General features: G+C 38.3%; 9 protein-coding genes across 9 annotated transcripts in view; 7 read left to right on the forward strand and 2 right to left on the reverse strand.

Annotated features, from left to right (window-relative positions):
- Positions 1 to 2,469: 2,469 nt before the first annotated feature.
- LOC144658037 (uncharacterized) lies at positions 2,470 to 4,537 on the forward strand. Its single transcript, XM_078518364.1, has 4 exons — positions 2,470 to 2,806; positions 3,353 to 3,601; positions 3,757 to 3,882; positions 4,146 to 4,537. Exons 1-4 carry the CDS (start codon positions 2,470 to 2,472, stop codon positions 4,391 to 4,393), a joined length of 960 nt encoding a protein of 319 aa, XP_078374490.1. The 3' UTR covers positions 4,394 to 4,537.
- Positions 4,538 to 6,525: 1,988 nt separating this feature from the next.
- LOC144658038 (QRFP-like peptide receptor) lies at positions 6,526 to 9,091 on the forward strand. The gene is made up of 4 exons (XM_078518365.1): positions 6,526 to 6,670; positions 7,256 to 7,526; positions 8,207 to 8,461; positions 8,747 to 9,091. Exons 1-4 carry the CDS (start codon positions 6,558 to 6,560, stop codon positions 9,089 to 9,091), a joined length of 984 nt encoding a protein of 327 aa, XP_078374491.1. The 5' UTR covers positions 6,526 to 6,557.
- A 4,233-nt stretch (positions 9,092 to 13,324) lies between these two features.
- Positions 13,325 to 15,501, forward strand: LOC144656750 (adenosine receptor A2b-like). The gene has a single exon (XM_078516985.1). It carries the CDS (start codon positions 13,383 to 13,385, stop codon positions 14,349 to 14,351), a length of 969 nt encoding a protein of 322 aa, XP_078373111.1. The 5' UTR covers positions 13,325 to 13,382; the 3' UTR covers positions 14,352 to 15,501.
- A 4,315-nt stretch (positions 15,502 to 19,816) lies between these two features.
- On the forward strand, positions 19,817 to 21,748 carry LOC144656558 (melanocortin receptor 5-like). Its single transcript, XM_078516779.1, has one exon. The coding sequence runs from the start codon at positions 20,380 to 20,382 to the stop codon at positions 21,421 to 21,423; it is 1,044 nt and encodes a 347-aa protein (XP_078372905.1). The 5' UTR covers positions 19,817 to 20,379; the 3' UTR covers positions 21,424 to 21,748.
- Positions 21,749 to 23,664: 1,916 nt separating this feature from the next.
- LOC144656343 (allatostatin-A receptor-like) lies at positions 23,665 to 25,788 on the forward strand. The gene has a single exon (XM_078516573.1). It carries the CDS (start codon positions 23,665 to 23,667, stop codon positions 24,622 to 24,624), a length of 960 nt encoding a protein of 319 aa, XP_078372699.1. The 3' UTR covers positions 24,625 to 25,788.
- On the forward strand, positions 25,789 to 27,138 carry LOC144656342 (adenosine receptor A2a-like). The gene has a single exon (XM_078516572.1). It carries the CDS (start codon positions 25,967 to 25,969, stop codon positions 26,924 to 26,926), a length of 960 nt encoding a protein of 319 aa, XP_078372698.1. The 5' UTR covers positions 25,789 to 25,966; the 3' UTR covers positions 26,927 to 27,138.
- A 7,502-nt stretch (positions 27,139 to 34,640) lies between these two features.
- Positions 34,641 to 37,086, reverse strand: LOC144656964 (uncharacterized). The gene has a single exon (XM_078517225.1). It carries the CDS (start codon positions 36,808 to 36,810, stop codon positions 34,744 to 34,746), a length of 2,067 nt encoding a protein of 688 aa, XP_078373351.1. The 5' UTR covers positions 36,811 to 37,086; the 3' UTR covers positions 34,641 to 34,743.
- Positions 37,087 to 49,903: 12,817 nt separating this feature from the next.
- On the reverse strand, positions 49,904 to 55,022 carry LOC144656626 (monocarboxylate transporter 12-like). The gene is made up of 4 exons (XM_078516870.1): positions 54,823 to 55,022; positions 52,121 to 52,782; positions 50,691 to 51,060; positions 49,904 to 50,223 (listed from the first exon to the last, which is right to left on the reverse strand). Exons 1-4 carry the CDS (start codon positions 54,983 to 54,985, stop codon positions 49,964 to 49,966), a joined length of 1,455 nt encoding a protein of 484 aa, XP_078372996.1. The 5' UTR covers positions 54,986 to 55,022; the 3' UTR covers positions 49,904 to 49,963.
- Positions 55,023 to 69,313: 14,291 nt separating this feature from the next.
- The window catches only part of LOC144657443 (uncharacterized), a 6,512-nt gene continuing 4,723 nt past the window's right edge, over positions 69,314 to 71,102 (forward strand). Inside the window, exon 1 of the mRNA XM_078517785.1 lies at positions 69,314 to 69,754. Coding sequence (XP_078373911.1) covers positions 69,691 to 69,754 — 64 coding nt within the window. The 5' untranslated portion in view covers positions 69,314 to 69,690. The remainder of the gene's footprint in view (positions 69,755 to 71,102) is intronic.

The raw sequence follows: 71,102 nt of genomic DNA on the forward strand, positions 1-71,102 counted from the left end.
CAAAAGGATCAATAGGTCAACTTTTAATATTTTCATAGTTTTTATTTGTTATCTTTTGTTTTGTTTTTTTATATTCATTATTATGTATTGAAATAATCACAATTAATTGACGTTTGCATAACAATATAATACAACGGGTAAATAAAGAGAAACGTCAGGTTCTTGCACCAAGGTGTAAAACACCTGAAGTGTATTCATTGGTCCTTCAACTGCATGTAAGCAAATAAACAACAGTTTTAAAACGGAGAATATACAACTCTATTTAGTTAAACAAACACTTTTGCCGTTGTTAATGTTGGTGGTCTTTGTTTTTAGGTCAAGTTTTAAAAAGGAAAATGATGTCATTAATTATTTAATTGATCAGGCGGTAAGGTGTTGTTATTCAAATCTTTCACGGTCTTCCAAGAAATAAAGGGACGTTTTTTTTTTCGACAGTTCATTTTGAGACTGAAGTGTTCTATTCCAAGAATTCATATCAAAACTGGTAAATTGACCTTAAATTACTGAAGATTTAGCTTTTTACTGTCAAAAGTACAACGTAGATTTATTTAAATATATAGTAAGTCTAAGCTATAGTCCTTTGTTTTGTAATATTTTCCACAGAAGAAAGTCCCAGTTCACGCTTAAGAAAAAAAACTCTGGCTCTTACCAAAAAGATCAATAGGTCAACTTTTACTATTTTTCATTTTTTTTTTTTGCTATCTTTTCTGTCTTTTATTATTATTTTATATTTAAATACTTATAATTAACTGACGTTTGCATAACAATACAATACAGCGAGAAAATAAAGAGAAACGTCAGGTTCTTGCACAAGCTGTAAAACACCTGAATTTTATTTACTAATCCTTTAAATGCATGTAAGCAAAGAAACAACAGTTTTAAAACGGAAAGGAGCAACATAGACAACGATATTATTTAAACAAGTACTGTTGATGTTGTTAATGTCGATGGTCTTTGTTGTAGGGTAAGGTTTTAAAAAACGAAAACGATGTCATTAATTATTCACAAGAGAGGGTGAATTTGTTATAGATCATGCGGCTAGGTGTAATTATTCTAATCTTTGGTCTTCTGAGAAAGGGACGTGTTTTTTGCAGCGCGAGTTCTCATTTTGAGACTCAAGTGTTCTATTCCAAAAAAATGTAGCATAACAGGTAAATTGCCCTTAAATTACTGAAGATTCATCTTCTTATCATCAGAAGTACAAAGTGGATTTTCAAATATATAGTTAGCCCCTGTCCCCACTAACCCGGGTAAATATGAAACGCATCTTTTTTTGAAACGGCGTTTTTGCTCACCGAAAGCGGTACTTTTCAAAAACGCTTTCCAAGGTGGGGTACATTTAAAAACGCCGGCGAAAACGGGACTTTTTGTGGCACAGTTATTTGATCAGTTCTTTTTCACAAAAGGTTTAACTAAGCTTAACAAAAGCTTTGTGCATGCGTTGTGACTCTGCGAGCGATTAAGCGTATCATTTTCAAAATTTACCCGGGTTAATGTGAACGGAAAACATCTTTAATGGCGTTTTAAATTTTCTTCGTTTTCAAATTTACTGGGTTATTGTGGACAGGGCCTAAGTCTTAGCTAGTCCTTCGTTTTGTAGTTTTTTTTTTTCCCACAAGAGGAAGTCCCAGTTCGCGCAGTACTGAGAAACAAAAACTCTGGCACTCACAAAAAGATCAATGGGTCACCTTTTACTTTTTCTTTTTTTTTTCAGGATTTCCTATCTCGTTTATTTTTTATTATTTTCGATTCAGAGTTGACGTTCCAACTGTAGTGTTTGCAATTCTTGTTTAGTCTTTATATGATAAATTTTCTTCGTTAGAAGCACGGCTGCAAAAGGTTACTTTAAAGTTGTTCAATCTTAATTCAGTATATGTAAAATCGTTTTTTATTCAGCTTTAGTTTATTGAATATACTGATGAACTTGTTTAAATAATCATCGAAGTTTCTTCTTCAGATAACAAATTTGCCATATATAAGATAATTTTTCTTTAAGAAAGCTTAAAAGAGGGGCCGTAAGGGGGTTTCTCGTGAAACGTGATTGCGTGTTTTTATTCTCCGTGATCTGTGATTACGAAATATTAAAATCCGTGAACTGTGAATAACATGCTTGTCGTGACACGTGAAAGCAAAAAATTATTTTTCGATAACCGTGAAACTTGACTAAAATTCTTCACTTTTTCCGTGAAAACCGACCTACCGTGCAAAGATGACCCCTTATGATGTTGCAAATTGAAACTCTGACCGACTCAGACGCGCGATTTGCGTGATGGCTAAATACTTGACCACTTGACAGATTGAGAAGATTGTAAAACAAACAGGCAGAAGCCGAATCAAGGACATCAAGGGGTCAGATAACCCCAGAAGACAACGATGTCTTTCTTTTTCGATGTCGCGTACATGTTAAATCACGCAATCATTCTAACTCATTTTGGCCAAGCTCACGCTAAAATTCAGTGTCAAAAAGTCATGGAGGTCGTGGGCGTCAAACAAATTTCTGTTATAGAAGGCGCCGTTTTCTACGTGGATCCCAAATCTGCAGGATCACTGGGTTTCCTCGGAGGGAAAGAACGAGTCAGGATACCACTGACCGAGGCGCATTTCTCTTTGGAAGCGCTTAAAAAACATATAGTCGACTATGCGGGCCTGAAGACCGAGGCCGAGAAACGTGGTGTCGGTTCTTCAATAGAAGTTAAACTTTTTCGGCTGGCAAAGACCCCTGAAGGAACCAAAGCCTTTTCTATAAACACGCAGGCACAGTGGGACGTAGAAAGACCGCTATTCGGAGAATCGTCAGTTTTACAAGGTGGGTATTGTTGCTAACATTTGTAACTATATCTGGCTGTCCCCACATGCTTGATTGATGCAGCTGGGTATATCCTATTACAACTGACCTTACTCACATGGTCTTTAATGTAATTTAGTTTAAAGAGAGTGATAAAACTTATTACATGTATCTTAACTTTCGTAGCGCATTAGTCTTCACACAACACCCCCCTTTAATGTGTATGTAATAAACAGGCTTTCGTACGGCTTTTACAAGAGATACAGACTTTTTTTTCTCGCAATGCCTCCGCAAAATGTTTTCGTTTAAATGTTCACGGCATTTAATGACATACAGAAACTGGGAATCTGGAAAAAGTTCAACTGATTTCCATAGTCAACCAAAACAAACAAATAAAACAAGACAAGACAAGGCAAAAGATTACAAGAGTTTATTTGTGAGTTTAGCTAGGTTTTTAAATAGCAGATAAGTGAAGTATATTATGAAGGACATCACACTTCATAGTATTTCCTTCCTTTTTCGTGCCATGCATGTGGCTAATGTTATGTTTTGTGACTTTCCTTTTAGTCAATGTTCTCAAAAGGGAAGTAGTTTTTGCGAAGGATTCCCCAGTAATTAAGATAACCCTCGCGGCCGACAGTGGTGCCAGTTCAAGTCAGACTTCAGAACAACAACAGAGAAAACGACAACAGGGAGGTGGAAGAAAAAGATCAGCAACAAAATTAGAAGATGACAAGCTTGTGAAACGTTTGAAGTTGGGCGAAACTGTGGCTCGGAATGAAAGGCAGTTGAAAATGTTGGAAGACCTGAATTTAGGTATGTGCGTTTTAAGTAATAATAGTAATAATAATAATATAATAATAATAATAATAATAATAATAATAATAATAATAATAATAATAATAATAATAATAATATAAAAAAATATTGATTCCTTGCTTACTGGCGCAATTCAATGCATTTTTTTGTAGCACTTGAGAGTATGTCCAACAGCAAAGCAATCAACGAATTTACCATCAGATGTGGACGTTGTGACAAGTTAAAAATTGTCCCCACGGACAGGACGCCACAAGCAAAAGCACAGTATTTCAAGAAAAGTGAGTGACTAATGTAGTACAACAGGTCATAACACCTGATACTAAAGTAAGAAAACATATTTAAAATACCTTGCTGACAGGAAATAAACTGACTTCACAACAGCAGCAAAAGCTTATACAACACGTTTAAATAATGTTAAATCTTCTATATTGAAGCATTAAATCAAACGTTCTTCTAATGAACAGACAATGAACATTAAACGTGCTTATTTTTGGTTACTAAATTGTAAATTTATAATACGTTATGTCTTGTCGCCCAACAGAACACTATGACAGTGCATGCCAAAACCGCCAAATTCAGGACACAAATGCAAAGAAGAACAGTGCAACAACAGCTGGAATGCAAAAAAACATGGATGCTTTCCTTAAAAAGTGCAGCAAAAACCTGATAAAGACGATAAAGTGGAGAAGCAATCTGAAGGAAGCACTGCATCGTCCGCCAATGTACCCAAAGAAATGTCTACGGAGACTAAGGATGGCAGCGATGACAGTGATAGAGACCAAGATATAGACGCGTAAGAATTATTTAAAGACCTTCCCAGGTTTTGAATGCTAGCTCACGCGGAGCAAATGACTATATTTACTTCTGAGGCGAGTTTTATTGAAACGTTTTTGTGCACAAGCATGTTTTCACTTCGTTAGCGAATAACATCGTGTCTTTTTTGGAGGAATGTATATTTTGTTATGTTTTGATAATTGTAATGTTTTTTAATACATGTATATGGTGTACAAGGCCCTTCATGCGAAAGCTCCTCCTTACATCTCTGGCCTTTTGAAGGCCAAGCCTGTTGGTCGGTACAACCTGCGTTCCGATGGCCATGATATGCTAGTTGTCCCTAAGACAATGCTGAAAACTTTTGGGGATAGAGCCTTTGCCAAGGCAGGCCCCTCCCTGTGGAATGAGCTTCCTGTTGACATTCGCAAAGCGTCATCAGTGGAGACTTTTAAAAGTCAATTGAAGACTTTCCTTTTTAAGAAAGCATTTCGCGTTTAAGCGTTTTAACTTTTCAATCACACTGTTTCTAGTTTGATTTGTATGTAGGTTCATTCTAATTTTTATATTTTTATATTATTTTTACATATAGTAAACAGCGCTTTAGAATATTTATAGTTTTTAGCGCTATATAAATGTATAAATTATTATATAACGTTATTTGTCTTATTTGTAATTACGTTTGGCTTAATTATGTAAAGAATACACAAAAGGCACATGATTACAACCATTAAAGATACATAGCCTTTCGAATTGCTATGATCGTGTAGTGATTTTAGCCGCATTGTAATCTACAGGTTTCAAGACAAAATAGCTGAAGCTTCTGAAATTGACTTTGGAGATGTGCAGTTTGATAGTGATAGGGAAATTGCATCAGAGAACGAGCCTGAAAGAGGAAGCGACTGCCCTACCGCTTCAGAGCAAAGCTACAGCACCGATTCCGACCATAATGAACAGCTCACGGATAGTGACATCGACCCAGAGTACGCTATATTCCCAATCTCGTTTGCGAAAGCGGACGAGGTATGCGTCAGACTGAACGATTTAATACAAAGTGGTAGAATACCTAAAGACAAAATACTTTACAAGTATCTGGATTCAGTGACACACGCTATGATTGATCCAAACCATGAATTTGATGAAGAAGTAGTACAATTTTTTAATTCCATCAAATTTCTTGGAGGCGAAAGAACTGTTAACTTTGTCCGGGGACCAATGTGGTACGGATGTGGTAAAGGAGGTGAACTAAGTCCAGAATGCGCCAAACCAAATCTTGGTGGGCCATCAAGGACAACGAGAAGTAAGCGCTCTTCTGGCTATACAACCAAGTCTGGCGTAGTAAAACCTTGGCTTGAGTCATTTCTCCAGCTGTCAGAAGACGCACTTGATGTGAAGCCGTTGATTGCATCAACAATCCTAAAAGTGTATGGCGTTGCTATGGAGAATGATGGTACTGCTTTGAAACCGGCCATACAGTATGACGAGAAGCAGCAGATCAATGTTGGTCTAAAAGATAGAGCTGACATTCGATTTGTCAACTCAAATCCAATGCCCAAACCCGAGTTTCTGAAGGCAAACATTGTATCAGAAGCAAATATTTCTTATCTTTCCACTACCGATAACAATGTGGCGATGCCCGTCAGTGTACGTTATAAGCCCAAGGCAGGAAAGAGTGGAGAAGAAGGTAAAGATCCCAAGTGAAGAGGTTACTGTTATTGCTGGAACAGGAAGCGAAGAAAATTCCAACGGTAAAGCCGAGAGTGCCTGCTTTTCTCAGCCTATGGGCATTTGTGTTGAGTGCGACAAAAACATTTTTGTAACTGACGCGCAAGCTGGCACTGTCAAATTAATCACAACAATAGAAGGAACTGTAGAGTTCTTAAGACATTTGGGACTTCTCTACAAAGCGTTTTCTATCCATTTAAAGCACCAAAAGGCACAAAAGCTCTCTTTAGATGAGGCTATTTCGAAACTCGAAACGTCAGACAAATTCTTAAAGGAAACAGTTGGAAATGTGATGGGGATCCTTGAGAAAACATGCAAAGAGGGGCGGTAAGAGAAACGGTGTAAAACTTATGTCCATTTGTGCTTCTAGCTTTTAAAAGTCATTTGTTTATTAACTATATATTATTTGTTTTGTTTATTAGTTGGGTCATGTGACTTACACTGACAGCCTTCAGTCATGTCAGAGTCAGCTGACGTTGCCGTGACAACAATACTCACCACCCTCATAATTGCGGACATTATTGGTAACTGCCTCGTTATCATCGTCATAAGGAGAAATCGAGATATGAGGTATGCTGAGTATGTTGTACTGTTAAGACAGCTTTTTAAATGGTGAAACGAACAACAAGATATTTTAAACGAGATCCAACCCTGTGATTACCACTATGACCATCATAAAATTTCTCCCAAAGAAACTTAGTAAAAGAAAATCAAAAGTTAATTTCAATCAAAAAGTTTGTTAACATTGTTGTCAAAAAACACTCACATAGTCCTTTATTCCAAAAGCGGACGCAAGGCTTCACAGTATAGTCATTCCTCATATATAGTGGGGTTTTGAATGAAAATTCAACGTGTTCATGTGATCAGCTTTTGGCTCTCCCACAACTGGATCAAAGGTTGTTTCTGGAGACTCACTATATGCTGATGTATTTTCAATTGGCGCTTGTCCACCATCCATATTTCTTGGTGCTCGCGACTTGACTTGAACACAGGATTTCTTCTTTGTTCCACGCTCGTGTTACATTTCATATTTTCTCAGAGTAGTAACAGTTTTGACTCCTCTACAGCTGCTCTTATCAGCACTAATAAAAGCGTCAGTATATTGGTAGACTTGATCATATTACTATTGACATAATCTTAACATTAATTTCACAGGACTTCAATCGATTATCTACTTGTGAACCTAGCCATATCAGACATCACGTTTGCGGTGTTTGTAACACCGAATCACATTTTCAATAAAACCTTCACCCACCCAGAAGGTGCCACTGGTTCAGAATTAAGCACATTTGTGACAGCCGGAAACGTTGCATGGCTGGGGGCGGCTTCCTCGTCTGTCACTCTGGTTGCTATCGCCGTTGAACGATACTACACGGTCATGTGCCCTCTTGGTAGCAAAGGAAAACTTACCAAGCGAAAAGTCAAGGTTAGTGAGCGGGAAGGGAACAGCAATGAGGACGCTTTCAAGATCCTTTATTTAAAGTAATACATGACGCCATGTATTTTGTTTTATCGCACAAATAATTGGACCTTCTACTTCTCAACTGCCGCTACTACTCCTAATTCTATAGTGTCTGTCCATCTGCTCCGTGAATTGCTTTGATTACAGCTTTTATGCTACTGCTCCACGACTGCTGGTACTCGAGCTCCTTCTCCTACAACTGTTTCTCCTGCTCCATCTACTATACTACCACTACCACTACCACTACCACTACCACTACCACTACCACTACCACTACCACTACCACTACCACTACCACTACCACTGCCACTGTCACTGTCACTGTCACTTCCACTTCCACTTCCACTACTCCTACCACTACCACTACCACTGCCACTGTCACTTCCGCTGCCACTGTCACTTCCCCTCCCTGCCGCTGCCGCTGCCGCTGCCGCTGCCGCTGCCGCGCCCGCCCCCTGCCGCTGCCGCTGCCGCTGCCGCTGCCGCTGCCGCTGCCGCTACTACTGCTGCGACTGCTGCTTTCACTTGACAAAAGAGAATCCGTTACGTTACATTGTCTACCCCAAAAACCATTTTTTAAAAACTTCTAGCGCAATATAAATTGACGTCAAACTTAATTCTGACACAAAATACACCCATTTCAGATAATTCTTCCTTGCTGTTGGATCTTTTCAGTGGCTTTAAACATGCCACTGTTCCTGGTTTCAACATTCCACAAATCAATTGGCGATTGCAAATGGGACTGGCCTGAGAGTTGGATGGGCGGAGCATACGACACAGCTTGGCTTGTACTGTTGGCTATTATTCCTCTGATTGTGATGACTGGCTTATACTCCAGAGTGGTACACATGTTGTGGTTTAAGCGTAACGATGGCCATGAACTCGCCTTACGACAAAAGGTAGGACAAATAAGAATGTTAAAGGTAATAACGTCTTGATAGTAGGATATTAGCGAGAGTGTGAGATCAGCATGTTTAGAGTTTTTATATAGTTAGTTTAAGTTTTCGTTGAGAAGACACTTACAACATTGTCTCTATTCACCAGTGTGCACAAATTGGTAACGTCCGTGATCCTATTTACTTAATGGGAACCATTCCCCCCTCTCCCCCGCCGGTGTTTTGAGCAAACTGTGTTGGGCGCTAATGGCAAATCCTGAACTTACTCTTTGTTCCTTGTATTTTCAGGGAGTTTTAAAAGTACGGAAACGGGTCACATTGAGTGTGATCACTGTCAGTGCCATATTTGGAGTCTGTTGGATTGGTGGCTTATTAACCTACATCTTAAGCTACTATGACATCGACATGTTTGGGTCCGCCTCATACGCCATTTCCGACACCCTGTTTATGTTTAATTCCGCTGTAAACCCTTTTGTTTATTGTATGATAAATGAACGGTACAGGGAGAAGATCAAAGGAATGTTATGCTGCTTCCGTGCATCCAGAGTGCATTCATCAGGCGAAATATGCAGCGTCGAGCTACCCTGCAACACCTCTCACGTGACCCGCACTGCAGGAGGGTGCATGGGATAGTGTCTTTTACCCTGATACCAAACACTTTCATAGAAATATTATGACGCATTAGTAGCTGTATGAAAAAAAAGCATTTTACATAACTGTAGTACAAACACTTCCGGTTTTTTGTCTTTGTAATATAAAAAATAAAAAGGAATTAATGCATAATAGCTACGAAAGATCCAGTCGGGAAGCGCAGGTTCCGTATTAGTCAAATCGGATTTATTATCTAAACAAAAATTCTGAGTCTGACTCGATAAGCCACTCATTCATCCATTGTCGATGGGCAAAAAAAATTTTCTCTTAAGTATTTAGTAGTTTAATAAGGAAAATGACACCTCCTACTTACTTAACACAATTGAATTACTCTTTGGGAAATTATCAAATGAACCTGACTCCGTTTTATCCCAGATGATGTTAAAAAAGCTTAACTATGTCCTTCTATTTGCTAAATATTATATTTATAACAATAAGCTTAGTAATAAAGTATTTCTTTTTTTCGTTTGTCTCACGACGTAGTCACGTGTGATGGAAATCGCGACGTTTCGACTGCACACTGCTAGTCTTCATCAGGCGATAAGGTCGACTGGTTGTGCGTGAACTTATAAAGCACGCTGCCTCGCTGTGATTTGTTTAAAATAAAGTGTTTTACAAAAAAAATCTAAACAAAAAATAATGCAAGCCGGCTGAAAAGTACTACTAAAAAAAGTTGTCAAGTCATCACGGCACGATTTGGTTAGCAAATTGAGACGAACACTGCGGGTTCAGTCAAATCCAAGACACCGGAATGCATCTTCGGCAGATACTTGCTTTCCCGACTGGCTAAGAAAAGACAGGATACGCTGTGTCGTGTGGGACATTCAGGCCCGGGGGGGGGGGGGGTACTCAAAAATATTTTATACGGGGAGGCTCCGCCCCGAGTTCTAACCCCTTACCCTTTTATATACCATTTTGACAGAAATTGTACCCCTTTCGTATACCTTTAACTGAAAAAAGGTATCCCTTTCATATACCTAAAAGACGTGGCGTGGACTTAAAACAGGACTTTAATTTTTCTTGTCATTTTCATGTAGCGCTTAATTATTTAAAATAATACAGGCATAAATTGCGTCTGTTCGAAATATTTTAATAAAAGGCCCTTTTAAAAACCTAAATGACAGATTTCCATACCCTTTCATATACCTAAACTCGTGAAATCCCTACCCTTTTGTATACCTGAAGCCTGAAAAAGGTACCCCTTTCGGGCGGAGCCTCCCCGTATAGGCCATTATAGGGAGTACCCCCCCCCCCCGGGCATTCAGGTCACGATATGTTGAAACTCGTTAGTACACGGATGGATCATTCTTTAGATGTGTAAGCAAGAAGCGACGCAATAATATATCGGGAATTGTATATTGTAAAAGGGAAGAGAGCTTAGGCTTCTCGAGAACGTATATCAAAACTAAGCATGTCACCAGATTTGCGGTTTTGAGAAACAATATTTAGCAGACCCCTGATTTAATTATATAGAATATAGATTTTAAAAACAACTTTTTTATGAAGACAGCGCTCTGTGGGTCTTTGAACGTCAATTAAAGAAAAGAAAAAAAAACGGAAAAAGTAGCCAAACGACAAAAAAGGAAATTGAGAGCTCTGGAGATGAAAAGAATAGGCTGAGCACTCGTAACGTCAGCAGCATGAAGGTCAAAACACGGGATGTCCATTTGCAAAACGCAAATGCACATTACAAGATGAATACCATTTCTTGAAGTTTTGCCAGCGATACATTACTTTAACTCGGTAGATATTGATTGATTTTTTCCTTAAATTTACATGATCAGTTTATAGAATAATCTTTATTCGAAGCAGACATAAAAACATCATGTCCACCAGGGACGTAACCAGACTTTTTCCACAGACGAGGGGAGTTCTGCCGGCATGCTCTTCAGAAAATTTTGAAATCTAGAAGCCCTTTTTAAAATTGTCTTCTTAACATTTTATAAGAGATTTCTTGAGAAAAAATAAATATTGTTTAACTTTGGATTATTTTCCCAACAAAACATATTTTGATTTAAATTTTGGATTAAATTCTAGACGATGCAAGTGCCTCGTCTTGCCTCTTGCTAGTTACGGCCTTGACCCTTTTTGTAATTTTTTTTTTTTAAATAGCATTTTGTAAATACGTATTCATTTGTAGTACCTTTTGTAATTAGTATTGTGTATTATAAAGTTGCATCAACGGAATAATAAGTGTAGAACATACACTTCCGGCTGTTTTTCTAAATAACAAAATAATAATTGATGCATAATATATACCTTTTGTTACATATTTTTGCGTTATCTTAACTCGAGAAAATGGGACGGGCATATTTCGCGAAAATATATTTGGTGAAAATAAAGTCATGCGAAAATAAGTAGCAATCAGGTAGCTACGAAAAATTCAGTCGGGGGCGCAGGTTCCGCTTTAGGCAAATCAGAATATCAATTTTAACATCTTATCAAAAAATATTGCACGTCATGATCATGGCACGATTATTTCTTTAACAAAATCGAGACGATCACTGGTATGGGGATTCAGTAGGATCCAGGACTCCGGAATGCGTCATCAAGACGTACTTGCTTTCCCAAATGAATAAGAAAATTTGACACGCTGTGTCGTACATGTGAGACATTAGGTCAGGAGCCGTTTGCAACCCATATGTGTCAGCGGGAAGCGACAAGATATATCGGATACCCTCTGTAATATATTTAACAATTAGATTATTCGCTCTCGATTTCTATCGTGTGATAGTTGATGAGCGCGAAGCCCGAATCAACTATCACACATAGAAATCGAGAGCGAATAATCTAATTGTTTTAGTATAAATCTACTAGACGTTCAAAACTTAACAACAAGACAGGCTCTCGTTTTTATTGAATAATGATGTAAATAAGTCACACAACACGCGGATAATTGACAACTGCACCACATTGCATTGGCTTCTGTGTGCGCGTTTGCATTTCATTCACGATTTATTGAAACCGTTATATCCCCGAAACTGAAGGAAAAGCCAAGTTTTTTATTGTAAAATTACGATTGAAAGATGTACTGACGTACAAGGGCCCTTAGAAGTCAAGTTTTTTTAAAATTCGAAAACGTAAAAGATTAAAAAAAAGTTAAGCGAGTTTTTCGCAAAGAAGAAACCACATTGCACTGTTTAGCTTCTGTGTGCGCCTTTGCATTTCATTCACGATTTATTTAATCCGTCGTTTGCTCGAAATTGAACTAAAAGCCGAATTTTATTGTAAAATGACAATTTAAAGATAGACTGACTTACAAAGACCCTTTGGAAGTCAATGAGTTTTAAATGTAGGAAACGTGAACGATAAGTTGAACGAGTCGCCCGCAACCTTGAATTCGCTTTCAATTTTGTTGTTTTATTTAAGTCTTATTGATGCATAAAAAAACTTGCAGGTCGAATCTGTTTAGCCTTTCTTTTGCTGCTCCTCGATGGGACGATGAAACTGTGTTTCCACAAAATGTCTCGGTGAAACGCATCTCTGGATGTTATAAAATTATAGATTCGCCTGCTTTTAAAAGCGTAAATGAATATTAATTGCTTTTCTTACCGTGTAAAATCTTCACTACATATTTCGGTACAGTCTTTATCTTCTCCAACATCGCCTGGAATAGTTAATAATCCAAGTCCTTCTTTACGGTCAATTTAAAAGCGAAAAAGCGGCGACCATTCTGTTGACTGATGACAACCGCACGCTGTTTCGCTACTCACCTTCTACAACAGAATAGAAAGTGAGTAGCGTAGCCAATCAGAGAACAGCATTCGTGATAGAACGCTAGTAGATTTATACTAAAAAGGAAGAGCGCCCGACTTTTCAATATACACCGTATATTAATACCAAGCATGTCACCAGATATGCTATCTCTGTAATGAATTATAGATTACAGATTTTGAAAATAGCTTTTTTATCATTTATATATACGGAAGGCAGCGCTCTATTGGTCTTTGAATACCAATAATAGAACAAACGCAAAAATAGCCAAGCAGACAATATAAAGAAATATAGGACAAAGAGTGTGCTGGAGCAATCGCAGCGTCATCAGTATAAAGATAAAAACAAGAAATATACCCACTCAAAGCAGACATTTAACTAGAATGTCTACAATCCTGAAGATATTAGTTGCGCATAATGATAAGAACAGATATTGGTTACAGTATTAAGCTTAAATCTCGCTCACTAGGGGAGAGCTTAAAATAGCCGATTCCAATGCGACTGTTGTTACGTAACTGTGTAAAACTTCGTGCGCCTGCCTTGTTTATCTCCTCGTGCCATGAATTACTCACTGGAAAACACGACCAGCAGCACAAGTAACTCGAACTCCTACCTTACAGCGGACTGTTCTCGTCCAGTAGCTCATGGCGTTGCTCAGATCATAACGAATGCTTTGGTGGCCGTGCTAGGAACTTTTGGCAACGTACTGATTTGCGTGGCAGTTGTTACAAATCTTCGTCTTCGCCGACCATCGAACTACCTTCTGTTCAGCTTGGCTATCGCTGATTTGATTGTCACCGTAGTGTGTGAGCCACTCTTTTTAGTAATCCTCTGCAAAAGAACGTTTTTTAATGACTGTGCAACAGACTTGGTGCTCCCATACTTAATTTTAACCACGTATTCGTCTATTACCTCAGTAACACACTTGGTGGCCATCAGTGTTGATCGTTTTATCGCTGTTGTGTATCCTTTACACCACAAACGCCTTATGGAGAACCGTGTATTAAAGGCAATGCTGGTAACATCTTGGGCATTACCGACTGTAGTTCCCATTTTCAGATTTGTTATTTCATCGAGTTTATCCAAGGGTTTGTTTGCATTTTTCGTCGTCAGCTATTCTATTATTTTCCTCTCCTACTTACTTATTGTGATTTCTCTGCTTAAACATCGCAGACAAACAAAACATCTCAGAAGTCACTCTTCTGGTAATGATTGTCAGCTACACGTTGAACTTCGCGTTGCTCTCACACTTGCGATTGTTATTGTTGTTTTCACTGCCTGTTGGGTTCCACTAGTTGCCACCATGTTTGTAACCGGGATGCCGATGGTAATGGTACGAGTAGATGCAATCCCGTACATGTGGATGAGGACCCTGGCTCTGTCGAATTCCGCCATGAACTTTCTTATCTACGGCTCCAGGATGAAGAACTTTCGTGAGGCGTTCGCTGTGATTGGCCGAAAGATTCTTGTTGTTTTGTCTCCAAAATGTTCGCGGGCTCGTGTTTATAACTTGACCACGGAGAAGTAATCAGTATCAAAAACGAGTGCTATTGTTTTATCCGCAGCTCCAAACACCAAGAAACTAATAAGAACACCGCCCGCTTTGGACGAGTGCCGAATATCGATTAGCAATACGAAGCACGGCGTTTTTAAAGCTGACACAAGAAAATTAAAAACTGAAAACACTAAAAGACACTACTATAAGTAAGACGGCTTTCAATAGGCGGGTGCTGTAAAATATGCTACTTAGAGAACGACAAATAAAGAAATTACCGTTACCAAAACGGGAATATCACATCATAGTAGTTAGGCAATCATAGATGTGTCAGGTTTTTCCTTTTATTTTTGGCAGCATCTATACCGTATCTTTTGTTTCAAAGTGTCACGGTGAATAACGCTATGCGGATGATTCTAAACTTTAGATAGCTTTGAGTAAAGACTAGGCCGTGATCATAAAAGGTAGTTCAAATTAACGCAAAGATAAGACTTTTCGGAACTACCTGCGAAGAGGGTTTTTGCGTTCGCCATGCTGTAGGAGGGCTGTTAATTTTATGGACAGAATTTCAATAAAATTATGTTAGTTGACTTAAAAGGGATACTGGATAAAATTCTGGGCATGAAGTCCCCACATAGGCGACTGTAGGTATGGAATTTATCATCAGCCTATCAGCCTATTAAATAAGCGCAAAGGGAGCAAAGTAGTATTGCAAATTCTCACAGTAAGTAGTATTGCAAATTCTCACAGGCCTTAAAAAATCCTTACCTTAAGGTACCGCAAGAACATTATGCTGTTTTGGTGGAAAATATATGATTTGTAAAATCACTACATGTCTCTGGAGTTAGATTTGTTAACTTTCCCCAAAAATGCATTGCGAAGACACAGAGCTGGAAAACCTAATAAGGACTTACAGATGAATAAATTAAGGAGACAATCAATTTTTTTCATGTTGAACATAAAAAAATTTTCCGTTGCTCATCAATACCATTTTTCAGTTTACAACTTTGCTCATACCAGCTATTGTAACCTATCTGCTTGAAAATGTATTAAAACTGATGATAAGATAATGAAAATGAAAATGTTTAATATTTTTTTACACACGTTTTAACCAGGAGGTCCAGGAATCCTCTATAATATTGTCATTGCTAAAGAAGCCCTGTCTTTCCTATTACAAACGTCTATTAATACCAACCGTGCAACCGATATGTCAATTTGAGGAACTAAAATAAATAAATAAATAAATAAAAACCAAACTTAATATTTACAGTATAGCAGATTATAAAAATAACTAATTGACGACTCGTTCAGGCAGTGAGACCTCGATAATAATATTGTACCTAGTCAAAAGACCCTCGTTATCTTATCACAATCGTCTATTTATACCAACAATGTAACTGATATGTCATTTCGAGGAGCAACACTTTTCTTAATTTTTGTATAGTGCACTATAAAAATAACTTGTTAGCGACTCGCTCAGGAAATGAGAACTCAATAAAGTAAAACAACAGCTCAATCCAAGCAAAAGCGTACTTATACCGTACTTTGTAATCGAGTTTTAAACTAAATTTCTTAATGCATTTTAACCAGGCGGTCTAGGAAACCTCTGAAATATTGTGCATCGTTAAAAGAGCCGAGTAATCTTAACGCAATCGTCCATTTTTACCAACCGTGTGACTTTATTTGAGGAACAGCACTTAATTTTAATTATGACAGATTATAAAAATAACTCGTTTACGACTTGGTCAGGCAGTGAGACCTTAATAAAGAAAACAACCGCAGCTCATGTCCAAGCTTACAAGGCTCGTTATTTCTGTACTTAGCTAGCTTCTTAATATTACATTTATCATTTAACATTAACATTCTATAAACGAATTTTAAATTTAATTTCTCATCGCATTTTAACAACGCGGTTCAGGAAATCTCTGCAGCAATATTACACCTTGTTAAAAGAGTCTCGTTATCTTATCATAATCGTTTATTTATAACAACCGTGACTGATATGTCATTTTGAGGAGCAACACTTTTTTTTATTTTTGTATAGTAGATTATAAAAATAACTTGTTTACGACTCGCTCAGAAAATGAGACCTCAGAAACGAAAAACAGCAGCTTCTGTCAAAGCTTACAAGCGTCATTCAGTTTCTATAGTCAGCTAAATCCTCTATAATGCATTGACATTCTTTAAACGAGTTTTAATTTAAATTTCTCGATACATTTTAGTCATTTTAGACAGGCGATCCAGGAATTCTCTGTAATATTGAACCTCGTTAAAAGACCCTCGTTATCATATCACAAACGTCTATTAATACCAACCGTGTAACTGATATGTCAATTCACGGTGGGCACAAAGTGACCCAAAAACGCTCACCTTCATTCATCTTTTTCGTTTTTGATACTGGTTACCTGAAATTTTGTATAAATATGGAACTCGTCATTCTGAAAAATCGTATGTTTTTTGTTTTTCGAATTTCGAATTTTTTGGCGGGAAAATGACGTCACAAAGTTGGCGCCAAATTTTTTTTTAATTAGTATGGAACATTTTTTGACAGTTTCTGAAAGAACTTGTCGCAAAGATCTTGAAACTGAAAAAAAATTCTGAGATATGTCAATCTAATCAAAAGTTATCGCTAATTGAAGTTTGAATTTCCCGCCATTTTGTTACTAAAAATAGCTCAAAATAGCGGAAAACTCAAACTTCAATGCACCATAACTTTGGTTTGGATTGACGTATTTCAGAATTTTTTTCAATTTTAGGATCTTTGTGACAAGTTCGAATTCTTTCAGAAACTGTCATAAAATGTTCCACATGAATTAAAAAAAAAATTGGCGTCAACTTTGTGACGTCATTTTCCCGCCAAAAAATTCGAAATTCGAAAAACAAAAAACATACGATTTTTCAGAATGACGAGTTCTATATTTATGCAAAATTTCAGGTAGCCAGTATCAAAAACGAAAAAGATGAATGAAGGTGAGCGTTTTAGGGTCACTTTGTGCCCACCGTAATTTGAAAAAAATAACACTTAATTTTTAATTATAATAAATTATAAAAATAACTTGTTTATGACCCGCTCAGGCAATAAGACCTTAATAAAGGAAAACAGCAGCTTCTGTCCAAGCTTAAAACCTCAAAAGTTATTTCCATCGTCTTCTAGCTCCTTATTAAACAATGCATTGACATTCTATAAACTACGAGTTTAAAATTGTTAAAAACAACTTTAATCTGTGCATGATGTTTGGTTTTGCACGCGGATTGCTTGATCACTTATTGAGATGTGCGGCGACACGATATCGAAACGTCTGTAAAATTTTCAAAGCAAGGGAGCTACGGCTTTACAATCCTGTCACAAACGTACTATTATCAATACTTAATCTCTTATACAAGCCTGAACATGTAAGTAGAATTATTTTACGCTTATAACATAAGATTGGTATTGACTGTCAATGCTGTTTTCCGGGGGTGACTCTTAAGCCCTTGGGGAGGGGGAGCCTTCGTCGGGAATTTTGAAATAAAAACCTAATAGGCTCTAGAACCTCGCGTTGTGGGCGTGGCTCAATTCATTTTCACCCCTAGGAGTTACTAATTGTAAAAGGGGAAATTTACTGACACTGACATTTATTTTATGGCTTAAAAGGGTCGGGTAGCAGCTCTTGCAAGGTATGACACGAAGAGTCACGTCCAGAAATGCATGCAACGCGGAAAATGGCAACCTCGTTCCCAGGGATTTTTCGAAATTTCTCCAAAGACCGACATGAATTTGATTTTGAGGAAAAAATCATATTCTCCAAATTCGAGGCATCAGATCACATTCGCCAATTTCGAGGCCGACATGTATGTACTTTAGCTTACCTTCTCTAATTTGTTTTTATTCTGACTCATGTCTAAAGAACGAGCAAAAAATGAATTATCCTTCTTTATGTTGGAGAGGAAAATCAATCAACTGATTTGAATTTCAGCAAAAATTAAAATTAAACATTGCACGGAGATTGAGTCTCTGCTTTCATATAATTTATGGAAGTCATTGTTTTAAATTTTCAAGATATGTATGGTAGAATGCAAACCGCGGTCTAATGATGAGAAATATGCGAGTGAATGGAGTATGATGTAAGTTCTGTTACAAACATATCTGTATTAGTTTTCCATTCAGGCCACAGAAAGCTTCCTTCACACACAGCTGAAAATAACAGTCAGCCAAGTCAAACCCTTACAGAGAATATTCGGGACATACGCTTTCAGTCTGGTAAATTTTATAAAATATTGCCAAATTCATCATATTAGTTAAATTCGTCAAATCTGTCAACATGGCAGGCCTGTATGAGCTGATGTAATTTACATAATTTTGGCGGTTTGACAAATTTGACGAAATTTTGCCACATTTGTCCCATCCCTCAAAATTGTCAAATCTGTCAACTTAGCTGGCATCTAAATTAATCGAGCTAATTTTCATAGGAGTGGCAGTTCAAAGTTGACGAAATTTCGCCATACTCGTCACATTTGTCAAATCCGTCTACGTGGCAAGCCCGCATAAATTGAGGTAATTGACATCAACATTTTGGATGCAGGGGACCACGCAATAAATTTTGCTCTAATGCCATTGTACGAGCCTTGCAATCAATCTGACGCCACATTCGTCAATTTGTCAACGAAGCAGGTTATGCACTGGGTGAGCTTATTTCATAAGTGTGGCAGTTAGACAAATTTGATGAAATTTGGCCAAATTCGTCAAATCCGTCAAATCCGTCAGCATGGCAGGCATGTATAAGAGATGAGCTTATTTTTATAAGTTAAACGAATTTTTAAAACGAAATTCAGTAGCCAAATTTGTCAAAACTGTCAAATGTGCGAATTTGACGATATTTTGCCAACATTGTCAAAACTGTCAAATATGTCCACATGGTGGGCTTACATGAGCTCTCGCCAAAACCCAAGGCAAAATTTTGTCAAATCCGCAATTTTCGATGTTTTGTGCATTTCTGGACATAAGTGCACATGAACGGCTTGCTATCCTTCGAGAGAACAACAACAACAACAAAAAAAACAAACAGCAGGAACGTTACCATGCCCCGAGTCCCGTGCAACAACAAAAGCGACTGCTACACCAAAGGGCCAGTTGAATTACAAACTTTACCAAAGCTGCTACACTACTGCCTAGAAGGTACCACAATAATTGTAACGGTGGTCATAAAAGGTTTTAGCACGCTAAACGGAACAAAACCGATAAATTGCAACACCGTAATTTTCATAGGAATGCTCCCCCCTTGCTGTTTTAAGTTGCCCTTTCCATTCATAGCCTGCTTTTTTTACTTAGTTGGTTCTCTTCATTTTCTCGTATTACATACAGGGAGTAATTTTTCATGTAGTGTGTTAAGTTCAAATTCGTTAACTAGTAAAAATGAGTATATGAATCGAAGAGAAATTAAATTGTACAGTCTAAACTTTTGATGGCGAATAGGAAAATGTTCAGCCTCATACAATGACACAGAAGAGAAAAAAACAAAGCGTTAATTTATTTGCAAGCATCACAGTACAAGCAAAATATCACTTTCTGATCTTCCGCCAAGATTTTTATGACATGAAGGGCCACTTCCTACTGCTAATGTCAGTTTAAATATTGTTTCATCCCTATAATGGCTTTACGAATTTAAACGATCGGTTGGAAAGAAACGTATTCCAAGCTTAGAGAAGGCAAGACTACAACTTGTACACTGCAATTTATTAATTGTTCTTTTTTCCAGTTCATTTTATAGTTAATCATGATAATAGATTTTATAATTACATGCCGATGTTCAAAAAAATTGTTATCAGCACTGTCTTTTGTCAAGATATTAGTTGGACTGCAAAATGATGGGAGCAGATATTAGTTAAAAGTTGTAAACTTTTATCGTTAACAGTTTCACTGTGTAGGGGGTTAGCACGCAATGATGCACTCCTGCTTCGGTGAAATTATTTACGGTACTTTGACCAGCTTCGTGTTTTGCTTCTTGATACCCGTACAGACATTGTAACTGAGCACAATTTACTGGATTTTTTGCAGTACCTTGTTGCTTATCCGTCCTTTATCATGAATTACTCACTGGGAAACACGAGTAATGAAACATCTAACATCTCAGGAAAAGATTGTTCGCTTCCCGTAGCTCACGGCGTTGTTCTGATCACGGCAAATGCTCTCGTGGGTGTGTTAGGAACACTTGGCAACTTACTGGTTTGTGTGGCAGTTGTAACAAATCCTCGTCTTCGCCGATCATCAAACTACCTTTTGTTCAGCTTGGCTATCGCTGATTTGATCGTCACCATGGCGTGTGAGCCCCTTGTTGTAGCAATCTTGGGCATGAGAACTTTCTTCAGCGATTGTGCAATTAACTTGGAACTCGCATACATAATTTTATCAATGCTTTCGTGTTCTGCCTCAGTCACGCACATGGCGGCCATCAGTGTTGATCGTTTCATCGCAGTTGTCTTTCCACTACACCACAGATACATCATGGAGAACCGTGGATTAAAGGCCTTGCTTATAACGTCTTGGGGATATCCGATTGCGGTTCCCATTTTGAGTGCCGTTGTTCCAGCGAGCTTCCCAAAATATTATTTTGCAATGGCGATGTTTGCCCTCAGCTTTGGTACTGTGTTCCTGTCTTACTCATTGATAGTGATATCTCTGGTCAGACATCGAAAGCAAAGAAACCAGCTCAGAGCTCGCTCTTCTAGCGATGCCAGTCAATCCGGCATTGAAATCCGTGTTACCTTCACACTGGCGATTGTGATTATTGTTTTCATTGCTTGTTGGCTTCCACTAGTGCTCATGCTTTATGGACCCGGAAAAACACTAATCAAGAAACATGGAGTTGCCTACATGTGGATGAGGACCCTGGCTCTGTCCAACTCCGCCATGAACTTCCTCATCTATGGTTCAAGGATGAAGAACTTCCGCGAGGCATTTGTTGGTGTTGGCCGCAAATGTCTGCCTATATCGACTCCGAAGTGTTCACGGACCCGTGTTTATGACTTGACGACGCAGAAAACGAGTACGAGTGTTTTATCCGCTTTTCCAAACAATGAAATGAAGCACGAAAATAGATTAATCGGATTAACAAGATTTAATGAATGAAAACAATTAGCGGAATTTGTTTATAGCTAGTTTTTTTTTTCTTCTGGTTTATGTGTTTCAGTGGTTTATGTAGAACTTCCACCTTGCGTTTCAGATCAATTTGCATGCCCAAGCCTTGTTGGGTGTGTTTATCAAATACATTAAAAAAGAAACGTCAATGTGAGAGAGCTTAGTTGTTGACGCTATACGTTCCTAGTGCCAATTATTATTAACATATCAAGTACTGAATAGCAATTTGGAAAGTTTATTTATTTAATTATTTATTTATTTTTGTATGTTAACTGGATGCTGGTGTCTCACAGCTATCTAAACAAATTTTGCCCAAATCCCATTTCCCAGCCTTATTGTTTTCCCTTAATTTCCACCAAACTCAGTCGCAGTTCTAATGATTTTTGTTTGTGATTCCCAGTCCCAGTGATCCAAATCTCATTTTCTCAATGAAAATTTGCCCAAATCCTAATTCTCATTTTACCCCATTTTACTCCCTTCAGGCCCCTCTAAACAGGGAACAACTTTCACTGACCTATTGAGGTATGACCAGAGATGACTAATTCAACCAAGTAGTAGTAATTGACCGATCATTGACAGTTATCAAACAGCTCTAAAGCAAAATCGACAATGCCAAAGTGTAAAGAAGAAAGAAAGTGTAGTGAAAGATTCAACATTGTCACTCCCTTGGGACAGAATTCTCGCAAACGACAGTGGAGGAAATTGCTTCATCTGGCAGCATCGAGAAGGAATCGTGGGTGCATGACACATATGCATGATACCGACTGAAATTCTTTGGCGGTTCGCATTGGTGACTGCAACTGCGTCTGTGGTCTCTGTGAGTAAGACGGAATTTATGCCTCCTTGGAGTCTTAGAGGAGTTGTCAGAGGAACTGATGGCTGTCTGAGATCGAGAAAATGTTACAGTCAGCGGTCATATATGCTTCATGGAAAAAAAAAAAATAGGAGTTTCAGTGGTGTGCAGGAATACCGGACTGCACCAATTCATTTACAACTACCATGCATGATCCCCTGTAGGCGCGTCTTACAGGAGAACTGGCCATTGTTTATACTCCCAGCTTATCAAAAAGCCTTCGTCTTCTAGAATTTAGCTTCCACTGACATTTACAATAATTAATTCCAATACTGTATTGTTAAACGAGCTATCGTTTAGGGGAGGGAAGTAAGGCATTTAATTTACTTCAGTCTTTTTTACTTATCAATTTTGAGGTGAGCCAACAGAAAACATACACCTCCGGCACATTTTCCTCACGGAGTAAAGGCTAAAAGGAAGTGAAAGTGAATAGAAAACACCAGAACTTTTATGAAGGCTTAAATATATTACACAACTAAAAATGAACTTTTGTACCACTAATTATAATGTCATGTTTGATGGACAGTTATGGAAAGAGCATCTTGAATGAAAACTGCAGGTTGTAACGGACATAAAACGGTATTGCTCCTGAGAAGTCACGCGAAGTATCGCCGGCAAGCTTGGGAAAATGTTTATACAAACCTGATTAACAAGTAAAGGATCTTTATGTTTTCCATTTGTAATGTGAAATACGTTACTGTTTCATTCTTAACTTGCCTTAAACTCGAGATGCCAGTTAGCTGCCTTAAATTTACGATTTGAATCTTCTTGTTTTTCGCCCACTGAGTATTATCTTTTTACTACAAATGGAATGGTTGAATTCTTAACAGAAGCCGGACTGCGATGAACAAATAAAATAGATGCTCGCAAGATGAATATCATGTTAAGATATTTTGCCACGGGTTTAATGACATTAGAAGCCACTTCCTTTCCGTGCAGTGCTTCATGTTAATACATATTGAGTCATTCTTTATGAATTTACAGGATCAGGTGAAATAAATTACTGCAAACTAGGAGAAAGACAAAAAAAATCAGAAACTCGTTTCTTTAAATCGTGTCAGTTGTCGTTCCAAAGGCAAAAAAAAGACCATTTAAACCCCCTTTCTTAGTTTGTGTTTAAAGAGTTGAACATTATCAGAAATTTCCTCATTGTATGATATTTGTTGCACTGCATAGTGATTACAACAGATATTTGTTACAGTTTTAAAACTTAGCTGTTTAAAACAATATCTCACTGTTTAGAGTAATACGCAACGACGACCTTTTACCTTTAACAGCTTTGGTAAAGTTAATAGTATTGACTGGTTTCGTGCTTTCCTCGTTCGCTTGGTTTTCGTCAACACGAGCAAAGTGTACCTGAAGGGCTGTTTCACAGTGCCATGAATAGCTCACTAGAGGACACAAGTAATTTGACACGTAACCTCTCAGTAGCAGATTGTTCTCTTCCATCAGCTAACGGCGTTGCTCTGATCACAACAAATGCTATTGTGGGTGTTTTAGGAACAATTGGCAACTCAATGGTTTGTGTGGCTGTTGTTACAAATCCTCGTCTTCGCCGATCATCAAATTACCTTCTGTTCAGCTTAGCAATTGCTGATTTACTCGTCACCATGGTGTGTGAGCCTCTTGTTGTAGCAATCCTCAGCATGAGAACTTTCTTTAGCGATTGTGCAACAGATTTGGAACTTGCGTTCAGGATTGTATCAATGCTTTCGTGTTCTGCTTCTGTGGTACACATGGCGGCCATCAGCGTTGATCGTTTTATCGCTGTTGTGTACCCTCTTCACCACAGAAGTATCATGGGGAACTGTGGATTAAAGGCAATGCTAATAACTTCTTGGGCCTATCCGATCGGGGTTCCCATTTTAAGCGCGGTTCTTCCAGCAAGCTTTCCACAAGGTTATATCGCATTAGGGATGTTTGCTGTTAGCTACGCTACTATTTTCTTTTGTTACTTTTTTATAGTTGCGTCTCTGGTCAAACACCGGAAACGAAGAAACCAACTCAGAGCTCGCTCTTCTAGCGATGTCAGTCAATCTCGTGTTGAAATCCGCGTTGCCTTCACGCTTGCGATTGTGATCATTGTTTTCATTGCTTGTTGGTTTCCTTTAATTTCCATCATTTTTGTAACTAGTAAACCGCTGGTGAAGAGACACGGAGTTGCCTACATGTGGATGAGAACGTTAGCCCTTTCAAACTCCGCCATGAACTTTGTTATATATGGTTCAAGACTGCAGAACTTCCGTGAGGCGTTCGCTGGGATCAGTCGAAAGATTCTTGGTGTTGTGACACCGAAGTGTTCGCGGACTCGTCTTTATAACTTTACCACGCAGAATTAATCAGTTTAATCAAATTAATAAGGAAACGCGTACGAGGCTGCCTTCGAACGAGCGCCGAATATCAGTAACACTGAGCACGGGCGTTATTGATAACGCCGACGCAAGGAAATTAACAACCGAAAACAGTATAAAAGACACCTCTATATATGACTAAGACAATTTGGACTGACTTCTCCAATTGTACTTTCTACTCTAAAGTCAATAGGGCGTCAACAACCAACCAATACAACCAAAAACGGATTACCCATTGTCTGTTTGCCGGTCGTGAATAATGAATACGTTTGGAAAACATGATTATAATAATAAAAAGTTTAACTTTTGCTCCCAAATTTAATCGAAAGGGATATTGATAGTGATGGCATCGTTAAAAAATACTTTTCCCTGTCTCTATTTCCATTCAGTTCTAATGTTTATGGGCAACATTTTCAACATGTTGTTCGGCTATCGCACATCGACAGGAACTGAAAATCATTTTTTTAACTAAACTGATAAAATTTACCTGAAATTTTAAGTGAGGCTAATATTTTTTACATAAATAAGCATTGTGTGAGTGTTGACATCTTATTGGACAATCGTGTGGATGACCACTTGATAGCTTGTAGACTGACAGGCTTCGAGTCGAGAGATGAAATGGTCACGAGAAGTATGACCGAGGATTGTGATGTTGGTTTAAAGCTTCTAAGAATCCACTTACACCCTTTTACTTTGTTCGTATACTGACTATACAAACTTTCCATTTACTTTATAGATGGAAAGCTAAAATACTAAACAAGAATTTATTAAATGAGCAATTAAAACTGTTACATGATGAATATCATTTCACAGGGATATTTTAACAAGAGGTTAATGACATTAGAAGCCATTTCCTCTGCTATATTTATCTTCAGTTGATATATCACGCTCGGAATGTGTTAAGTTATCCCTTACGACAATTTACATGATCGGGTAAAACAAAATAGTTTTAGGCAAGGGCACAGACAAGACAACAAACACGTCATTGGTGTCGTAGATTCACTTATTTATTTCTGTCGAAAAGACGATAAAAACTTTTAGTTAATGTTCATATAATTGTTTTTTTTTTTTTTTTTTTTTTTTTTGCAATTTCCTTCTGAAGATATTAATTGCACTATATAATGACCAATACAGATATTACTTACAGTTTAGAAACTTCATGTTTGAAACAATATCGCACGGAACGCAATGACGAGCTTACTCACGACTTATCTGGTGAAGTCTGTATTTACTTAGCGTCGCGTTTCGCTTCGGACGACTATCTTTAACTGAGAAAACATTACTGCGGTTTTCCAGCGTTTTGACTGTTGCTCATCTCAGCGCTTGTGCCATGAATTACTCACTGGAGAATACAAGTAATCCCGAGCCTATCGTACCAGTAGAGCCAGATTGTTCTCTTCCAGTAGCTCACGGCGTTGCTCTGATCTCAACGAATGCAATCGTGGGCGTTTTAGGAACAATTGGCAACTTTCTAGTTTGTGTGGCAGTTGTTACAAGTCCTCGTCTTCGCCGATCATCAAACTACCTTCTATTCAGCTTGGCGATCGCTGATTTGATCGTCACCATGGTGTGTGAGCCTCTCGTTGTAGCAGTCCTCGTAAAAATGACATTTTTCAATGACTGTGCTGCAAACCTGGAACGACCCTATCAAATACTATCTAGGCTTTCGTGTTCTTCTTCAGTCGTGCATATGGCGGCCATCAGTGTTGATCGTTTCATCGCTGTTGTGTACCCTCTTCACTACAAAAGCATCGTAGAGACTTATGGATTAAAAGCAATGTTGATAACGTCTTGGGCATTGCCAATTGCAGTTCCAATTTTGGCTGCCATTATTCCAGCGGACTTCCCCAAAGGTTTCCTTGGCGTATCGATGTTCGCCTTAGGCTATGCTACGGTGTTGTTGTCTTACTTGCTGATAGTGATATCTTTAGCCAAACATCGGAAGGAAAGAAACCAACTCAGAGCTCACTCGTCTAGTGATATCACTCAGTCGAGTGTTGAAATCCGCGTTGCCTTCACGCTGGCCATTGTGATCATCGTTTTCACAGCTTCTTGGTTTCCGTTAGTTACCGTCTTTTTTGCGACCGGGAAACTTCTGGTCAAGAGGCATGGAATTGCGTTCATGTGGATCAGGACTTTGGCACTGTCGAACTCTGCCATGAACTTTGTTATCTATGGTTCAAGAATGAGGAACTTTCGTGAGGCGTATGCTGTGTTTGGCCGAAAGGTTCTTGGTACTGTGAGACCGACATGTTCGAGGACTCGTGTCTACAACGTATCAGATAGCTAGATTAGCTACGCGACTTTCTCATTTGATCGGTTGCTTGCTCATATTATACTCCTCGAACTCTTTTCATCTCACTTTCAGTAATACAATAACAACGAGCTCCACCACATTTTTAAAATCTCCTATTATTTGGTCATTGTATCATTGATAGGGTTTATTGTTACGTTATTGTAGAGAAGTATTTTTGAAAGCTTAATAAACAATTTAATATCCTATACTTATAATCGCCATGTACTAATTTTAAGCCAACCCCCCCCCCCCCCCCAACCCCGTGAGCTAAGATAAAATTCCTTTAAAACCGATAAGTCTGAACAACCTCCCAGCGGAGGCTTTAATAAAACATTTTCTGTACTTGCACAAAGAACACAGATTTTTACGTGGTAATAAATCTCCTCTTGCGTGATTCAACATAAAATTACGCATAATGCTTTGATCGACTTTGAATAGAAACCAAACCAAACAAATTAATACACAAACAGTATTAAATGTCGTAAAGAAAATATAATAACAAGGGGCTATAAGCTGCATGCACAGTTTCCCTGGCACCCATATTGCTTATTAGTGAATGCAGTCTGTATTCATCATTCCCTTCTATGATTGCATTGTAACTAATTTAGGGGGATTGCCATTTTCGTCAGTTTATGTTACCTCAATTTGTCGTTGTTCATAAGTGATATTCCTTTTAACTCCGCGAATAGATCACCAGTGGCCTTTTCCTTGCAATATCTATGAAACACTACACAGTATACATTGTCAAGGAGATCGATACATAACAAAAAATAAAGAAATTCGTCAACAAGGGAAGATTTTAGTGACGTCACCACCTAACTAGCAGAGCGCTAGGGGACATTAAAATATACCTAAATATGGAAATAAGGACAGAACCTCAAAGTTAAACTCAGGTCTGTGGTTAAAAGACGTTTTATTACAGAGAGTAACGAAGGGTGAAAAAAAAAAACCAGGCAAAAAAACAAACCATTGACGACAACGATTAATAAAACGGTATATTTGATACGTGACGAGAATACAGAATCTTTAATTCTGTGAGTTGTTTATTGAGTTAATCATATTAGCACTAAACTAGTTAAGCCTGTTCAAGGTTCTTTCTCACTTTCCACCACAATGTAATAATAATAAGAATCAGGTGATACAAAGATGTGTAGCATCATTTTGCTACAAATGATGATTTCTGCTAAGGTCTATGAAACGCAGACTTAAATGTCACGAACCAAACAGTTTTCACAAGAATCCTCACCTTACCTCAATACAGTTGTCATGGTAACTATATAGTATTTGGTATCTTCTATTAAGTCTGTGTTTTCAAACAATTCAAATAAAAACCATGGAACGGTGTTTATAAGTTTGTGGTGTTTGTTTTCAAAAATATGTATACATAGATTAAGGGTTCATGTCCAGCCAGATTCTGTTTTGTTGTCATTTCCTTTATTATTTTTGCCTGTGTGCTCTTGACTACATCGGATATTCTAGGAAAAAATAAATTGCTGATCATTCAACGACTAGACTTGAGTTTACCAACTAGGTGCCGATTAGAAGCGAGTTTCAGAGTCCATTCTGACGTCGCCATCATATGCATTGATGCAGTTAATCGACATTTTAGATTTGTTATTTTAAAAGTTCCTTCCTGCTCAGTCAAGGAGGCTATGAAAGGCTGAAATTCCTCACCGGTAGTCGAACTAGGTCGAACAAGTGAGAAATTCAGTTGTCGATCATCTAACTCTAACGCATCAACTTTGTTGTCCTAGTGGCTGATGAGGGATTATACGGGACTGACATGTTACACGTTCTGGCGGGCAGTTTCCTCCATTGCCTACGCTGTTAATGGTTTTAATTTTAAACTATCATTCTTTTTGGGTCGCTTCTTTGTTTTTTTTGCTTTGGAGCAAGTTCGACCTTTGCAACCCTGGCAACAGTCTGTGTTCCTAGATGTTGAAGTGGAAGGCTTTGGTGCACTATTTGAACCCTCCTTCCTTGATTCTTCCTCCAAATCCGGTTTCTCATAGGGTGGTTTTCCTTTCGTGCATCCCTTCTTCGGACAGTCTACAGTCGGTTGCTTCCTGGTCCGAACCGGGATAACAGGAAGAAATGTCAATTCTTTGTTAGTGGCTCCGAGACCTGAGTGTATCGCCAGCGAACACCGCAATTTGGAGATCCTAGCGCGCATACCAGTCAAGTCGGGAATGATCGGTGAGCTAGCCCCGGAATAGCCGGAAAGAGACGGAGTCCATCGCGTCGAAGCGCGTGTTCTTGGCGTCGAAACACTGCCACTCTCTGAGTAATAATCAAAACAAATGTTATTGACTCTGCATGGCGAATAAGTTGTTCTAGATGAGGAAGAAAGCCTCTCAGCCTTTTGATAATGTTTGTCAATAACACCTTGATACTCTTGGTATATTGGATGTCGAGAGTTGCCTGTATAAGCTTTGATCACTGGTCTTCCTTTACGATCTACGCCATGTACTAATGTAAGAAGCTGTCGATTGTCTTCTGCCAATTGCCCGTGTCGCCACATCTCGAAAACAAAGCAAATGGCACCACAATACGCGGCTGAAGATTTGATAAACCGAGTCCCGTTGAAATACAAGAAGATTTTACGATCGTTATCTTAATATTTCGGCGCGAGATCGTGAGGCTCACTTTAGTTTGATGCTGTCACTAACACACGCTCATCCTCCATTTTAACGGTAAACTATGCAGACTTACAGCTGCATTTAAACGTTCATGACAGGCTTCTGAAAGCTTACTTCTTAACCGTTGAAAGCTAAGACAACTTCTAATCCCTTCAAAAAATACAATGCCTCTTAAGCTGCCTTGTTTTGACGCTACGTCCTGCCTAATCTGCTTGAAACGCGAATTCCTTTGCGCTTAAAGTTCCTTAAATTTAAAGAAGCCGATACAAACAACAGTCACATAACACGTCCTCAGGAAGACAAAACAAAAGAAACGAGGCAATCATGAGTGAAAAGAGTTATTACTCAACGATGAATGTAATTACGCTCGTCATGCATTATTTCTAAGGGCGGGCGGAACTTTTCATCTTGAAAAGCTCTCTTTTGTCCTCTTAGCCCAAGTAATTATTTGCCCTTTGTAGCAGATAATTAAGAGCTGGAACTTCAATAAAACGGAATGGTAAAGCCTGACATTATTGGTTTTGTTGGACTTTATAAGCTTTAATTATTTAACATGAATTAAGGTGCAAGACAAAACATCGTATAAATAGGCAGACTAAAAACAAAGAAGCGTAAAGCCTATTAAAAGTTCGGATTTGGAACGTGACATCGTTTTAGATTGATTGCACGGTACAACTTGGAAGAAATAATGCATGGTATCGGGTAAACAGCGGATTTTATAGTCCAGATGAAAAACCCTATAATAATTTTAAAAAAGTTTTGTTAAAATACGCGTTCATAGTGGAACCGATCAACGTACTATAAATGACATATCAAGGAAAATTGTTTTGTTTTTGTTCCTAGAATGTTCCAGAATTTAATTTAATGATCACCTTATCGAAATAAGCTGGGAGCTACTCACTTATAAAAAAAAATAAAAATAGCTTTCTTCTAGAACTTTCTATTTATAAATAGCATCAGAGGATTGTGTACTATTTTAAGGATAAATCAAATGCAAGGCTGATCGGACAGCTAAAAAAGCGAAATAAATATCATTGTCCCAATATTTCGGCTAGACAAAACCTTCTCCAGGGGCTGAAAAAGCTAAGCTTTTTCATATTGCTGATCCTACACTCCGCTGCTATTTGTATGTACAAGTCCTTGCATTATTTCGGTGCCTTATCTATTTTAAGACTGACTGTACACGTGGCCATGTGCCAAATTTAGTAAAGTGGCTGTACGTGTTCTGTGTGCGGTAGCTGGTCATGTATGTGACACGAGATACTGTATATTGTAAATTCTAGTTCGATTGGAGAATATATCTGCTTTTTGCTGCTACCACTGGACGATCCCAAGTTCTGTCTTAAAACTACCTGCTCCTCCACTGACCACGTTACATATGCATTCGACTGCAGGGGCTGAAAGTTGATTGGTTTGCCAAATTTACATTTGGCACGAAGTTATGTAAACAATAATCCCGTCTGGAAATTGACATATATCGGCCTGCGGCAGCGATCATCTAAAAAAAATATCTTCGCGTATTCACAGGCGGCCCAAGTTCACTACGTGACTTAATTATTCGTAAAGTGAAAGCGAACGTGACTCTTGGCTTCGAGCGCTGTTGTGTTACAAAGATGCGATTTATAAGGGTTGGTATAGGAACTCAACGATAAGGTTCGACAAGTATAAAATTAAATACTCTGAATAAAATCGACTTACCTTCTTGCCATATTGTATTCTTTGTTGTTTGCTTGCGCTTGCAATGCAGGCGTATTTTAGCGAACGCATTCGAACGCTTACAGTGAAACGAACTCAACCGGGGCCACCCAACGTTTTTTAGCCAATCACAAGACGTGTTCAAAACAAAAGAATTGGAGTTCCTTGGTCAGGGGACCAATCACAGTGAAGGGCAATTTTAACTCTTCGCTTGACTGAATACGATGCGAAGGCACGCTAAAGTGTTGTTTTTACGGCAAAAATATAATTTTGTTCATTTCGTTTAAGGTTAAGGCGAAAGTCTGCCAGTAATTTGGAACACTGGACGGAATCAGCGTAAATACGTTTACCGAATTACGGCCGCGAATATTTTTGAAGACTGAAAGGATTCAGCGTATCACCGAATTACGGCGAGCAATTTTGAAGACTTCGAAACACTGAACGAAGTGATGAACGTAGCGAAATAAGGCCATCCCCTTTTTTTTTTTCGTTTATCGTCGTATGTGTTTTCTGATTTTGGGTCGGTCGGTCGGAATTAAAAAAAAAAAATCAAAAAAAAAAGTTGATAAGGAGTCTGGAACTAGGAGGCCCGGTACCTCAGCATAATGTCCGTGGAGCCTGGAAACAAGAAGACATGGTTACAATGTCAACATGGCGGCAATGGAGGAAGGAAAAATCGACGTCGTGGTTAAACTCAAACAAGAACAGCGTAAAAAGGATGAAACATTATTTAAAATAATGTGTCATTGCCTTCTATACCTTCTGTATAAATTTTTTTTTTTTTTTTTGAAAACGCGAAAATCTGGGTCGGTCGGACGACGCTAAACAGAGAAAAAAAAGGGGACGGCCTAAATTTACCGGCCGATTCACGGCCAGCTCAATATTTTCCGAAAGACGGCTTGGAATGTCGAAGACGAAAGCTTGGATAATTTATCGAATATTACGGCCGGGAGTTTTGAAGACTGAACGGACGCAACGTAAAGATAAAATTTACCGAAGCATGATCGGCTATAAAACTAACAATATGCCACACATTTTCCAAAACACGGCCGGGAATGTCGAAGACGAAAGCTTATGTCAGTTTTCCTCGAATTTGCGGCCGACATTTTTGAACACGAAACGGGCTCAACATAAAAATAAATTTACCAAATTACAGCCGCTAACAAGTATGCGTGAACCTGTCACGTTTCTGCACGTTTTGTTGAATTTTATCCGGCGATGAATATATTTATGGTTTGAAATGTTCGCCGTTGTAATTTGTTCATTAGGTACAATGTTCTTTTTATCACTGTATCACTGTATAGATATCACTGATGTAATACACTGAGTTTATCTCTTAGTGGACCGGTGTTGATTCGCTTCGGCAAATATGAGGAAAAGCCGTTTCGTCTTCACAGTTTCAGCCGGTGTCAATTCGGTAAATAAATTTGTGTCGAGTCCGTTTTGTCTTCATTCCAGGCGCAGGCCGTGCTATTTTCGTTGAGTCCGTTCAGTCTTCAAAATTCCGGACCGTCATTCGGTAAACTTATTTACGTTGATTCCGTCCAGTGTTCTAACTTACCGGCAGACTTTCGCCTTAACCGTAAACGAAATGAACAAAATTATATTTTTGCCGTAAAAACAACACTTTAGCGTGCCTTCGCATCGTATTCAGTCAAGCGAAGAGTTAAAATTGCCCTTCACTGTGATTGGTCCCCTGACCAAGGAACTCCAATTTTTTTGTTTTGAACACGTCCTGTGATTGGCTAAAAAACGTTGGGTGGCCCCGGTTGAGTTCGTTTCACTGTAATATCATCGGAAGAGCGCCATCTTGGATTCGTACTTGGGAGAGGATTGGGGATAGGAGAAAAGTAAGACTAAAATTGCAAGGGACCGCAAACGATAATGCTGCTATTCGTAGGATCTACTGAGAGATCTGATCAGCAATTGCTTGCAGTTGATAGGAGAAAACGCGTCCTGGGGAGTAGCAGTGAGGCTGAAAAGACAGTGAGGAGGGAGGGGCCTAGATTTCTCGTCAAACCAGACACTAATGTAATGATAATTTTTTTTCTTTAAATGATAGTGCGGACCAGTTAAGAGAATTTGTATGTTAAAAGGTTTAACTACTCTTTAGCTGATGCAATTATCGACGATCCTTAGTTCAACAGCCAAATTCTTCTTACTAACCTTCAAATAAATATTCCTAAGTTATGAACTAGCCTACCGTTAAATTGATTTTTTTTGGCGCTATGATGCTAAATTTCTCTAACCTTTGCCAGGAATGCACTTTCTAACATTGCAGGGAGATTTTGATGAAGTTGTTGAAATGTACAATATTTTTCGATTTTCTAACCGTTCCATTTTTTTTTTTTTTTTTTTTTTTTTTTTTTTTTTTTTTTTTTTACGTCCTTTTTTCTGGCCCGCAAAAAGTTTTGATCTTTATCAATGGAAAAGCCTGGAAAGGAGATCGTGATCAAGTACGGGTATAATGGCCTGTTTTACCACCAATTTAACGCCAAAAACTGATCCCGTTTTTTTCTATTAGCTGTGTCAGAATGCAATCAATATTCAAAATAGATAATCCTGTGGAAAGATCTATCCAACCTCTATTAGTTGCATATCACAAGAATCTGCTGATGTGTAAATTGGTGACTTCACAGGTCGTTGAATGACCATTCCTTCAAATCCCGGAAAAATCTAGGCTTAGCATAACAAGAGCGACCAAAATCAAACTTCTCTTTACAATTAAAATACCAAAATTGCTTCGACTTTTAACAAGTTCTCCGAACAAAGCTGTAAGAAAATGCATGAGGATCAGTCGGGAGAATTTGTATGTAGATATTGGGGCTTAAAGGGTTAAACAAGAGGAAGGTGATTTGATGTAACACCAATTTCTTATGCATAACACGGCTGAATAGTCGCGCGTGGTAATTAGCAAATGAAACACTAGGAGGTTAAAGGGTTAAAACCTCTGGGGACTAAGTCAAAGCGTCAAGATCCATTAAATTGATGTTGTTAACAACTTATTTTGTTCAAGAAATTTAAAATTCACTTAGCACCAGGATGTATTACATATAAGTAATTTACTTTCTTCGGATATTTTGACCTGCTAGTAAATTTAATTTGAAACTCTGCGGGAAATGAGGTATACATAAGCAGGGCGCCTTCAAAAACAATCGATAAAACCTTCACCTGCACGAACAAAAGGACAAGTTACTTTAGGAAATGCGATTAAAATCTATTTACAAAAAAGGCATAAAGAATTCAAAGAAAATTCCATTAACAATTGAATGATATAATAATGTATTATTCTATTGAATCCTGCAGTAAAATGGCTCGCAAAATTTGCTAATTAATATCAAATGATAAAGCCAAGCCGTTTTATTTCAAGTTACTTTTTTAATTTTAAATCGAACATTTTAATGTAAGTGCACACATTTTCTAAAACAGTTCACATAATTGCTTTTTAAAGATAGTTTCATGTCTCATCAAGAACTTTCAAAAGAAGCCTCGTTTGCACTGTAAAATCTGCTTAAATCTTTTCCTAAACTGTCTACTCATCACTCCATAAATAACAGGATTGCAGGCAGAGTTCAACATGGCAAGCCACGTGGTAATAGCAAAGAATTCATCAGGCCATGAGCATTGCTTAAAAAGAAAACAAAATATTCCTATAAAATGAGGTGTCCAACACAAAACGAACGTTCCCACAACTATCAGTAAAGTTTTCGCAGCTTTGGTTTCCCGACGCATTTTCGCTCGGTTTTGAACATCCTTCTTTTTCCGAAGTCTCATAAGCGCAAGTGACGATTTACTAAACGCTCTAAACGAGTTAGGACCCGAAAAATTGGCAAGGCTTGCAAAGGAAGCGGTCGAAAACTTTTTTCTACGTGTTGCGGAAGCTGTTCTCTCGCGTGTTTGTGATTGAGATACACCGCTTGGCGGAACTTCTTTCGTTGAATAAGCAAACGAAGATTGAGAGGAATATTGAGAAACAACCACCGGGATATGTATCGATTTATTATCACCAGATTCATTCACTGCATGCTCTCCTCGTACTTGTGCAATCCCTTCAGTTCGAAGGTAATTTGATTGGTTAAGCCTGCTATCATCCAAGGTATCTTCATTTTCGGCGGCAGTTTCAATAGCAAAAGAAGGATGTTCGTCAACATTCTTTGCGTCATCCTGCTTTGTCGATTCGTTTACATTTAGGTTGTTATTGTTTAAAGTTCTTAATGCCGCACGAGGTTGATTTAAATCAAAACGTTGCATAATAGAATCTATTTCCTCTTTTCCTTTCACAGTTTGAAGAGGCGGTAAATAAACGGCTCCTGTCTTCCTGATCGGTGCGATGTTATTTGATTTAGCAAACGGCGTGTTCACGTACGATATGTCCAGTTGAGTGGATGTGTATTTGTTGTCAAGCGGTTCTTTTGGATCGAATACTGAGTCTTGTAAGCTTCCACAACTGCTATTAAAAACACTCTCTCCATCTACGCTTTCGTAAGCGCTTGATGTTCTTCTTGATTCCTTACTAGTTGGTAATTCATTTGGTTTTAAATAACGTGACGAGCCCCTAACATTTATATCCTCGCAACCAGAGTCTTTAGAAGGTTGGTCACTAGTGTTTACATTTTTAGTTGATAATGCTCTTATTTCGTTTCGTTCATCAAAAACTGTGAACGATGTTTGGCGACCACGAAACGTTCTATCGCCAAACACGTCGCTATTTAGAGAAACTTCACTTTTGCTCATGTCAAGTTCTTTAGTCGATAAAACCGATCGTGCGAGTAATGCATCAGAGTTCAAGCGAGCTTGGCTGTCGTCACGGTAGCACGAAATCTCGCTTGTACTCGGTTCTTCCTTTCCTGCAATTTCACCAGTGACTGGCACAATTTTTCTAGACTGTTGTCTCGCTGTACGAAAAATTCTTAAATAAGTCACCATCATCACACCGAGCGGTAAGAAAAAACAAACGGAAAAAAGAAATATGGTGAAAGAAATGCCGAATTCCCATTGCACTGTGCAGATGGATTCAGAACGTATAAAGGTGTATCGCGACCAACTCGTCAGGGGTAGGCAAGCCATGAGTAGGGCATGACACCAGATGTAAAAGATCATGCCAGCAGCAACTCTGTTCGTTATCCAGGTCGCGTACTTGAAAGGGTGGATGATAGCACAGTAGCGATCGATTGACACAGCGGCGAGAGTTAGTATCGAAGCAATACAAAACAAAGAGTTTGCCATGCCATTCACCTTACACCATGTGTCTCCAAAAATCCAGTCATACGTGATAGAGGAGGCTAAGGTGAACGGCATTCCGATGATCGACAAAAGTAGGTCCGCGCAGGCAAGATTGATTATGAACGCGTTCGTAATTGTTTGCAGAGTCTTGTCAATGTAAATGGCGGCCAGAATTAGTAGATTGCCTCCCAACGCAACAAGCATTATCACGACCATCGAAGCAGCTTGTAGTATAACTGCAGCATTTGAACGAGGGTCCAATGTCGTGGAAACATCAGTGACAGTGTCTGGAAGTGTCCCATTTAACGAATCGGCCACCATGTTGTACCCTTCTTGGGTATAAACATACTTCAATGTGTTTCAAACTAAGTACTTACTTGCACTGATCGTTCACGCTTGAACGGAAATCACATCTAGCACAAAGAATGCAGCTAAGTACAATACATAAACATGAGCAAGCAGCTAGCTTTTGTGGCGTTAATTAAACTTGGCCAAGTATGATGTGAGCGAAATAGCGTCAACTTTGTTAGCATAGAAGACACGCTTGTTGATTTCCGATCACGTAACTTCAAATGGTAGAATCTAGCAAATGCCTTTTGTAAAGACATGGGCATAGTTTAAATATGGAAAACATTAAGGTCACTGCATGCCCCCCATGTCAGTTACGGGACAAAAGGCCCTACTTAATTATGGATTCAGAAAATGTTTTCAATAGAATTCAGAGAAAATGTTTTTGTCTCATTAAGGTAAACAGAACTTTACGAAACGAACGCGCCACGGGTCTCAGGTCTACAGCTGGTGGTTATCTGTGTTGTGACGAAATTGACACTTTTACCGGCTTTTGGGTAAGCAAGCTAAACTCCCGTAAGCTAAATAGGCATAAATTAGATTCGTGCAGTCGTAAAATACGTGTTAATTAACGGTTTTAGTTCCAATCTCGAAATATAAATCTTCGCACTGATTGACATAGGTTCTTGTGTTTACCGTCAGGATTTAGTTGAACATCAATAAAAAAATCACTTCTTTAAATGACGATAGTGTCTATGTCATAGATTGATCACTCAAATGGACTAAAATCGAGTAAAACAGTTTTTATTAGCTTCATACTCTATTATATGATAATTTTTAACGTAAGTGAGTGAAAATAAATGATATATTGGATTTATAGCCTTGTCTTAAACGTAAGGTGGCAGATCATAACTGCTGTCCATGGGTTTTTGTAATCAATTATTTCGTGTTTTGTGTTAATTCCGTAATCCGCCAAACTGCGTCAATTTGTTTAGAGATTTAAATAAATTGTTTGCTGTCAAATTTGACAGCCGCGGAAAGTGGCAGTCGGAGACTATTGTAATTCAGTGTTCTTACTAGAACGTTCTTTGAAGAAAATAAACTTGAAAATTGCAACACGTTTGGTCATAAATTTGATTCATAAAAAAATAGTTCTTAGAGTGAACGTGGTTTAGACTTAACTAACACACAATTGGAAAACGGATTTATCGCTGAGAAATAAAGTCGGAGAATATAAGAATGGAAATATATTCTATGGGAAAAATTAAAGACCTTCCGTAACACTGTATTTAGTTACCAATATAACAAAAAAGAATATTTCAAAAGACCACCGCTTACCCCGTAGAGTTTTGTTTTGCTTTTTAAAGTTTTAAACAATCTAGATATACTATTTATAACCCAAACAAACGTTCTTGTTTTCATGCTGTTGGACCGATAAAACTGACTCCCGTTAGGGTGCAAACTGCAAAAGTGCATTAGTTATCTAAAATCGCACTGGGGTCCCTCAATTTTATAACATTAATATTCTTCTTTATTTATAACCCTGATCATTGATGAGTTCCCTCGTCATTGTCAAGCATGACTGACAAGACTGAATAAGTTCAAACTTCACCTGGGGTTGTCTTGATCAGTTTCATTAAATTCTCAGAACTAACATTTAAAGAATCGATGGGGGAATTGATATTTTAACTGAACTTAAGAATGACGTAATTAAACCCAGCAATACCACATGAAACTCTTGGCTACGTCAGTCAATTTGACAAAAAAAAAAAACTGAAACACAAATAGTCCATTCATTGTTCGGATAATTTTATAAAAATTTACTTTTAAAATTATTTTTTCAGCTAGGCCGGTATGAAAAAAAGTAACTTTTTACTGAAACCTACATTTAAAGACTTCAAACAAAGAAGCCAAAATAAAGAAAACTTGTTTTTAGTTTCGTGTTATGATCTTAAAAAGGTCAGTAACCTCAGATACTTTATGATGCCTAAAGTAACGTCCTAAACCAGTCAGCATGTGGAGAGAATGTTACAAACAGCTCTTTATTGACAACTACAGCCGGATCTTAGGAACTACAAGTTAAATTTTCCATATTAAAAAGAAGCGGTTATGCCAAAGCGAAACATCTTTGAAGTAAAAGAGGAAAATAAGTTGACTAATATTTGTACACTACGTTTGTCACCAGCCTATTTAATTTTATTTAGGTCTATTTACTATCACAAATAAATAAATAAATAAAAACAATCATAGTAATATTGCCAGTTTCGTACATTTATAAGCGACATGATGTAACAGCCATAGTAATGAAATTCTTGGAAACAATTGCGTCAGTAAATGATGACGAACCTAGACAGAAATGCTGACCTTTGAGAGGAATAAAATTTGAGACAAGGGCGTAGCTAGCCTACAGAGCCGTAGGCCAGGCCTACAACTCTTTAAAAAGCTGGCTACGCCCCTGTGAGCCCAGCAAATGGTAAAACCGAACAAGAAGAAATACTTAACTGACGTATGTTTGGGCCTAAAATAACTGGTGTTTCAATCCAAATAGTAATATGAAACTAAAACAACCAACAACCAACCAAAACCGGTTTAGGTTAAACTTAAACGGGTTAATCACAATAACTGGAACACGAGTTTTTTTATTTCAGGGGAAAAGCGTTTCATTTTCTGGGTACCGTAGTGCAACAATTCGCCATTATGTAGAATGTTTAAGACGAAATCTAGGCCGTGTTCCATCTCGCCGCCGTTAATGGGACCGTTACAATATGAGCCCAGTGCCTGTTTTGCGAGCTACTAAGCCATAGGCAACCCAAGATGACGACACGTGACGACATTTTGCCATTCCCGTCGTAGCCCAACCCTTGATAGTACGGAAGCTCAAGTAAAGAATAGAAAACTCCCGCCCCCCCCCCCCCAAAAAAAAAAAAATGAAATAAAAAAAGTGATAATCAAGAGAGGATATCCTCTCTTGTGATAATAGAATACAGACAGGGTGAGTATATTTTTTTTTTTCTTTATTCTATCGCTGGAGAGAAAAACAATATCAATTGAGCGTTTAATTCATCTGCTTTGTTAAAACAATGGCTTAAGCCCTCGATTTCTCAGCAGGCGGAAAAACAACTTACCGGTACTGACTGCATATATTTTTTAGAGAGAGCTACGTCCAACTTGCAACTAGAACTTGGGTGTCCTAATGAATGAGGTCGAGTAAAACAAGTCCCTTTTCTGAAATATCAGTAATTAAAGCATTTAAACCCTTGCTTTTGGTTTGTGGTAAAACAACGTAACCTCACTGTTTCTTGCTTCCATTTGTGTTAGAAAATCCAGACGTTTTCGTAGCAACGCCTTTATCAACGTTTGTTGACACTAAAGTCAATGGTATATGTAAATTGCAAAATTTGTTTATAAATTTGTTAATTACAGTTATATTTTCTGGCAGTCGAGCCACCCCTTAACCACCTCTTAGTACATATTGAGACTTTTTCAGAAAACGAATTCGTCCGTCACACTCCTCGGAGATGAACTGGTTTAAACAAGTTACTTAGAGTGTTTAGTAAAAAGAAGTCAACCCAGTTTGCGAAATAACAAACAGAAAGTAATTACATTTCTCAATATTTGCACGTCATCACCTTAAACGAAGAAAAGTACGCTAATGAGAAAAAAATTAATAAGGGCTCATTACAAAAGATCAGTTGCCCACATAGATGCTATTGTTCGCCCATTCCCAATAAAGCCATTAATAAACAAAATAATTAACTTGAGCGGCATAAATCAATTAGACTAAACTCCCTGTGGATTTTTCCCAAGTATACTATTGGCTTGTGTTTTATATCAACAGAGTCTTATTGAAATTTTCTCATATTAGTGGCTTTCCCACTGATATTGTAGTTTTGATCTCGACCGTCCTGATGAAAGCTTTCAGATCAAATTTACCGACTGAAAAACCTAAACTTCGCTTAGTACAAATATGACACAGGTAGTGTCAGGATTCGAACAAAATCCGTTTAGCACCTTAAAGACAAAAGGTCTTCCAAGAGTTTTACCAATCCCTTGTTACTCTAAAGGTTCTGAGTTACAGCCAGCATTAGCCTCACAGGATCACAGCAAAGCCGAAGTTGTATTACTTCAAGAAAAGAAACACGATGTTCACTTGTTGAGTAAACTGTCGCCTCATTTCAGAAGCTGTGTTTCGCAAGAGCTCCTGAAGGCAAATTGGTCTAGGAACGAAAAACTGCCGTCTCTTTGCTACTCCTGCAATCGAACGCTGGATCGCCGTCATGAACAGACGATTTCTTTTAATAGAATAAAGCTTAAAAGAAGAACTATTCCTGACATCAAAGACGAGTACAAAGTCGACGACATGCATGAGCACTTCATAACAAGCAGCCCGTGGAAACATAACTACAGAGAGCAGCAATTTACGTCCCAAAATGCTACGAGTTGTACACCATTTCAACGCTTCGAGAAAGCGCAATCTTGTGCGGAATTCAACAAACAATGTTTTACCCGTTCGCCGCCACTTATTCTCCCGGAAGTGATAAAAATTACTCCGCAGAGAAAGACAACTACTCGGCAGAAAACCGACAGAGTCTATGACGTTGGGCTAGTTCCACCTCCGACACCAACTATTAGGTATTTACGGGATTTATCGCCCGAGCTGAGAAGTCTTTTTGTGATAAGAATGGCCTCAGGTCCGCCGCCACTATTCTAAATAAATATCGGTGCTGGAGCCTAACGCATACCCAGAATGAACGTTTTGTGATTTGTCCACAAACACTGCAACAAACACTGTTGGTCACATATTTGCAGCATATGTCAAGGAAAATACAAGAATAAGACATACGTATACACTCTTTACGTCAAAGGAGCTTACAGACGGAACATGGTCCGCATCAGTGAATAATTTGGCCATAGTTTTCGTAATCCGTCTAAATCCTCCTTAGTTCTATTCCTCCTTCAGTTTTGTTTGGTATCATGTCAGTCTTAGGTGTTTTTCTGCACAAGAAAACTATTGATTTGAGGTTTCTTTCAGTTTCAAAGTAATTTCGGTCATAAGAAATTAAAAAGATTTGTAATCATCCTTGTTTATTTCATTTTAGTATTACTTTAGTATTTGGTGTTTATCTATCCAAGAAAAGATTTGAGGTTTCCTTCAGTTAACGTTTGAAAATAATTTTCATCAGAAATTAAAATGGTTTGAATATCGCGGTATAGCTCCTTTAACAAACCGACTGTAAAAGCGGTGATCAAAAATATTTTAAAGTATAGTCATTAAACCGTGCACGATCTTAGAAAGGAAGCTAAAGGAACTTATTGTCTGATCATTTCTTTAAGGCCCAGCCAAGCTGAACGCAAAATGTAATCCCGATCACAAATATTCAAGGCTGATTGAGTTAAGTTTCTATATTTTAATATTCTTACTACTGAAGATAGAACTTGACTAAGATCAAAACGAACTTGCAATTGACTGCCAATTATTGCGATCATTAGAAACCAGTCTCTCGCCAACATGTTACAACAGCGAATGAGAAAATGGTGTCAGCTGTCTCTGCAGTTGATCAACTTTTTAACTATTTGTTTCTCTACGGTGATCAACAACTCCTGGAAATATTTCGAAAAATTGCACCGAACGTCCATATCGTCATTGAAAACACTAACAAACAAAAATAAAAAAAAAACCATTCATTTCACTTCAAACATTTAATTGTACAGAAATTTACAAGGTATGCTCATTTTAGAACTGAAGCGTCAACTGAAACCACTGACCCTATCCGGCAGCGTCGGGGAAAGGGAGGGGGGGGGGGGTTGCTCACGAAATTTTATTACGAGGAGGTCCCGCCCCGAAGTTCAATTCCTTACCCTTTATGTATAACTTTTGATAGAAAATGTACCCTTTTACATACATAGAAATTGGTAACCCAAGTATTTGTTACAATAGTGCGTCCTATTTTAGAATAAGCCGCCCCTGTCTGGCAGAACATTCCTGACTTTTTAGATAATAATATTGAGAGAGTCCAGAAGAGAGCCATGTTTATTATTTGTCCTTCCCTCGACTATAAGGAGGCATTACGGCTGCTCGGCCTCACTTCATTGAGAGAACGGCGCCAACATCTTTGCCGGCAGTATGTCTGTAAACTTCAGGATGTAAATAGCCCTCTTCATTTTCTTTTGCCTCAACGTGAGGAGATTGTACATAACTACGATTTAAGATCCGGCACAAGTCGTAGCACCATCAAGTCTTGCAGAACGAAGCGTTCTCAGGACTTAGTCACTTCTCGCTATTAATCTTGAACTAGCTTGTTTATGAACCCTTATATTGTGTATATATTGTAATTAATAGTTTATATTTTTACCTTGTATTTTACTTTGTAATTCAGTTATTACTGCAATGAGTTTCATTAAACATTATTATTATTATTATTATTATTATTATTATTATTTTTATTATTATTATTATACATACGTGCCAGTAGAAATACTGTATCCTTATTCTAAGCTTTTTACTTGTCTAAGTAAACCTTTTAAAAATACTCAGATGAATCAACCATTTGGTGCGTCTTTTCGAGATTGTTTCAGTGAAAGCACTTCTAATACCTACAAAACGATCCCCGTACTTCAACTTGTGAAATCCCTACCCTTTTAGATCTTTTACATACCTTCAGACTGAAAAAAGTACCCCTTTCGGACGGAGCCTCCTCGCATAGTCCACTATAAGCATTACCAGACTAGAGCCTTTCGACTCCCAAAGTCTATCACGAGACGCAAAAAATAACGTTAAAAATTGTCTGGTGAGCACATCTTAAGTATTGAGAAGGAACATAAGTAAGTAAGTAAAAAAAAAAAAAATAAGTAAAATCTTTTTTAACGTGTCAGTGGGTTCAGTCTTTAACAGACATCTTGATGAAAAGACTCAATATTTTTATTATGTTTCTATATACTCATCCAAACGCTCCGGGATTATTGTTTTCAAGGAACGAAAGATAAAAGTGCAGTTTTAGCGTTTTGCGATAAATCAAATAGGGCAATTATTTGAAAATAAAAAAAATTCGAAACAGGACATCAGGACGATTAATTAAATATCTCAACAACTCAACACCCCACGGTGGGCTAAACTTAATTTGCCAACATGAATAGTCTTTGTTGGAAAAGCTGAAGGAAAGTGAGAAGACACTTTTTTAATTCTTTTTTATTTTTAATTAAGACTCGCTTGAACCTGAAAACAATAAAAAAGTATTAAAAAAAAGGCCAACAATTTGGCTTTCTGTCGGATAAGGGTCGACTATTCTCTCTTTTTGCGGAAAATCTCAGTGATTGAAATTTACTAACCAGATTCTAGTAAACCACACGTTCTATTTTACACATTAGAATTCGCGATTTTCGCGAAAAGAAAGTTTTAACGTGAGAAAAGTGTTGAATTCAACAATAGACCATCTACGTAATTTCTTTTGTTTTTGCCAGTCGTCTAGCCGACAGGCAACTTTTACGAAATATTTCTTTTTATATACAGAGCGTTACTTCATCATGTGATCTAGAGTTTAATTACACAGACGCATCTTCATGGCCGAGAGTGTGTTTCGTTTTCGTGTTCGGGTAAGTCAGGTGAGATGATTGCAAAAGCACAATCAACTAAATCGAAGCAATTTGTAAAAAGAAACAAAGAAGGCCGTCCGCCATTCTTATGTTAAACGGCAGGTGACGCGCTTTGCCGGTTAACAAAAGCCGGCGTTTTGAGGAACGGTCAACTAATTGTTGTGCCATGTTATGAGTTTTATTCAACAGTAGAACTACGTGAGTCCGGTACTTAAAACCTTTATGCGCGGGATTACATAAAATTCGGCAAGGATCTCAAGACGTTTGGTTGCTTCTGATAAGGAGCACTGACTATAGCAAGCATGGAAGGACCTGCTGGAGCTACAGAAACAAGCTGCGAAAGCGACAAACATGTTAAATGTCCGATGTGCTGCAATACTGGAGGAAAACATCTTCCACAACCGACTATCAACGAAAAACACAAGCAAAAGAATCAGGAGATACTGGAAAGGAAGCAAAAACTCTCTAACGCAGGGAGAAGAATGTCTCGGAAAATAAGCGAACCGGAGTCACACCATCTCGCTGCGAAATTTGCTTTGGAACGGCAACAACAGAAGAAAGTTGAAGTGTTTGATTCGCACGCTATTGACTTCACCGCGCAGTACAGAGAATACGATGACCAGTCTGATATTTTTCTTCCGCGGCATCTAAAAAAGAGACAAAGTAGCCAGTCGCTAAATTTAAGCAAAGGCAAAGTGGAAGGCCACGCCGACAAAAGACAAACGTCATATACCGCGGCAGACATTGGCGAGAAAGAGTCAGAAAGTGACGAAGACGGCGAAGATGTGTTGGATGCACTTCGCGATGTGGAAGATTTGAGAAAGGCTTCACTCGCTTACGGAATTTTAGAACCGCAACGAAATTCACCACAACACGACACACTTAGAGCGTATTTCAAGTATCGAAAAGACAACATGGCTAAAGAGAACCGCCTGAAAAAAGTGCAGTCGAAGGCCCGGTTAAAAGAAGAGCAAGAAGCGGAAAATTCGCCCAGTATACTCCGGAAACCAATTGGTACCCGCACCGTCCTTCCTCCACTTCGAAAACTTAAGAGCGAATCCAAGTTAGGAACTAGGACAAATGTCATGGAATTAAACGATGTTCACAACAAGGAAAGAACGAATAGAGAACGCCACGGAAAATTACCGAAAATTTCGCGCAGGAAAAGTAAAGGACGAGAAGAAAACAAAGGAAGAGATCCGAGATTCCAGAAACTCATTTCTTGTTTGGTTCCTTTATCGGACAAATCCGGAATGTCGCCTCCTTTTACCAGGAAACGACATTATACAATGTAATATTGACTGTCTGTAGAATCGAATCTTCGGGAAAGAAATGTTATTTCTTTGTATTTATAAAATAAGTTGCGTTAAATCAGATGTTCGTTACGCTGAACTAAATAAAGGAATTCGAATATGGTCACTTAAATGCAAGCATTATTAAACAACATACTTTCGCAATGTTAATGATTTACAAGAGAGCGGGTTGAACAACGTCCAATTAAGGTAATTGTAACTGCGAAGAAGTCCAAACAATTACCCAAAAGATTGTTTAGTTTAGGAAAAATAAACAAAATAATTTAGAATACCCATATCTGCCGTATACACGGATATTACATTGAAGTGTTTGAGTGTGTTCACGCGTAGTGTTTTTAAGCAAACGCTGATGAAAAAATAACTAACATTAAAGAGTTACGAAAACAATAGATTGTGATTACATTCAGTACGCGGCGTTGTAATACAAAATCCTATTGAACGGTTATTGTGTTGTGATAATTGACTATGAATGGGAACTTGCAAATAATCTTCTTAACCTGTAATTTTTGTTAGCACTTAACCCGCAGCTGTATACGAGTTATTTCCGTCTTTCCAAACTGTTTACATCTTTGCGGTGAGTAAATATGTGCCACTTTTTAAAATTTGAATGGTTTAGGCCCGAAATGAAGCCCTCTGCATGGACTTACGAAGAAACAGAACCATTTTAAAAGCAATAATAGATCGCACCATACTAAACAAAGACAATTTGTCTTTTCAAACGGCCTCTTAATGATGGTTGGAAATAACACATGCATTCAGCTGATAGTTAACCAACTGGAAGGTGTAACGTCTTATTTTTATACAACAAAAGTAGCCAGTTTTAAGGGTTCACGGTCGAAATACAATATTTCTAACAACCTTTGTTAGGTGCCACAAAGTCTGTCAGAGTAGGTTGGTCTTTTGATTTCATTGTGAACTTTCAATACCGTCATGGACATAATCTCTTTAAACCTGTAATTTTGTTTAACACCCGATCAAGGATTTTAGAAGTTGTTTATTTGCTCGTCTCTGGTCAAACCTGTATTCTCTTTCTAACGGTAAATGGTTGAACAGACTGGAAACGAAACACGGTTCCATGAAAACTCGGTACGTGTGTTTTGGTCATATAACGTAAGAGAATGGGTCTTGTTGAAACTTCAATAGATCACAAAGCATTAAACAAAAGGCACAAGAATTCAAATGGCTCAAAGTGCGTTGGTTGTGACGCATACTTAGAGATATATGTCATTATGAAATGTAAGTTTTGAAGACGCCTTCTCAAACTCATTAATAATTCCTCAAGTTAAAACAAAGAAAATTATAACCGTGACGGTGGTTTGGAAACCCGATCTTAATTGGCATAGATTTTTACGATTTTATTTCTCCGTTTACTCCGTAGTTTTTGTTTCGATTGAGAAGATATATCAAACACTCGAGACTGTGTTTCATCGGCTATCCAAACACCTCGAATTTCGTCAAAAATACTCCGCTGCGCGTCGTATTTTCAACTCTCTTCTCGGTGTTTGGATATCCCGATGAAACACTGCCTCTCGTGTTTGATATATTACACGAAGTCTGGTTGACCTGGTTTACTCATAGTCGAATTGCTTTTTAAGGACGTTCGCGCAAAAATTTTCTACTCGATAGATTTTTTAAAATTTTTACTGCGGCCTGATAATAAGTAACTTGTTTCAAGAATGTAAAAAAAAGTTGAGGTCACCGAATTTGTTTCAGAGATAAAACGTGTGGAAAACTACCCTGATTTTGAAAAAATGGCGCGCGAAATTCAGCAGTGTTTACAAGGCTTGTAGTTAATAATATCGAAAATAAGTGAACGGAGGCAAACGATTTTAGTCACATTTTGTAGAAGGGCGTCCGTTATGTAAATAATTTCGTGTTGACATCCTTTTGTAAGACTTAACCCTGAAAAAAGGCATTAAAAACTGTCGTTCGACAAAACGAAAAGCTCAAAAATCGTAATTCAAACGTCAGTCGGACAATAAAAACAAACGGCTTCCACTCGATAGATTTTTTTCATTTTCTCGCAAAACGTAGATATTAATCTACAAAAGCAATCCGTTAAGAAAAAAGTAGGGGTCACCGACCATTTAAGAGAGCAAACTCCAAGCGAAGTGAGAAGAACGGCCACCTTCCCTATATGTGCTTAGAAAGTTTTCTCAGCGCGCGCGCTCAATGTATGACGTGGCATGGCGTTGCGACATGAATTGCGTGCACAGTAAGGATGCGCATAAGCGAACGTCCTTAATTCGTACGACCGCATTGCTACATAACATTTGGAAAATTATTTTATGATTCGGCGAAGCAAGATGAAAACGACACCAGCTGTTTGTGCTCTATGTTGATACTCATTCGGTGGTATATGGTAAGTAGCAAGATTAAGACAATAAGACCGGAAAGTTTCATTTAGTTCAGACGCTAAGGCACGGGCCAAACGTCGAATTTCCCATAAAACGAACTAAACGGAGCAAATTAAGTTCATGATAAGTTCGCCGTTTGACTCAGTTGAGTTCGTCCGACTGAATTTAGATCGACCAACACGTAGCAGATGGTTAGAACGTGTGAAGATCAACTTGTTTCGACTTGGGACGTCGATTTGTTTCCTCTGTTTCAGTGGCATGCCTGCAAACAAGCTATCTCGAAGCTAAGTGCATGACCACTATAAAAAAATATTTACATTTACATTACACATTTACATTTTTTACATCTTTCCATGAAACGAAATAAATTTAAAAAAAAAAATTGGTATGTATATGTATTTTAAGCCTCGAAATAATCATTTTGCTGCTCTGAATTTCAGGGTTCGACGAATTATGTTTGACGTTTGACGTCGAGCTTTTCCAGTTAGGGTCGACCAAAACTGCAATTTGGTTCGTCTCATGTGAAGTTCGACGTTTGGCCTGGGCCTTGCACTCTTTTTATTTTATAAGAATCTTGAAATTTGCGAATTTTTAAGAATATTTTAAGAATAAACCCGAGGCTGAGATTTTGAAAAGAATATAGTTTTTAGTTGAAACAAAATCAGGTATTTTCATTTCCGTCACTTAATCTCTGCGAGGAATGCTTTGTTTTAAAGCCAAAACGGCCAGGTTGCAACGAAAAGCAATGGTACATGTGCACAACGTAACATGAAACATGATAATGACTGATAATGTTTCAGATTGAAATATTTCATTCCGCTGAAAGAGCTGTCAACAAGACCATCTCAGGGGAGTTCCACAGCAGGACGCAAGGAACATTCAGGGCACGACTTTGGCTGGCGGGATTCGCGACCAAGTGCAAGTGCTTTGTTTATAGACAACCATAAACGAACGCCAGAGAGACGGAACCACGCAGGCTAGACTTTTTTTAGACACATTTTGCTTATATATAGATTTTTTTCGCTCTATATTTGTAGATTCTAGTTTTTCTAAGTGTGTAAAGTATTTTTGTAACGTATTTTGGTGTATTTTATTGTAATTCTCGAATATATTAGCTGCTAAGATAATATTAATAATATTATAACCTACTCTAAAATTTGAGAGAAACTGAAGTCTATGTAGGTATGTAACTGCTTGTTTTAAAAAGCAGTTGAGGCAGTTAAAAATCTAGAGCGTGAAAATATCCGTCTCTTAAAGGTTTTTGGTTCTCCTGACCAGGCATTTTGCATGCACCAAGAAACTTCATATTCTCTTGCACTTATCTTTAAGAATTGTATAAGTTGAGCTTTCTTCCAGCTTGCAGACCAGTAGAGGAGGCATCCGTTGCTAGTTAAGTCAGTAGCCATTTCCTGTCTTTGGAAATGATATTTTTTCCAAGCATTTTTTGTTAAGCGCCCGAAAGTCATACATTAATAGTAGTTCTTGCATGGGTATGTTATAAAGATAAACAAAACAAGTGAGTAAGAACAAACCTGCATTTTCCAGAGTTAGCCTAAACAGGTCTTACTTCTTATTTCCCTGGCTTTTTAAGAAAATAAGAACCTGTTTCCAAATTTTAGGCTAACAGTTTCTTAAAAATTATGCTCTTACTCGCAGTTTTTACAGTGTGCCTGCATACTTCTAAAATAGTGCCAAAAGTTATGAGACTATCTTAGTGTTTCGTGTTCATGAGAGAGTTCTTACTCGCCATTAAGACCCTTTTCGCCTACTTGAAAGCGTATTTTAAAAGTGCGCAACTGTACACTGTGTTTTTATATATTTATAAAATTTATTAGTACAGTATTTGTATTTATATTTACTGTGGAATTTACAACCTCTCTGCCGCTTCGCCACAAAGGGTAAGATGTTCTGCTTCAAGAAAGAAGTTTAAACAGAACTCACGCACACGATAGTTTTCACACGTGAACCAGGATCGGTTCCAGTCTCTTCTCCTATGTCGTCTTGGTTCACAGTGACAGAGATTTCATCTATCGCATCATTAAGCACCCAAGATTCGGACACTTCCTCCCTTGTTTCCTTCGTTTTAGTAAAGAGCAACAGAAAAGGAATACACGCGCCTGCGATTACCACAGCACCAGACATGTAAAAAGCATGCGTGTAAGAGCCCAAGGTGTCAGCCATAAGGCCTGTAAAGAAAGATTCACCTATTACTCCATCCGGAATGCATATCCTACATCCCTTTCATTTTCCCTCATTTCATTTATTTATTCCTATCCAAAATTACAAAGATAAATATAAAGCAAAACAAGTAGAAGAAGAGAAATGGAAAAGGGCAAAATATAGCAAGCTAATTTGATACCCTCGATTTAATAACAACAATGATTTAGGATAAAAAAGTTAAGTCAGGTTAACACAGAAGAGGAAGAGGTATGAATTAATTAATACTGAGCAAAATAATACTGGTAAGGTGCGTTTTTAAAACGTTTTCTAGTTATTCAGAAAGTTTTCTAGTTATTCAGTTTGCTATAGTTGGCTTTGTCTATCTTGTTCGACAGTTACTTTAATCTTTGGTGTGCACAGTGATTGCCTTTTTGTAGATATGACAAAACCTTCAAAACTGTTAAAAAAAAAAACATTATCTAAACCAACCTACCTGCTACTGGCGGACCGCTGGCCGCAAAGAACGAGCTGATTTGCATCTCCCAGCCAATAGCAACGGCGACTTTTGGCGGGCTAACACACGTGATAAGGAGGACATTAAGTGTTGTAATAAACACACCGTCACAGAACCCGTATATCACAATGAACACGACCATGCTGCCATAAGATGTAGCCATGGTAACAACTAAAATTGACGTTCCCAGGACTAGCTCGGCCACTTGATAGACATATAACGTGTTCACTTTTTGGAAGTCACACAGCCGACCAGACACCAGTCTCCCGACACAAGAAGCGAGTCCATAATAGATGAAGAGTCGGGATGCTGCGTCAGCAAGAATTCCGATGTCTTCACAATATCGCACCTGAGAATCAACGTACTAACATTAAAGTTCTCATTGACCAAAAGAAAGAAAAACATGCTAAGTTAAACTGCTATAGTTTTATCCACAGTCATGGTAGACAAAAAGTCCCCACACTGAAAATTTAATTCTGAAAACGCTTGGATAAGATGTACATCTTTCCGAAAGCTAAGCAGAACCAGATTAGACTAGACAAGAATGGACTGACTGCATTAGACTAGATGTGTCTAGACCAGGCAGACTAATCTGTCCTACAAAATACTACACTAGACTGGACTGGACAACGCTATACTATACTGGGTAGCCAAGAATTGACTGGGTTATACTGAACTCACCCGGGACTAGACTACATGTACAAGTGTAGCTAAAGTCGTCTAGATTAGAATCAGAGACGCGACTCGACTAGAGTTAATTTGACTAAATTACACTAGGTAGAAGACTAGACAACACTACACTAGACTTGATTGGACAAGACTAGATTTGACTGGACAAGACTAAAATAGAGCAGATTTGACTAGATTTAAAATAATAAGATTAGATAAGATTAGATTAGGCTGGACTAGCCTAGACTAAACTGGATTACTTAAGCAGTAAAGACTAGAACACACAAAACTGGACTAGTCTAACTTTAATTGACAAGTATAGGCTAAACTAGACTAGCTTTGAGAAGATAAGTCTAGACTAGATTATCTAGACTAGGCAAGACTAGGCTAGATAAGACTAGACTATGAATAGACTAGAGCTGAGTAGGCTAAACTGGACCATACTAGACTAGAGTAGACTACACTACATTACAGTACACAAATCTATAATTCATAACTCAAGCCTAAACCAGGCTGGACTAGAACGAACGAGATTAATCTAACCAGTTCTACCTGTATCTTTTTTGAAGTAGACTAGACGATAAACGAAGGCTAAATGCTAAACTAGTTTATACCGCACCATATTGGATAAGACAAGATTGACGAATACTAGACAAGACAACGAAACATGCCAACAGTTCTCTTTAGCTCAATCCTCGCCTTACTTTCCTACCCTTAACCCCACTTGAAAATATATTTACCAAATGAATCTGCGGCACAAAATGACCAAACATCATGACAGATGCAGATATGGCTGTGGCTACAAATTTGGGTTCCTTCCACACTGTAATATAGACATGGCATCCTTTCTTCTCCTTTTCAGCCACTGAGGTCTCCCTCTCCACCCCTCCCTCATGTCCTTCCTGTTCTCTTCGGACGTCCTCTGCACTGCTGGTCTTTGCGTCTTCTTCAGAAACAGGGTTTTCAAGTTCTTCATTTTGTACGTTAGGACTGTAGGTGAGTCCAGACAGACACAACACTGGAACCACGCCGGCCATTATTCGGTAGGTGTTCTGCCAGCCAAAGGCGTCAATCATTGTCTGCAAAAGAGGGGCTAAAATAAGGACTCCTCCTCCTTGTCCGCATGCTATAATGCCAGTCGCCATTGATCGCCTTTTTCTGAAGTACTTACTAATAACATTGAGGCTCGCAGAGAATACACAACTAGTGCCAAAGCCGTAAAGAACACTATAGGTCAGATAAAGCATGCCAATGTTCTTCACCAGGGAGGAGAGGCCAAGGCTTAACGTGCATAAGAATCCCCCGAGCAGGGTAGTGACGCGGCAGCCGAAACTTCTAACTAGTACCCCAGATAAGTGTCCACTGAAAAAGGTGAGCGCGATGCCAAGCGAACCTACCCAGGCTGAAAAACAAAGTCACAAGTCAGCAGCAGAATTATCTTGCATTTAAAGTAGTGTACTGCCAATAAACATTTATATACTTTTTATATGCTAGATTAGAAAATATACAGTAGAACCCCGGTAACTCGAACTCGGATAACTCGAACAACCATGCTAACTCGAACAAACTTGCATTTCCCTTGAATTTGATCCCACTTTTCAGTCATTTTTACTCCGTTAACTCGAACTCGGATAACCGTCGAAAACCCCGCTGACTCGAACTAAATTTCGTTTCCCTTGATCAAAATTTGGGTCACATTAACGGGGGCGCTTTCCATTCGACCAAAAATTCCGGAAATTTCGGAACAAGGACGAATAGTACAGAAATTTCCTGGGAAAGTTTCCAGAAAATCCGGAAAGTGTTGTCTTTCCGAAATGCGAACCATTCAACCGGAAACCCCGGAAATTCCAGAAGCAAAATCAAATGGAACTGAAAGTTCCCGGAAATTGTTTTCGAAAATTTGGGTCTACCTTGCGAGGTTGTCCTCTTTTCCGGAAATTTTGGAAAAAGCTACCATTTTACACTCAGCCTAAGTTCCTTCGGCAGAAAATTTAGCGATTTGTGCAGCTGAAAGCAGTTACATGTGTTAAGGAAGCATTCTTGAAACTCCAAACAAAAAATTCAGGTGAACTCGGTTGTTTTTCGTTGATGTTTTGCAGGCGGCAGCAAAGAAATGTACAAATATTTATAACGCGCGTGTAGGCTACGCCATTGTTTTGCTCATTAAACTTTTTGGGTTGGCGACGTTTTCGTTGCTTGTAGTGTGCCTTTTTAAAGGTCCCTGTATTTGTGGCCACGATGTCATTCATGGCGTTTATTTTCAGTGCTCGGAATGCTTTTTATTTGCAAAAATATCGAACTATATGTGCAGGAAACCGGCCACAAAGCATTAATTTAATTCACCGTAGAAATTTCCATATTAGACGCAATCTACTTCTGTCTTCTTTTATGTACAACCTTGTCAAAGCAATTAAATTTTTTTTTAACTACTCAGCTCGTTTAGTTTATTTCTACTCTGAGTAGTTTTTTTGCCTATTTTAGTTAATTTATTTTATGCTGTAATTTATCTTCTATTTAATTTGGCAAAATAAAATGGTTGTTGTTGTTGTTAATCTGATCATATGCAAATTTTGTTTTGCCTTCCGTGCAGTCAACCGGAAAAGTAGGAAAATGCTGTTCTATTTGCCACTGGAATTTTCCGGAAACTCAAACCAGAATTTTTGGTCGAATGGAAAGCGCCCCCTGATAACTCGAATTCCGGTTCTTGCAACTCGCCACGGTTGCCTTTTGATTAGAGCAACGAACAGATCACGCATTTGAAAGCAAGTTTTAAATATTCAATCGACAGCGATAACACGAAACCTCCCGATAACTCGAATTGTTTTTCGTTTCCCTTCAGAGTTCAAATTATCGACGTTCTACTGTAATTTGTATATTAAACACAGATCATCGTGGCATTAATATTGATATTTTTGCTCCCAGACGGTTTGTGAGTACAGTTAAACCAAATCACCTCAAATGACCTGATCTGTCGAAAACTGGTCGTCACTTCTCTGGGTGTCAGAGGTTTTTTGCGCGGTTTCCGGTGTCGGTCTAACCTGCGCACGCGATCAGGCGTTATTTTTTTCGCGGCGGAGGGGTCAAAGCCTGATGGCAGGTTAGTGTCGGTCAAGTCTCGTAACTCAGCTCATTTCAGTATTACGGCTAACGACGGCTTTTTTGTTATTCCCGAGGTGGTGACTTGTGAGAGCTTTGACTGTACAGGCTACTGATTGTACGCTATTCATGGTCTAAGGATTGAGTTCGATTACCGAACGTTCGATTCACTACGCCAGAATTTTAAAACAGAGTACCTCATATGAAATCAGATTATATTTAGCGGTTGTCAGCTTTGAGTAAAAAAAAGTTAGTAGCAAGCTTCAATTTCATTAGAGACGCAATGATAATGAATAGAGAGGAACCGAAATGCGACACGGACCGGATCGGTACTGTCTGAGCTTACCCGTTTTCTCTCTTGTTTCTTGAAAATAATCCATGAACACTGGAAAGAAGATCCCAAAGCTGAATACAAAACCCATGGTTGCCAGCCAAGATAAAGTCGCCGAAAAACAGACAATCCAGGCCCACTTTCCATCCTGCACATGAGTTTGAGCCATAATACACATACAAACTTGAAAATGTGTAATCCAATACACCTGGATACACTACAGGGGGCCCATACAAGCGGCGTGACTATTTGTATGTTCGAAATATAAAGAAATGTATAAGGATTTTGAAAGCGTCTTATTATCGTTAACTTATTTCGAGTAATGTCTATGTTTAAGTTCAAAATAAACGTAAACCTACCTCAACTGTTGTATTTTGTCGTTTCTGCGGCTTAAAATGGCGAATTTGGGCGATTTGGAGGGTTTTGCGTTGACTGTTGCTTCACGTGCAACAGTCAACGCAAAACCCTCCAAATCGCTCAAATTCGCCATTTTGAGCCGCAGAAACGACAAAATACAACAGTTGAGGTAGTTGTGAGTATCGATTGTCATCGATTTTTATCTAATGTCATCGATTTTTATCGATTATATCGATTGTCAATTGCAATCGTTTAATAATGATTTCAGATACGTTTGCGCTAGGCATTGGCAATTGAGTCTAATCTATTGTATTTTTTCCTCTTCACAAAAAGTGATCTGTTGTGCAATTGCTGCTTTTCCTGTAAATGTGTAAATATTACGAAACACTTGATTGAAAGTGTGTTCAAAACTCTCTTCGAAATGTTTAATCAGTTGAAACCCGTGATTTGTGGACAATACCCTCTAAATATATCTCTCATGTGAACAGGCACGGATTCGTTAAACAACGTTTTCTGAAATTACCGACTTCTTCAATTAAGAGACCCGGCCATTTCCCCCTTTTCCACGTATAGACTGACTTCACTCCGGGCTTAACTATCAAAGGTTCGCAGGAGCTTTCACTGGTATCCAACTCTACCGGGAACTCTATCAAAATAACAACACTCTTGGACGTTGCTATCTCTTTTTGTTTTGTTTAATCATGAAAAGGCAATTTAAATCCCATCAGAATGGGCACTCGTGGTCGCCCTTTACATTAGCCTCTATTATTAGTACGTTCATTTCATGCTTTGTTTGATTCGAAGAACTTTGATTTGACTTACTTACTTACTTTGACTTGCTTAGTGAAAGGATGCGTAACTTTCGTAACGTATCGCCTTACAAATGTTGCAAGAATTGATAAATGGTTCATTGATTTATTATAACCGATAATAATCGATAAAATCGATAAGAATCGATACAATTAAGAGGACGTGAATTATGAGTATCGATTTTCATCGATCAATGGAACCAATCGATATTAATCGATTGATTTTTATCGATTATATTGATTATATCGATTGGTTTCCAATGATCGATTTTGGAAAAAGCTACCATTTTACACTCAGCCTAAGTTCCTTCGGCAGAAAATTTAGCGATTTGTGCAGCTGAAAGCAGTTACATGTGTTAAGGAAGCATTCTTGAAACTCCAAACAAAAAATTCAGGTGAACTCGGTTGTTTTTCGTTGATGTTTTGCAGGCGGCAGCAAAGAAATGTACAAATATTTATAACGCGCGTGTAGGCTACGCCATTGTTTTGCTCATTAAACTTTTTGGGTTGGCGACGTTTTCGTTGCTTGTAGTGTGCCTTTTTAAAGGTCCCTGTATTTGTGGCCACGATGTCATTCATGGCGTTTATTTTCAGTGCTCGGAATGCTTTTTATTTGCAAAAATATCGAACTATATGTGCAGGAAACCGGCCACAAAGCATTAATTTAATTCACCGTAGAAATTTCCATATTAGACGCAATCTACTTCTGTCTTCTTTTATGTACAACCTTGTCAAAGCAATTAAATTTTTTTTAACTACTCAGCTCGTTTAGTTTATTTCTACTCTGAGTAGTTTTTTTGCCTATTTTAGTTAATTTATTTTATGCTGTAATTTATCTTCTATTTAATTTGGCAAAATAAAATGGTTGTTGTTGTTGTTAATCTGATCATATGCAAATTTTGTTTTGCCTTCCGTGCAGTCAACCGGAAAAGTAGGAAAATGCTGTTCTATTTGCCACTGGAATTTTCCGGAAACTCAAACCAGAATTTTTGGTCGAATGGAAAGCGCCCCCTGATAACTCGAATTCCGGTTCTTGCAACTCGCCACGGTTGCCTTTTGATTAGAGCAACGAACAGATCACGCATTTGAAAGCAAGTTTTAAATATTCAATCGACAGCGATAACACGAAACCTCCCGATAACTCGAATTGTTTTTCGTTTCCCTTCAGAGTTCAAATTATCGACGTTCTACTGTAATTTGTATATTAAACACAGATCATCGTGGCATTAATATTGATATTTTTGCTCCCAGACGGTTTGTGAGTACAGTTAAACCAAATCACCTCAAATGACCTGATCTGTCGAAAACTGGTCGTCACTTCTCTGGGTGTCAGAGGTTTTTTGCGCGGTTTCCGGTGTCGGTCTAACCTGCGCACGCAATCAGGCGTTATTTTTTTCGCGGCGGAGGGGTCAAAGCCTGATGGCAGGTTAGTGTCGGTCAAGTCTCGTAACTCAGCTCATTTCAGTATTACGGCTAACGACGGCTTTTTTGTTATTCCCGAGGTGGTGACTTGTGAGAGCTTTGACTGTACAGGCTACTGATTGTACGCTATTCATGGTCTAAGGATTGAGTTCGATTACCGAACGTTCGATTCACTACGCCAGAATTTTAAAACAGAGTACCTCATATGAAATCAGATTATATTTAGCGGTTGTCAGCTTTGAGTAAAAAAAAGTTAGTAGCAAGCTTCAATTTCATTAGAGACGCAATGATAATGAATAGAGAGGAACCGAAATGCGACACGGACCGGATCGGTACTGTCTGAGCTTACCCGTTTTCTCTCTTGTTTCTTGAAAATAATCCATGAACACTGGAAAGAAGATCCCAAAGCTGAATACAAAACCCATGGTTGCCAGCCAAGATAAAGTCGCCGAAAAACAGACAATCCAGGCCCACTTTCCATCCTGCACATGAGTTTGAGCCATAATACACATACAAACTTGAAAATGTGTAATCCAATACACCTGGATACACCACAGGGGGCCCATACAAGCGGCGTGACTATTTGTATGTTTGAAATATAAAGAAATGTATAAGGATTTTGAAAGCGTCTTATTATCGTTAACTTATTTCGAGTAATGTCTATGTTTAAATTCAAAATAAACGTAAACCTACCTCAACTGTTGTATTTTGTCGTTTCTGCGGCTTAAAATGGCGAATTTGGGCGATTTGGAGGGTTTTGCGTTGACTGTTGCTTCACGTGCAACAGTCAACGCAAAACCCTCCAAATCGCTCAAATTCGCCATTTTGAGCCGCAGAAACGACAAAATACAACAGTTGAGGTAGTTGTGAGTATCGATTGTCATCGATTTTTATCTAATGTCATCGATTTTTAACGATTATATCGATTGTCAATTGCAATCGTTTAATAATGATTTCAGATACGTTTGCGCTAGGCATTGGCAATTGAGTCTAATCTATTGTATTTTTTCCTCTTCACAAAAAGTGATCTGTTGTGCAATTGCTGCTTTTCCTGTAAATGTGTAAATATTACGAAACACTTGATTGAAAGTGTGTTCAAAACTCTCTTCGAAATGTTTAATCAGTTGAAACCCGTGATTTGTGGACAATACCCTCTAAATATATCTCTCATGTGAACAGGCACGGATTCGTTAAACAACGTTTTCTGAAATTACCGACTTCTTCAATTAAGAGACCCGGCCATTTCCCCCTTTTCCACGTATAGACTGACTTCACTCCGGGCTTAACTATCAAAGGTTCGCAGGAGCTTTCACTGGTATCCAACTCTACCGGGAACTCTATCAAAATAACAACACTCTTGGACGTTGCTATCTCTTTTTATTTTGTTTAATCATGAAAAGGCAATTTAAATCCCATCAGAATGGGCACTCGTGGTCGCCCTTTACATTAGCCTCTATTATTAGTACGTTCATTTCATGCTTTGTTTGATTCGAAGAACTTTGATTTGACTTACTTACTTACTTTGACTTGCTTAGTGAAAGGATGCGTAACTTTCGTAACGTATCGCCTTACAAATGTTGCAAGAATTGATAAATGGTTCATTGATTTATTATAACCGATAATAATCGATAAAATCGATAAGAATCGATACAATTAAGAGGACGTGAATTATGAGTATCGATTTTCATCGATCAATGGAACCAATCGATATTAATCGATTGATTTTTATCGATTATATTGATTATATCGATTGGTTTCCAATGATCGATTTTCCTCTCTACAACCCAATCACGAAAGGGTCACGCGCGAGCAAAGAACCTGGTTGCCGGTTGTGCGCCAATGAGTTCTTAAGGAACTTTCAGCTGTCTTGTTTGAAACGAGGAAACAGTTGGTAGCTGTGGATCAATTCTGCCTGTTTTGGGGTTATCCCGTGAAGTTAGCTAAAATTGTGTTTTTGCGGCATAGTTTAGTTGGGTACGGGGTGGTTATCTTTGTAACGCCTGTAAGTTGGTCGATTTTTTTTCTGTGCAATCTCGTCCGGTAATGGCATTGGAGCCCGGGGGAAGGGGGGTACTCCCATATATTTCGGAAAGGTGGGTGCCGCGATCGAAGGTTCTTAAACCCTGAGCCTATTTTAGGATAAAGAAAGCGAAACTTGATACCCTTCTTAAGGGTAAATGACAACCTATTCAAGGGGAGGAGAAGCGTTCCGTGACGACCCAAATAACGGCTAACTGCGCACGACAAGACACAAATCTTTATAAAATCGCTTTGCTAATACCTGAACAGAAAATTCAGTTTTAAGATACCTTTTTTTTTCTCGTTTAGATGGGCGTTTATTTTAGCTAATAGAATTTAGGTACCCTATCTAAGGATCACACCGGGAACACATTGCCAAAAGGAGCAAAAATGATACCCTATTTAAGGACCGAGAACCTCAAAAACCATACCCTATCAGGCGGCACATACCTATATAGGCCACATATGGGAGTACCCCCCCCCCCCGGGCATTGGAGTCGGGACTGGAATATTGGCGCATTTCGCCTGACTTGTTCCATCCTCGGAGACCCAGGGGCAGTTAGTGAGGGCGACGTGCAGCTTATCGGGACAACGGGATTTTCGGGCGAAAGTTTACAACATAGAGCGGAACAGCCCCTGGGCACTTTGTCTTACCGAACCAGTTCCAGAAGCGTTTGAACTCCTTCCTCCTGATTGGCCACAAAAATATTTTTGTGGCCAATCAGCGACGAGGACCGGCCAGGAGACTCTGATGTCTTCTTACACGAAGTTGTTTTCCTCATAGACTCGTCGTGGATGCTCTGCCCATCAATCGGATGCTATTACATGGAGAGTCTCAGAAAAAAAAAAATAAGCCTTAGACGACTGCCAGTTCTACACTGTTAGTTCCGCGCTTTTTAATAGTAATTCGAGTAAACAACAATTCTTATTATTTTTCTCGGTCGTGCGACTTCTGGAACTTGCCACGATCTGGGTACTTCACTGCACGGGCCACGCGTTAGCGAAGATATCGCTGTCATCACCTATTGTTATTTTGTTGCCAGCTTGACAGTTAAAACAAAGGGTTTTTGTTTAATTTGTTGGATATTTAAATAACAAAAACAAAACTTATAAACAAGAGGTGCTCGCGTATAGCTTTAAAAACTTTTGGTTTCCTTGCGCTATGCTACAGTTAACATATTCCCAGGTCTCGTTGTTTTGTTTTTGTTTTGCTTTTTTATCTGCGACCCACGTAGTATCATCCGATGGACGGGCTTAACAACGACGACGAGTCTATGAGCAAAACAACTTCGTGTAAGAAGACGTCAGAGTCGCTCTTCTGGTCAACCTCGCTGATTGGCCACAAAAATATTTTTGTGGCCAATCAAGAGGAAGGAGTTCAAACGCTTCTGGAACTGGTTCGGTAAGACAAAGTGCCCAGGGGCTGTTACGCTCTATGTTGTAAACTTTCTCCCGAAAATCCCGTTGTCCCGATAAGCTGCCCGTCGCCCCCACTAACTGCCCCTGGGTCTCCGAGGATGGACTTGTTCAAGAAGTCAGAGAAGTCGAAACATAAAAGTCGAAGTCTAAGGTATCAATTCTCGGCTGTGGAGACGAATGAGGTTGTCCAGCAGAAGGTTCGTCGTGAAGGTCCGTGAACATGTGCACTTGCCGACATGCCGTTACCCTTACCATTGATAGAAGCGTTCATGTCTATTAATTAAAACTAAAGGCGACTGATCGTATATTTGAAAATTCCCCAGTCAAATTGAAGGGCTTGATGCGACGGCGAAAATAAAGTCACGCGATGCTTGATCATAAACCGAATCAAAGTGCCCGTTGGGCTGTCTCGTGTTACAGATCAGTAAAGTAGCACCCGTTGCTAACAATCATATAAGCTCAGAAAAACCATCTCCGGATTCTACAATATTAATTCTCAAATTTCATTCTCAAGCATTTGCAACAGCTTGTGCTATACCAGCATCGCACCATGTGCCCTTTCTTCACATTCTACTCAAAAGGTAATCTTCCATGCAACAAACCTGAGTCACATGTTAAACAAATCCATTCAGTATTGTCCACACTAGTTACCCCGGTAATACAAGAATTAACTCTATTGGAACAACATTTGCTATATAAACTGCGATTACTTTTTTTAACAGATGATCTATACCACAACTGATCACAACAAGTACAAATATATTCTAGACAACGTTGTATACTTGAATGAAAACCATCGATCAAGTTTTCAAAATCTGTACTGTTTCTTTTTTTTTCCGGTTTTCTTTAAAGTCAATATCATTCTTCGTTTCACCTTCAGTAGAATTTCTACTATTTATTTTACATTGATTGCTTAAGCCTAAAACAATAAGTTTTCTTTTTCTATACTCTCGCATATAAATTCTTTTATTCAGCTTAGTTTTCTCAATATAAGACAGTTCATCATTACTACTGCTATTATTCTCGGCTGTTGTTTGCACATACTGAAAAATTCTGCCATTTCCGTTCCTAACCATTATATCAGCATTTTCCTCATCCACAAAAGTGACTCTTTGACATTCGTTATCTCTTCCATTACTACCACAGAAATCTAAAGGAATAGTAGACACATAATGATATTCATCAACATGACCAAGAACAATAGACCTACGCGTCTCAAAACCTGAGTGTTGACATTCTACAACTGTAAGCTCAGAAAAACCATCTCCGGATTCCACAATATTAATTCTCAAATTATAAGCATTTGCAACAGCTTGTACCATAAGAGCATCACACCAAGTTCCCTCTCTACACATACTACTCAAATAGTCTAACCAAGACTGTCCTTCGAAAAACTCAACAAATTCTTCGCAATGATTTCTAAGATATTCAACACCTGCCAAACGCACTATCAAATGATTTGCTACCGAACCAAATATCTGATGACTAACACTTCGAAAAAAACAGTCTCCATCCACCACAATCAAAAGGAAGAAGACCAACTGCACGTAATCTATTTCTAAGTAATGAAAATGAAGTACAATCATAACATTCCCTGTCATTGACCCTCATATTTTCACCGAAATTAAACACAGGACCAGGATTCTTTTCAATATCACCACACATAAATAACATTTTATAAAATATAGAAAATTTTTTATCATAACTAAATTTCCAAAAATTATTCCAGAATGGAGAAAATATAAACCTTCTATAATTTTTACACTTTCGACGACTACCAGGAATAGAATCTAGCAAACCAGAATAAAACGAATATAAAATAACCTTTTTAAACCTTAACTTTAAATACAAAAAGCAAACATGCTCAGCACGATTCAACATATCGATACGTACATCTGCACGAAGAAAAGCTTTTAAACGCGAAGAATCAGGCACATTGCGTTTAATACATTTCTTTATACTACGTTTAACTACACTCTTTTTATGAAATAAACTATGAATTTTCTTCAAGCAAATTCTCGATGGAGCTCTATCTCTTTTTCTGCTCATTCTTTTCACAACTCTTCGCCCATTACAACAACATTTATCACAACAAAACTTATTACTTTTACTCTCATAAGACACTGTTTTAAACTGCTGCTTTTCATAATCGAAACATCTCGCACAACAACAACGTTTTTTTCTAACCAATTGCCTACCTCTTTCACATACTCGTTCACAAAAACAATGATTAATACATTTTTGACAATTCTGACAAGTCTGATACATAACTAGCTTATTCATAACAATTTATTATGTTCTCGTCAAATGAAGAAAGCACTAAAAAACAAACATTTGCCTCTTGTTAGAAATATTATAACACTTTCTAAATTACAATGACATTCCAAACACTCCATATAAGGAAAAAACTACAACCAGTTTTCAAGAAATGCAAAGCAGCTAAAAAATGCTAGACAACTGTCAAAGCTTCTAACTATTATCTTTTGCTTTCAAATATCTAATGAAATATAAAACTACCTACCTCATACTTTATCCATAAATAAACCCACTAAATGATGTTAGCTCTCCCTACTGCCTTCCCCTAACTTTCTTTCAAAGTTTCTTCAACGGAAACAATCAGTTATACGAAACAAAACCTAGAAAACAAAAAACAAAAAAAATAATTGCATTAAAAAACAACTACTGAACACCAATACACAACATCGCGTACCTATCTATAAATCCCTAAACCTCTATCAAATTACTTCTTACTTCTCCAAACTAAATGACAAGTGAAATCGTTCATTAACATACAAACCGCTCTAAATATATCTGTGATGCTTACCTACTTGTACTAGTCTTGATACAATAAACAGCAAATACTAATGTGATCTGTCCACTAGCTACAACTCACAAAAATTATTACCAAGTTCATAGGAATCATGAAATCTTGCAATTTGTAATCTACTGAAGCTTTTAACCTACTTCTGAAATATACAGAGCCAGGAGCGCATTACTAGTAATGGCTCCTGACAAAGCCCCATTCTGATGACTTAGTGTCTTCAAAATGTCATATAACGTTCTAGAAATCGTCCTTTAAATAAATATTCTATTTTACATAACTTGTTCAAAAATCACAACTCCGTCGTGCGCCACTAGTGAGCATATGAAAAAATTAAGGTCAATATTCAACAACTACTTCTGCTCTGCCGCTTAAAGACCGATGATAGCTTCCAATATGTAAAAGAAGTGTTCTATATACACCTCTGCACAAACATGTTACCCTACTGTTCACTCACCTTGCAACTAAAATTATTCTCAGTGAAAATAAACTAGAACTGTGCATGAAAAGCCCTCAGTCACATATAATAACCTTGATTAAATTATTAATTCTCAATACGCTTTTTAGAACTTCCAGCGCAACTTGTTGATACAGCTACCTAATTAGTAAGACATAAGTACACTGAACAAAGCAAATTTGTTTCCCGTTTCGCAGATAACGATATCCGCACTTCCCTTAATGGTTTTATTCTGTATCTACCGCGTATTCAATATACTGCTTTCCTATTATGGCCTGAATGAAGTTTAAACAACCTACCAAAACGCAAAATGAGATACCACTTCAATTTTTCTGTTTGCGTGATAACTTCACTTAATATTCTCCTTTTGACACATCATTTGACATATCTGAAAAGTGCTCTGGCGCCAACAACCCTCGACCCGATTGTACACTACCCCCCGACTACCCACTACACAGTATCTTCGACAGATGTTGCCCGAACATTCAGTCTTTGTTTAGCAAGAACGTCACCTGACACTACACTTGAAATCTAAAGCCGAAGTGGTGAAAAGCAAAGCAAATTAGTTTCCTGAGAAGGTTTTTCGACGTAATTTGCTTCTCACTTCTTTCTAATGGGGATCTGTTTTATCTGGAGGCATTATGTATTAAATAGAGCCGTAAGATTGTGGCCAAGGAAATGTCTAGAGGTCATTGCATTTATAGTCTGCGCTGCGTGGTTTCCTGTTTGTTTCACACTTCTTTGCCACATGTTTTGCTAGTTTAGTTTGTTTTTGCTCAAGTCTATTTGTAAAATACGCTTTAAACTCTCGAAATTTACGCCGTGGAAGAACAAGATATATGTTCCGTGAAAACGTTGATTACTTGCATTTTGTTGATACTGTTGCAAGATGTATTGTGTATTATCACTTAATATATCTTGGTCCGGCTTCGCAAGTGACAACCGGAAATGAATTTGATTGCTTGACGCTTAAAAGACTTTATCCCTGGTCCTCTTCGTGCCAAATTTCGAGTTCAGTGCTCGCCTCATTTCATCCCAGACCTTTCGTGCTTCTCTGCTCTTCAGGCGATCGAAATTATCAGCCCAAAGACGAATTAGCATTTTCTGATCATCGTCGGACCCATTTGTCGTAAGTTCTCTTTGCCGGTCCGGATTCGGGAGAAGATGCTGTAGATGTACTTGCAACAGCAACAGGAGTCAAGAATGGTCCCTCAAAATGTCGAAGTGCTCGCAATGCTCGCAAAATTTTAGTGGGTGCTCGTTTGCTCGTGCTCGCACATTTTTACAAGTGCTCGCATGCTCGGTTTTTAGTGGAGGTAGGTTTTTGAAAAGTGCTCGTTGCTCACAAGGCTAATTTTTGTCAATGCTCGTGCTCGCAAAGAAAAACGCTGTGCTCGCATGCTCGCAAATGCTCGCAAAGACCATTTGATACCCCTAGCAACGGGACTCGTCGGGGAGCTCGTTATATCGCTCGATGCGCTCCCTGGCCTGCTTTGACTGCCTTCACCCACGTTTAACTGCGAATGCAGTTCATTCATAAAAGGGCCAAACTGCTGTTGCTGCTGCTGCTGCTGATCAAAAAAGTAACCGGATAAAATGGTGTTGAACTGAGAAAAAAGCCACCTCCATCCATGATCGAGTGTTCTAGCGAAGTTCCCGCGCTTTGTGATTGCGTGCGATCATGACCTTCAATGTCATTTCCCTGATAGGTTCTGTTATCACTGGAGACGGCTTCCTTTGTTATTAAGGACAAAATTTTGGAAAATCGGTTCGCCTTTTTTTTTAAGTGGAGGTCGCACTTAAAAATCTCGCGTGTTGATAGATTTTCACCGCAAAGTAAACAAATTCTTCCAAAATTTTTTTTAGTGCGACCCGGCCCTAAGAAAAACAAACAAAAAGGAATTATGAATTTGACTTTGTGACCTTAGTGTCTTCAAAATATCATATCACGTTCTGGAAAGCGTATACAATTAACAAAGCAAAGCAAATTAATTTCCTGTTTCTCAGATAACGATAATCGCACTTCCCTTAATCCTTTTATTCTGTTTCTACACTATTCATAATACGCCCTTCCTATTCTTTACTGAATAAAGTTTAAAGAAACGAACAAAGCCGAAGATGAGATACCACATCAATATTTTTGTTTGCGTGGTAACTTCACTTAATATTCTCTTTTTGACACATCATTTGACATATCTGAAAACTGCTCTGACCTCGACAACCCTCGACCCTAACACGCACCAAAATGGCTTTCTTGTAACGCAAACAGAAATTTAACAACAGCTTTTCAGCCAGCCGCATACTTTAACAATACCCACCGCAAATATAATATCAAAACACAAACCTACCGTAAAGATAAATTCATTTTCCATGTAAAAAACTACCTATTTAAGCAACATATGTGAGATAAAATCTCCTTATCAGATTTGGCGGTATTACTAAAGATGATACTTCATGTAATATATTACATTATTCACATACCTTAGTAATCCAAACATTTACACCATGTCTCACACGTGTAAATAAGCACGTTTAAAACTCGACAAGAGAAAACGCGCAATACGAAGAACAGCATCCCGATGCATCTTATCAGCAAAATGTATCTATGTAAATATGTCTATTTCTTACCTTGTTTCCTTGCTACTTTATCACTTCGTTACCTTACGAGAGGTCTTACACAAAGCACTATCCTGAGCTACCAAGTCCCCTCGGATAATCTCGTGTTACGTCACGGTCACGTCGTTCACGACGTGACCGCGACGTAACACGAGACAAAAAGGACTGGGTCATCCATGTACTGTTAATATAAACAAAATTCAACTGTTTCCTTGGCAACGAGTCTGGCATGTGGAGCTCGGCATAATATTGAAGTGATATACAAACCAGTATATGAAACAATAGCGTTGCTTTTTTTTATTTTATCTATTGCTGTAACAATAAACGGCACCCGATGTTTAGAATCCACCAAGTTCTCTGCGATACATAATTAAACTAGGAGGGATGCTAAGGAAGAATGGATAAATTCGTTTGAAAACTCGCTACAAAGTCGTGTCTGCATATCTATAATGTAATAGTTAATTGCTAGCTATCCATAACAAACATTCTTTGTCTTTGTGTTGACTTTAATTGATTGACACTCTTTTCAGTTTAGCACGCAATCGAAATAATCACGTACTTCCATTTACATTTTTATTTCAGCTTTGCCATTATGCTTATACGACAGGTGTTTGGGCAAAAAATAATAAAATGATGCTGAAAACATATTATGTTTTTGCACATAGCCGCATACCGCGCCAACTCCGTCACGCAGATAATGGAATGTCAACATTGTTTCGCGTAATCGCCTCAGGCACAGCAACAAGATATCCTATTCACAACAGTGGCTTTTATTCAGTGCGTAAACATTACAGTTGCTTGGCAAAAATTGTAATGAAATTTTCTAATGCTCTGCCGCAAACACCTTGTGGCGCCCTTTAGAAAGTGGTCTCTGGTTATTGCAATTTTCTGGACCAGAAAACCAGAAAAATAATCCGGGCCATAACTAAGAGATCGAGGTGAAGAACAGTGGTCAATAATAATTGTGACGATCGTAGTGACAGCTTGTTCGATCATCATGTGGCGAAGTAAATTTTCGTCAAAAGAGCAGCGAACTGATTGGAAAGATCAACAACATGCAGGCAGAGACATCATTCAGTTGTATAACAGCGAAACCAAAGCTCAAAGGGAAAGAAACAGAAAGATTATTGAAATACAGCGAAAAGCAAGACGGAAAGACGATTCTCGTAATCAGTCACTGGAAGCGAAAGCGAGAGATGAAATACGAAAGAATTCTCAAGCAAAAACTGGCTACAGTATCATGAAACTACCGCTTATCGAAAGCCCGAGCAAGCCTAGTAAAGGACCACGTAGATGGAGTAAAAGATCGAGTATGAAAGGTGTAGATGAACATTTCTTGCCGGACATAGATGTTAATAATTCTTCAAGGGCTGTTCTGCGTGGGGCCCGACATCAAGATCCTTCGCGTGATCCACGCTTCCAAGGTTTAATTTCATGTTTGTTGATAAATGAAGATTATTATGGAGACTTGCAAAGATATGCACCGCCACGAAGGGAGATGAGCAAACGGACACGATTGGGATTAGGTTTCTAAACGTGCTCAATTATATTAAATCAAGAACTCTTACACTCAACTCAAATTATTCATGTTCAATATAAATCTTAATGTTATAAGTAAAGTAATTTTTCCCTCGCTGCGTGAATAAGGAGTAATGCATTTGTTTTTAAAAAATGTACCGTTTAAACAAAATGACAAATTATATTCAAATTGTTTTTATTCATGTCAATTCATAGTTTCGATACAACCGGGCATTATAGAACACTTGCCAAGCCAGCTGTTGATGAAAATATCTTGAATCTAAGCGCCCACTTTATCTGTGATATTTTAAACTGTTATAATGAATCACTAAAAGAACTTGAGGAGAATTTTTCCCTCACGACCAAGAGTTAGTTGTTAGCTTGTTAATGTTAATGTTTAGTTATTAAGTGTATTCTGTTGTAGTCCTGTGGAACTGAAATCTTCAAGTTGAAGATAAAGTCAATAAAGTCAATCAGTTATTTTGTCGTGCGCTGTTGGGGATAGTGGTTTCAATTTACAAATAAATAATCAAGTCCATGTATTGATTTTTCTGCGTATAAACATTTTACAGCGACCTTATTTTGAAAATGTACTGTAGTACTTACCTATTCGCATGCATGAGGTGGTATTTCGATCTTGTATGAACAAGATATACACTATGATCGCATACATAACGTGGAAACTAGTGTGGCCGGCCATATAGTGCCAAAGAAGAAATCTTATATTGGAGTAAGAATAAATAAAGCCTTGCACATTTGTGGTATTTGAGGCTCAGTTTCGGTGGGCATTGAAACGGAAACCATGTTATATGCCGTAAATTTACGAAAATATTCCCTGGGTACCGGGTTGATATTTACTGGGTCTTTACTACATTTACTCAACGTCCCTCTTAGGTAGCTTGACGTATTTTCAGGGAGGCATTACACATGATAGGGGGGAGGGGTATCTTTGAATGAAAATCTGTGTTTCAAAAATGTTTGGGCTTTTATAGTTAGTTGGACGTAAGCTTGAATGTTACTGATGTTAATATGTGCAGTCGTTCAAGTGTAGCTGCCTTAAATTGATTTGAAATTTATCCCAGCGAGAAAACAAACTTGAAAGAACAGGCATTTCAATTTCCTTATTTTGCTTCTTTTGGTATCATCCTTATAAAAATGTCTCGACGGCGAGAAGATAAACGTAAACCGATAAAAACACGCGCGTTTTAGCTCGTCAGGTCTGCACTCTTTTCATTAAGCAACTGTTTACACTGTTACAGTTTATTACACAACTTTGTAATTGAAAAATTGATCTGAAATTAACTGAAGTCATCCCGAAGTATTGTTCCGGCGTGGTAAGCATTTTAAAGACTGATAAGAAAAAACACCTGGAAAAGCGCTGGGAAATTAAATTTTGCCAGAAAACCGCTGTACTGGTCGCGTTGACTGAGGGACTCAAGCGCAAGATGGCCGACCTCGCTTGGACACTGTTTCTACTTTTGGCGATTTATCGAGCTGCAGGCGTTCAAGGTAGGGTTGAATGAACTAATGGTTTTTCTTAAGTGAATTTATCAACTGGAAACCGGGGAATGTTTTGAGCATAAAGGCTCTCGAAAATCTTACTTGTGCGGCGAACAGACCGAAGAAGGAAAACGGACAATAACATGCCAAAGTTCGAATATTAAAGAGTTCCCAAATTTCTCACGTGAATCGAAGTGAAATCTTAAGAAAACGTGTAGCCTTCTGCGCATACCATCTTTGGGAACTTCATGTCTGCGAATGAAATAACCTGCGATCAGGAGGGAAGGCGAATTCATTTTTCCGTTGACCCCTCCAGCGCGAGAAAAATAACGCCTGATCGCAGGTTACGAATGAAACTAGTCCACATGCTTAAGTGTCCGACCTGAGCTTCTAATCACGAACGCAACCACGGTTAACAACACCATACGTATACATGGCAGCTTTATTTCTATTTGTGTGATAGTATGCTGCTACTATTTATTCGCTAAACACAAAATAAGGTTAAAACATAAAGGCTTAGCTGATGGCATTTCACCAGATCAGAAACTCTAAGGCCATACAAAGGTTTTAATACAAATTGAAAAACGTATTCCTCAAGCCACTGCGAGAACATTTATCAATACGTATTGGTATTAAAATAACTAAGCGAATTATAGATTTACATATGATAGTAACCGCATCGCATGAACAGCACATTGTACGTAGCAAACAGAGCATAAATGCCATCTAAAGTACACTGAACGTGCCTAAGAACCAAAATGGTTTGATAATTACTGTGTAATTTGGCAAGCGGAAGTTTGAAACGTATTGAAAGACCGTGACGCGTACGGATCAGATAATTATTTAAGGGACTCTGTCACGGTTGAGTTATGTTTACTGTATGACTAAGTTTTGCCAAATACTCGCTATGAAACTTATTGTTTGCAAAGAAATTACTTAGAACTGTTGACTGGCTAAATGACAAAACCGTAGCTTCACTGCAACCAAATGTGTCTCCTGGGCGTTACACTGAATTTGAAGTGACAAGCGAACGAGTTAGCGTTGAAAACTGTTCAGCTCAACAGTATTTCAAAAATCCATATCGCAATCACTTTTGGCCATTAATACCTTCGTGTTATTATATATATTATATGTTTTGTTTTGGGTGTTACTAAAATGTTCCTTCACTGTCTTCAGCGGTTATTTTATATTGATAATTGGTGAATAATATCAGCCTATATCAGTTCTATTTACGCCATTCAGCTTTAATTTCCTCGTTTCTTTTTTATGTCTTCAAAATGCCATAATTATTTTTACCCGTGACTGCTGTAATAATTTATAAAATCCTTTTGTTTTTCTTGATCGATGATTTGTAAGG

Source organism: Oculina patagonica, chromosome 6, assembly GCF_052425735.1.
Source record: "Oculina patagonica isolate OP01 chromosome 6, crgOcupat, whole genome shotgun sequence".
Lineage (NCBI taxonomy): Eukaryota > Metazoa > Cnidaria > Anthozoa > Scleractinia > Oculinidae > Oculina > Oculina patagonica.

What these genes read in the sequence shown, in the direction of transcription:
- LOC144656558 (XM_078516779.1), top strand. Translation starts at nt 20,380, where the DNA reads ATGAATTACTCACTGGGAAACACGAGTAATGAAACATCTAACATCTCA.
- LOC144656343 (XM_078516573.1), top strand. Translation starts at nt 23,665, where the DNA reads ATGAATAGCTCACTAGAGGACACAAGTAATTTGACACGTAACCTCTCA.
- LOC144656964 (XM_078517225.1), bottom strand. Translation starts at nt 36,810, where the DNA reads ATGGTGGCCGATTCGTTAAATGGGACACTTCCAGACACTGTCACTGAT.
- LOC144656750 (XM_078516985.1), top strand. Translation starts at nt 13,383, where the DNA reads ATGAATTACTCACTGGAAAACACGACCAGCAGCACAAGTAACTCGAAC.
- LOC144656342 (XM_078516572.1), top strand. Translation starts at nt 25,967, where the DNA reads ATGAATTACTCACTGGAGAATACAAGTAATCCCGAGCCTATCGTACCA.
- LOC144656626 (XM_078516870.1), bottom strand. Translation starts at nt 54,985, where the DNA reads ATGTGTATTATGGCTCAAACTCATGTGCAGGATGGAAAGTGGGCCTGG. An exon ending in TTGTGCCGCAGATTCATTTG is followed by an intron (nt 51,061 to 52,120) that starts GTAAATATATTT and finishes GTTGATTCTCAG; the next exon opens with GTGCGATATTGTGAAGACAT. An exon ending in CAGCGGTCCGCCAGTAGCAG is followed by an intron (nt 50,224 to 50,690) that starts GTAGGTTGGTTT and finishes CTTTCTTTACAG; the next exon opens with GCCTTATGGCTGACACCTTG.
- LOC144658037 (XM_078518364.1), top strand. Translation starts at nt 2,470, where the DNA reads ATGGAGGTCGTGGGCGTCAAACAAATTTCTGTTATAGAAGGCGCCGTT. An exon ending in GTTGGAAGACCTGAATTTAG is followed by an intron (nt 3,602 to 3,756) that starts GTATGTGCGTTT and finishes ATTTTTTTGTAG; the next exon opens with CACTTGAGAGTATGTCCAAC. An exon ending in AGCACAGTATTTCAAGAAAA is followed by an intron (nt 3,883 to 4,145) that starts GTGAGTGACTAA and finishes GTCGCCCAACAG; the next exon opens with AACACTATGACAGTGCATGC.
- LOC144658038 (XM_078518365.1), top strand. Translation starts at nt 6,558, where the DNA reads ATGTCAGAGTCAGCTGACGTTGCCGTGACAACAATACTCACCACCCTC. An exon ending in TTACCAAGCGAAAAGTCAAG is followed by an intron (nt 7,527 to 8,206) that starts GTTAGTGAGCGG and finishes CACCCATTTCAG; the next exon opens with ATAATTCTTCCTTGCTGTTG. An exon ending in AACTCGCCTTACGACAAAAG is followed by an intron (nt 8,462 to 8,746) that starts GTAGGACAAATA and finishes TTGTATTTTCAG; the next exon opens with GGAGTTTTAAAAGTACGGAA.